The sequence below is a fragment of the Chenopodium album genome, chromosome 6 (assembly GCF_948465745.1).
Source record: "Chenopodium album chromosome 6, dcCheAlbu1.1, whole genome shotgun sequence".
NCBI classification, from domain to species: domain Eukaryota; kingdom Viridiplantae; phylum Streptophyta; class Magnoliopsida; order Caryophyllales; family Amaranthaceae; genus Chenopodium; species Chenopodium album.
Window position 1 is genome coordinate 56975150 of NC_137839.1, and position 69225 is coordinate 57044374.

Consider the following 69225-nt stretch of genomic DNA (forward strand, 5'->3'; position numbering starts at 1 on the left):
GTCCCTCAGGAGTAGTGTCAGAATCTATCCCGATTTTGTCCAAGGCATTCATTACAGCCAACCTATGTTCTCGAGATGTTGCTAGAAGTTTCCACACGTTCATCTCAACTTTTGTCTCCTTAAACTGTTTAACAATGTCATTGTCTTCGATGATAGGTATGGGAACTTGTTGCACGGTGGGCATAGGTTGTGTTGAAACGGGAGGTTGCATTCTCCCAGATCTTGTGAGGACATCTATTGACGAATCTTCTTCAGCCCAAATGTCATCTGTGGTGTATGATACAGAAGGTGAAGGTCCTACTATGTCCTTTAGATAGACATCTTCTTCATCACTGTCCCACACTCCATTAATGGTTATATCCTCTTCTTGTTGAACTTGGACTAGTTTCTTTTCATCAATCATTTTCTGTACCAAATCCTTGAACTTGAAACAGTTTTCTATAGTGTGACCCCCTGATTGATGATATTGGCAGTAATATCTATCTGTCCTTTTTAATGACTCGAATGGTCTCGGTTCGAGAGGTTTGACCTCGCCACTCTCGGAGAGAATTTCGAACATTTGCGCATATGGGATCCCAATTGGAGTGTAGATTCTATTGCTCTTCTTGGGTTTTTCAGTGACTTGTAAGGGAAAATACTTTGCCTCATAAGTCGTTCTCACTGGTGTGAATTCTCTTTTAGGTTCTTCTTTTGGAAGTGGAAGCTCATCATATTTCTTATGGAGTTCGTTCATAACTTTGAGAGCTTCACGTAGTAGTTGCGATGCCTCCTTCATAGACAGTGTGAGAAATTGTATATCTTCCTTATTTGCCGGTTCTGGAAGGTTATCTTTGACATCGAAGAAGATCTCCTCTTCTATTTCTTCGACGGGTTTAATGAAAGAGGAGGGGTCAACCTCGTTTTCTTCATCGGAGATAGCCAGAGTATGAGCTAGAGGTGCATTGTCGATGCTTGGCTTCTTACTGGCAGGGGGCAACGGCAGTTTGTTATTGTCGATTAGATCTTGGATAGATTCTTTAAGCTTCCAACAGCTTTCAGTAGAATGGCCCCTACCTTGGTGATACTTGCAGTGTGCGTTGGGGTTCCAGTTAACCGACCTCTTCTCGACTGGTGGGTCCCCAAATGGTCCAATGAGAGTTATAAGACCTTTTGCATTTAATCGATCAAATGCGGCGTCATAACTCATGCCAATAGGAGTGAAGTTCCTCCTAAATGGTTTCTTTTGTCCTTGGTTGTTCATGGCAAGAACTTCTCCTAAATTAAAGGTGCTAACATTATTTGAGTGGGCGGTTTTGGAAGAAGAAGGATTGTCGTTCTTCTTTCCTTTCCAGCCACTGTTGGAGTTATTGTTGGCAGCTTTTAACTTAGCCAAGTCATCTTCAATATTGATCCCAATGTCATAAACAGCCTTAAAGGTATGGAGATTATTTTGATATTTAAGATGCTTGGAATATTTTTCTTGGAGATTCTTGATAAACAGTCTCACAGACTATTTTTCACTTGGCACCTCAATCATTTTAGCTGAGGTTTCTCTCCACTTGTTAAAGAAAGAGGTGAAGCCTTCATTCTCTTTCTGTTTGAGGATTTCAAGTTCTCTATGGTCGGTCTCGACTTGGATGTTGCACTTGTACCTATCAACGAAAGCGTTTGCTATAGACTCCCAGGTAGAGGTCTTTCCTTTCTCAAGAGAAAAGAACCATTGTTGGCAAACGGTTTCGAGAGATAGTGAGAAAAGAGAAGGGAAGACCTTCTTATCAATACCCTTGATACTCATTATTGTTTCAAATGCTCTTAAATGGAAGTACGGGTTGTCAATTGCTCTAAATTTTGGGATGTCATTGGCGTTGAACTTCTGCGGAAGAAGATCTTTGTCCACCGAGACCCCTTGTGATGTAAGCTCTTGAAACTTGTAGTCACTAGACAACTTGCTTAAACACTCTTTGATGTGTCCGTTTTATATAGTATTTTACCCCCGTCCCTTGGTCATAATTAGTAGTGTTTTTGGCTCTTTAGAGCCACTTTTATTACTAATTGGTGTTTTCTAGTGTTTTCGTAGATTTGGTTGACTTTTGCAGGGATTTATGCTTTTGGAGTATTTTCCCGAGATATTTTGGAGCAATCACGAACATTGGAGAAGCACGACCAGATTTTATAGCCCAGGGCCGGTTGGAGCCATCGAACCGGTGATTAAGGGCTCGGTAGAGGTGATACCGGGGCGTTTGGACCGATTATTCAAGACCCAAAGAGGAAACCCAGATTGGCCCGAAGAATTGGAGCCCAATCGAAGTCCAAATATTGGCCCAAATGATCCGCCCGGCCAAAAAGGCTGGCGCCCGGAGGCGCGCCCGGCCGGGCGGGAGGAGCGCCCGGTGACGCGCCCGGCCGGGCGCGAGATAGCTATTAAAGATAAAAAGGCGCGCCCGATCGGGCGGTGCCTCGCCCGATCGGGCGCGTGTTTATTTAGGAGACGATTAACGTCGTTTTAATTTGTTTCAGTTTAGGATTTTTGTACGGAGTATAAATACTCCTCCGTAATACGATTTTTGGATATCTTCTTCTTCTTCTCTTAATCCTTTCTCTTAGACTTTCTCTCTCTACTTAGTTTTCTCTCTCTAAACCTTTGTTCTTATTTCTTTGATTAATTCCAGATTTATTTTGGTGACGATTTCTCTTCCCTTAATCTTAGTTATTTATTTTATTCCTTTGATCATGATTTATTTTATTGCTTTGCTTAGTTTATATTTAATTATGTGTGAGTAGTTTAATTTCTAGGGTTTATGGGGATCTAATAAATAATATGAAGGGGTAAATTTATTGTTGTTATTTATCAATGCTAGATTAATTTCCTATTGATTGATTTAATGCTCTGTGACTAGATTAGGCCTATCTTTTATGCATGAGTTTGACAATATTGATTCAAGAATCGAGAGATGAGAATTAATGTTTAGGTCTAGTTTCAATAGGCAAGTTAATTTATAAATGGTTAAGTCAAGATTCGAGAGATGAGATTTAATACCGATAAATTAATTGTGTGATTGTAATAAGTAGCGAGAGCCCTTTACAATCTGATTAATTGATGCATTGATGATTGACTATTATTGATTGTTGGTATTGCATGATGATTTCTTATTGGATTGTTTTAATGTTTTACAATTGCGGCTTGTAAAAGTATAGCAATATTAAATTGATGAATCGAGCAGATGTTAATTTGATATTAAAGGCTATTTTCAATAAGAACTTAGATCTAGTAAATCGCGAGAGCCTGTTAGGTCTATGTTGGTTAATAAATTGCGAGAGCCTGTTAATCATGTTATTTGTGCAATGTCAATGATTGATTAACCTATTTTGCCCCGGAATATTATTTATTGGTGAACCTATGCCCTAGATCCTTTTATATATTATTTTCTCCCTTTTCCTACTCTTTTTAGTTTAGTTTCATATTCAACTTTTAATATTGGTTACTTAAATAATTTAGATTATAATATTTAATTAGGAGTAAAAAGACTTGTTTCCCTGTGGAGATCGACCCTACTTCCCTATCTACTTTAGTTAGTGAATTAGGTAATTATTTTTGATTAGGGGATACGACTTTACCCTGTCACTCTTGCATGAGGTCCATTTGTTGTTGCTTCAAGGGATCGTCGATCCTAAGTGCGAGAAGCTTCAGTGTCTTAGTCACAGTAGCCAGTTGGTTTTTAAGATCATTGACTTCTTCTTGAGTTGCCATTATAACCCTTGGTTTCCTCTTGCGAGCTATAGGTTTGTCGAAAAGTTGGACTTGTACGAAGAGGTTATCTTTGATTAATCGTCCTTCTTTTCTTGACCACGCGCTGTAAATTAAACCATTTTGCGTTTTAATTACTTGACTCGAATCAACTTGACTTTATGGTTTATTTTAAGGGAAAAAGAAAAAAAAAAAGAAAAAAGGGTGCATATTTTTGGCAAAAATAATGTATATATTTTGTGATAATGTATATATTTTGTGTTGGAGGATTAATATCCGACTTACTCCCCTAAAAAAAATGACGAAAAAACGCGCACATAAGACTCTCTTAATCATGGTCAAAGTATGTGTATTGGAGTGTGCGTTGAGTGTCAGTGACATGCTTGGACTCTTGTGTAAGACCATGGGACTTAGTGCCTAAACTCGATCATTGATTCAATTAAACATTATTGACAACAAAATTAATCGAATTAAACAGAAAACTGATTAATTAGACCTTAGGTGATGACTCGACAAATAATCCGAACTGTTGGACAAGCGACAGGACTGGCGTCACACTGTGGAGGTTGGCGCCAGACAACATAGCTGTCATCAGGCGCTACACACCATAGTATGGCGCTACAGCTCAGACCTTGGCGCCAGTGGAGCTTCGGTCTGGGACTGTTTTCGGTATTATTAGTCAACTGGGGTATGCCTAAAGTCTTACTAGGTCAATTCCGATTGAAAAATTAGACTTTATTGACTCAAATTAAATAATTAATTAATTAATTAATTAGGCAAAGTTCTTTAAGTCGTTAATTTATTTAATTTCAACACAAGTCAACAAACGGTTAAGAGAAACATAGAATATATATGCACCACAAATAATGCACAATTAGTCAAGTAGGCACAATATGATGCAATGCGTTCGCAACCTAACCATACATGGCTCTAGTTCTCTAAAGTTCGGGATATGGTTTAGTCAAAGAGGGTCCATGGTTAATTGTCCGGATGCACCGCGCGGAAGCCTAACCGTGAAGGGTTGGCGTGAGTGGATGGGACACCGCGAGTTTTAGAAAAAACTCGCTTCCATGGTTTGGTGAATTCAACATCTCGAATGTACCCTTTGTTGCACGGAGCGTTCAATCGGGTAGATGGAGCATGAATTCCCAGAGGGTTATGTCCATATGTAGAACACATATGGGTTTCAGAAAAGTGAGAAAAAATTCAATCAGGAAGTAGGATCGAGCAAACAATATGAAAAATCGGTCGAAATTAGAACGCATATTTCTGGCTCGGTATTGGGGGAAATTGGCGCCAGCAATCAGAGACTGGCGCCAGCTTTTAACTATAGCGCCTGGCGCCAATATTGGCGTCTGGCGCTACAACTAAAACACTGGCGCCAAGCTCTGGCTCCTGACGCTACTTCCCATATGCCTCAGCAGCTTTCTGTGCTCGATAAAATCTTCCAGTTTCGCGCGGTGTTATTTCAGTCCTAGTTGTGAAAGACATTCCTCAAATTTCCTACGTGTAAAATCCTATGTTTTTAACTCATTACGGATGGTCTTTCCAATGAGATCTTTTTTATGCATATGACAATAATGTTAATCAAAATTACGCACATGAAATACTTAGAACTTTTCGAGTCTCATCCACTCATTCTAAATCATTGCCGAAACAAATTCAGGAATTAAAATAGAAATCCTCCCCAGTGGAGTCGCCAAAAAACTGTAGGGAATAATTTCAAGCTTTAATCCCACTAGCTTGAACCCCAATGTGATCATACACTAAAGTACGGTGGCGTCCAAAAGGGAAGAAGATAGAGCAAAAGAGTCGCCAACAAGTTTTTAAGGAACTTGTAAACCGTTCATAGGATGAAGGTTACACCCCTTAACGATCCAAGAGATCGTCAACTCCATAAGGTCTAGAACCAAATAAGGGTTCGGGGATGAAGGTACAAATCCAACCTAAAAGAGATTGAACCTGCCCTAATAATAGGCCTCTACTTTATTCTGCTCGTATTCATGTGCGCTTTCCGACTAACATGCAAGCAATAGATTTACCCTAAACCTTTTTATCTATGTTGGTTGAATATAATGCAAAAATAAATCTATTATTGGCAATCACTTGAATTATAATCACAATTAACCCTAACAAGATTATTAAACATCTTATTAAGTGTGATCACAAGTACCAAATTCCCTTTAAACATGCATAAAAGGTGTGATCAAGCAATAACAATAAATATCAAGCAACAATAATAAATTGTCAATATCATGACAATAAAATTATAATAATAATCATCATCATAATCATATTCATGTTAATATTAAAGCGTAATAATAATAGCAAGATCCTAGGCATGATACTAACAAGATTAATAACAAACTCTAGCATGTCACTAAGCAATAAAAATCAAATCTTTAACCCTAACATGATACTAACAATCATAAACATTAGGAAGAAAATAGGAAGCATCATAACAATCATATTCAATATTAAAATTACCCTAGACATGATACTAGGAATCATAATAACAATGTAAACATGATTTCTACATCATAAATCAATTAATCAATTAAAGTACTTACTTTGATGCCTCGTACCTCTTTCTAATAACAAAATACACACGTTAGTAACTTCAAGGAAAATAATAATTAAAACAATTAAATTAAATAATTAAAATAGAGATTTGGGACCAAACCCTCATAAATTAAACCTTTCACGTCTAGGGCGAAGGCAAGTTCGAATATGGCTAGGTGTTTCTAGATCTTGCGAATGCGAAATTTTGTATAAGAAAACAAAGTTTTGAAAAAAGATGAATGAGAGAGATGAATGATTAGGAGAATTAAAAGAATGCTAATGAATTAATGATTTGAAGGTGAATAACTCGCGAATGAGGAGAATTGGTGAATGATAGATGTAGATGATGAATGAAAACGGAGTTTTTAATACGATATTTATAGAGAAAATCAGCCAAAAAAGATAAATTAACAAAACAGAGTCTAACGCACAGAAAACAGAGCTGGCGCCAACCCTGGCTAGCTGGCGCCAGGCGCCAGTACTAGCGCCAGGCGCCAAGCCTGGTTCCAGGCGCCAAGGCCTGGGGTTGGACGCCAAGCTTGATTTTAATGCGTTTTCGAAAATCCGATAAGTTTACCGTACTGGAGGATAAAATAATATAATTTCTTCGAAAATGCTATTTGATCTTGATTAAAACTCTGAAAAGTCAACAAAAGTCAACTTATCAATGCTAATTGAATTAGGAATGAAAAGAACCTTCTAGAAGAATCTAGAAGACTAAAACCATTCCTAATTGCATTAGGAATGATAAATCATATTAGGCCCTCCCCTAGATCATTGGGCCGCATATAAAGCTCAAACCGGGCCCAGTTTGGTAAATTGGCCATAACTTCCTCAATATTCATCGGAATTGGGCTTATAATATATCGTTGGAAAGGTCTTTGCAAGCCCCATCCAACTACACCACTATTGGACCCATATCATGGACCAACCAACCTGGATTGTCTGTTTTCTTAAAATAAAGTTTTCAAAAACAGAGAGAAGAGAAAAGAAATAAAAACTTTCCTTAACACTAGACCTTTCCACACTTTCGTTTCATTCGATTATGATTCGACGTGAAAGGTACTCATAACTGGGTTTGGTTTTGGGGAGACACAAATGGGTGTCTACAATACTAGTTTTCGACTTCTGCGCGCGCGATGCGCGCGCTCCATTTGGCAAATCGGAATAGTTTTGTTTTGCATTTAACGTAAATGTGTAATTAATTTCAAATATTTACAACTTTATTTCTATGATGCTATGTTTGAGGCAGAAAATAGACATGGTATTTTTTCAAAGTTATGTCTGAGTGTAATTCCCTTGCTCATGGCTATTATGCTTTTAAATCCATATGCCAAGTTTTTCAAGTCTCTTCGGGAGATTGAAGTCACTGAAGAGACTGAAATCAGTCTCAATAAAGACCCCATTTCTTGATTAACATGTTTACAATGCTCCGAAGTTTGAAGAAGTAGTTGTGATATGGAGTGTAGGTACTTCATATAGCCATAGCAACAACCCACACATTACTGTTCATGGGAAATCAAACAAGAGCCATAGGATATATCATTATTATTATGGTTGTTACGATCCGCTACAATATCCACTTATATTCCCTCGAGGTGATTGTGGGTGGCATCACGAATTACTAAAAATGTCTCACAAAGGCCTGTCCCAGGTGGAAGACCTTTCAAATATTGTCATTTCAGACACATGCTCGTAGTAACAGTGTCAATAACAAAAAGGCTTCCCCAAATTGAGATTGTCAGTGGTTGTTCAGTGTTGTGTATTATAAAATGGGGGAGGAAGCACATGCTCTTCGAACATGGTAAGCAATGAAATCAACACTGCACTTACGTACCTTATGTAGCCCTAATAATTTGTACTAATTTTTCGTTTTGTACATCCTTGGATGAAAGAAAAACAAGCAATGCTTCTTGACTAGGTCACTGCACATCAGAGCACCATCAAGAACAACTGTAGTCAAAACTATCAGCGAAATTGAGGAGAAAATGTAATAACAACATCCCCCCATGACTATAGATAACCAACCCCTATCTATTAACCAATAATTGATGGAATTTAAACCTTGCAGGTTGGAAACACAATGTAAGACTAACGTCATTGGATACAAGCCACTATCCCAAATGCAGAGTTAGCAAACCTGATTGCTTACCTAGGATGTAACAAGTGTGGAAAGCGTTGCCAAGAATCTTGGGACACATCTTTTAAATGCCTACATTGCTCAAAAAAACAAATGTATTGTTATAGTCAGGTGAGACTCTATTTTAATCAAACCTATTTCACAACTACAAATATCAAAATACTAATATCCCGTTAAACACAGGATTAATTTTACCATCGATGTGAGTGACGGCTGTGACACCACAGGGACTCTTAGACTCCCTGCTTTTGTTGAAGACTGCGAAAAGCTCATTGGTCTGCCTACTTCAGAGATATATGAGAAGAAAATGGTGGTAAGAACAAAAAAAAGGTAACTATATCTATAATATAAACTAAAGAGCCAACAATTAAAATAACATGTAGCGTCTACATGACGACTGCTTATACACATTCGATAACCATCTGCCCAAACTAAAAACAACCGAAGAAATAATCAAATCATGAAATTAATACTCAACTAACATGTTATCTGCATTATTGGACAAGTGGATTGGCTGGAATTTGAAGAAATAGCAACCAACTTAAGGACCAAGGCCAAACATTTCCAAATTGCACCAACAACTTCTCTCACCAGAATACGGGTCCTCAAATGGGATCTCAAAGACATTGCCATCGACTAAACACGCAAAGATATATATATATATATATATATATATATATATATATATATATATATATATATATATATATATATATATATATATATATATATATATATATATATATATATATATATATATATATATATATATAAAGCCAACCATGTGTCCTTACGCCACCTTATCCTTAGATATATGTTTATACTTATTTAGTACTGCTGTAATCTCCCATATTTTTAAATAATTTATAAATGAAATTTTATTTTATTTATAATGTTTATTGGTATTTTTCCAGAATTTAATTTAAAAAGTTTCAAATTTTTAATTTGGGTCGAAAATTATTTTGATACAAATTATATTATGTACCTTCATTCTATAATTCATGTCCAAACAAACAAAGTCAGACTCGCTTTACTTATTTAATTGACCCATAATTTGCATGAGACCCAATATTCCTACATACCCTAGAATTCTCTCTTCTATAAATACCCTATACATCCCCAAAATTTTCCCCACACAAAAAGGTTAGTATTTTCTTTTCCCTTTTATTTTTCTTTTCTTTCCTTTCTTTTATTTTCCTTTTTCCTTTTTCTTTCTTTTCTTTTTCTTTCTTTCTTTCCTTTTCTTTTCTTACGTGAGTTTTCACTCACCATGCTACCAACCACCGCCACCCACCGGACTCTGGCGCCGCCCCCTTGTCGCCGGCAAACCACCAACAGCCCGGCTGGGCACCGTGGCTACCTTCCTCCCCTTATTCCTCCTTTATTTTCTTATTTTTGCTTAATGTTCATATAATTAGTTTAGTATAAAATTTATATTTATCAAATTCATGTTTTTGATAGCTTAAACTTATATTTTCATGTTTTAATTATGTTATAAATTTTCAGATTTTGTGATTATAAAACCTAGGGTTTTAATTTATTTAAATTGGGATTTTAGGGCTCTTATGATCAATTAATTTGGGGCTTTTGTTCCTATTGGATTTCAATTGATTAATTAAGCATAAAAATATATTTTAAATGATGTTTTAAGGAGTTTTAATCAAATTTATATTGCTGGAAATTTGTTTAAGTATTACTACTACCAAGTTGAGCTTAAGTAACACCCATTGATAACACTTTAAAAATTTTATAATTGTTAGATTTTTTAGTAACACTTTTGTAGCATTGTGGTATTAGGTAACATTTTTGTAACACCTTAATATTATGTAACACTTTATTGTAACACTTTGATATAAGGTAGCACTTGGTTGTAACACTTAATTTAATATTATTTATTTTTTGAATAAAAACATTTAATTTGATATGCTAATCCTTTTTTTTTTCTTATTCTTATCAAATATCTTTATTATTTTTTTTTTTATTTTTTTTAACAATCCCAAACTTATTTATTGATTTTTTTTTAATTTTTTTTAATTAAAATTGACCCTCAATCACAACGTCACAACCTTCTTACCTATTTCTCCATCCCTCAAACTTAGACTGTACGTCCCCTCTAGCCCTCTTCATCGGCTTCCACCGCACTACCCCTTCCCACTCTCGGTGCTCCACTGTAAATCTCGTCCACCACAGCCTCCCACCATCGCAAGTTCGCAACCCGTGCTCCAAAGGCAGCAATTGCCACCTCCCGACCTACATCATCGGTGGCTTCCACCTTAAAGTTAGTGTTAGTGTTAGTTTTGTTCAATTATCAATAAGAGTTTGAGCTATTTAGAATTTGGGTTTCTATTCCCTTCCTCTAATCTTGTTGATGATATCTTAATTTGATTTATATTTATATTCAAGTTTGCATGCATCTAAATTGGTGGAAGTATTTATATGAGTTTGGGATTTTTGTTTTTTCTTCTTTTCGATTACTGCTAATTTGATTTACCTTATAATTTGATCTTTGTTGACTAATTTTACCCATTTTAATTTAATCATTTTCTTTTCTGAATTGATTGTGGAGAATCCAAGTAATTATGGGCAAAAGAGATGCAGAACTCCAAGGCAATGCCAAATATAATTGGAGGAACGATGTTTGATATTCAAGCTACGACTATTGCTACTACCAAGACCACCACTATAGCAAGGTTTGATTTTTTTTTTTTTTTTTTGTTTTTGTTTTTTGTTTTTCTTAGTTATATTAAGCTCTAATTATGAATTGGGTTTATATTTTTCATTATTATGATACATTTTCTGATTATTTGTTACTTTTGTAAGAAATTTGTGATAATTGCATCCCCTGCCACAGTTTCCAAGCTTTTATTTTGTGGGGTTAAGATGATTAATTGGCTAATTTTCTTCAATTCACTCATTTTTTATTTCTAGATTTTGCTTAATTTCTTTTGGGATTTTAGGTGTCTGATGAGTTTATTAGCACGTCCAGGGCATTCGTTTATTGCCTATGCGGTAAGATATTACTCAAGTTGTCAAATGAAATTTGCAAATGTAAGAATAAAAATTATTTTTGATAGGTAGATGTAGTTGAGGATTAAAAAAGAGTTGCAGCATTCAGTTGGATCACAACTGTAATGTCTGTTCATATGTCTTGGGGTGTTTGATAGCAAAGTTTATTCCGGGAGAGTACATATTTGAGGCATGTTTTTACCTTTAAAAGTTTTTCTGTGAGTTTTAGTTGTTACCGTGCTCTTACTGATAGTGTTACATTATTTCAGTTGTCAATCTCTTTCTTAATCATGTCTCCATTATTCTTTAATTATTCACCTATATGTGGCTTAGACTGCTAGGCGTGTACCAATGACAAAGCAATCACTCTAGTAGTCCATCTTTTTAAGTCCATTAGAGAGTGTTATAGCTCTATTAAATATGGTTCTGCTATAATTTTTACCAAGTATGCTCTTATTGTTTGTTGGGTAAAGAAGGTTATTGTTATTCAGCATTTCATTACCCCTTAATATTTTACAATGAGCTTATCAATATTATATTGCAGCCTGGTAACATTTTTTTGTTTCATTACCCCTTAATATTTTACATCATAGATCTTATCAACCAAGCAAAATACGAGAATGACAAATTAATTATTTTGTTTTGTAAGTTGAATTAGGTATAACTCCAACACTATTGTGATGCTATTATTATTTATTATTAGATTCTCACATTAATTTATAATTGAAAATTGAAAAAGGAAGATAATGATATTAATCACGGTGCAATTTTATGCGTAATCACCTATCCAATTTGTCAAGATTAGATAAAAGCAAGTATTGTCCCCAATTTTTTCCCTCCTTTTCTTTTTTGTTACAAATGTTTGAGTAATGCACTGTATCTTCAGTATAACTACTAATCTCTGTTTTCCATGAAATATTAATATGAATTATATATGATGATTCCTCCTCATTGACCCCACACCAACACTATACCCCATTTTGTTACTTTAAACAAATTAAAAATTGATAATCCACTCAACTAATAGGCTGATATAGGTTGTGATCTCCTTCACATTTGGGCAAATATTGAGTTGTCAACTAATAAGCTGAATGATTGTATTAATACTCTCTTACTAACCACTTAGTCATTTAGTGTAGTAATTTTTTTAAAAAAAAAATACTATTTTCTTATAAAAAATTGATTCTTGTTCTTTGAAGATTGAATGGTATGACAAAATGAGGTGTGAAAAGCTACTGAGTTTCAGCAAGGGTTCCATGGCAAGTAAGATGATTATTTGGCTAATTTTCTGCGATTCACTCTTTTTTTTCTGGATTTTGCTTGATTTTTTATTTGGATTCATGTTGTCAGATAAGTTTAGCTTCTACTTCAGCCAGAAAACTCAGTTTTAATACTTTGTTTATCTCTTTCTCCTAGCTACATTATCAGTCACTTCTATCCAAGCTCTCGGTTGTACAAGGACTAGCAAATTAGCATGATAGTCTTACTTTACTGTAAAGTAGTACTTATAAGAGTTATGCAATGACTAAAGTTTGAATGAGTATTTAAAATATGTATTAATTTAGTGCTAGCAAGGCATGTGATTTATCTAAATCTCACTATATTAGTGTGTCTTTCCTGTTCATCTTAGTTATAAAAGTCGCATTTTAGTTTTGTCCATATGATCATCATGTGTAGTAGTACTCTAGATAGTAGCTAAATCATATAGGAACACTGTGATTTTTTTATTGTTAGAGTTATTGTGGACCCATGAGTCAATAGGTGTCACTGTGTCAGTGATGCGTTAGGAATTTATGTTGAACTTGTAGCCATCTATAATAAGTATGCCACTAATCATTAAAATCTTATCATGCTAAACACGTAGACACTTTTATGGCATGACATAAAGCAAAAGAGTGCATCTAAGCCCAAACCACATAGACTATAAAATATTTCAGCTCTTTTGTATAATGTTCACCTATGATGAGAGCTTAAGGGTGTGCGAGCATGTGAAAAGAACTGAATTTGCACATATCACTAAAGTGTATATTTCTTGTGCTTCTCTTCTACTATCGTACTTGGCCAATCTAAACATAGACACTTTTATGGCATGGCATAGATTCATTACAAAAAAAAAAACCATGGCACTATACATCAACCATTGTTTCCAAAAACATCACCATAATATAATAATGTTCCAAAGTCTTAACTGTTGAATAAAAATTTGAACCAAAACTCGAGCAATTACCATACTACCGTCTTTGACTTCTTCATCAGCTTAATTTAGTTGCATAAGCAAATATTTAACCTATATGTCTCGTATCTCATCAATCTCTTCTGATGAATAAGCTTCTTGAGTAAAGAACTGCAATGTAATTAACAAAAGTAAGAATTAAATAGGGTCATGGATGTAGTGTCAAATCTAAGTTGAAAATCGAATATGTGAACCAAAGCTCATAACTGAATTACCAAACCAAAATTGAATTTTAGAACTTATTTTCATAACTGAATTTAAGAACTAAATTCAGAACTGAACTTCAGGACTGATTTCAGGCGAGGGGGGTTTTTGCAGGGCAGGGGGTGTTTGTAGGGCAGGGGTGTGTGTGTAGGGGGTGTGGGTGCAGCTGCTGCCCTGCAAAGGCAAGGCTACTGCTACCTTTTCAAGCTGAGGTGGCTACTGCCCTTTGCATATATTATCTTTTTAGATTAGAAAATGAGCATCTAAATAATGTCGGCAAATTTAGAGCAGCTAAACATGTATCATTGACTTGGTGGTGGGCTGAGCTGATTGTATTGCATAAATAGCCTGGTAATTATTCATTCTAATAGTGAAAACTAGTAAGGGGTTAATGGGGGTAGGGAGATGGGGAAACGAGCTCCTAGTAATAATAGCATCTGTGACTTTCAAGACATGATACAGACTTTAAGTTATAACTTATGATCATCGCTCTGATGTCCATGACTTTGGAAATTATGCATACAGATTTGTGATTGTTATCCTTTCTAATAAAGAAAATTTCTTGGATGCTTCTTTTTACACTCGCATCTTTTATTCAAGCAACTCTTCCTATTTTTCAGAGAGTACTATCATCTTGGGAGTATCTTTCTGTAATAAATTGCAGCAACTTTAATTAAGAACAACCTTGATTAGGCATTGTTCAAAGCCTCGAGTTTACTTAGGTTAGTTGTAAGAAACCTGGTCGTGTCCTGCTCAAAAGTACATTTCATTTACTCTTTGACTATCAGTTTATACTTTTTAAAATTCTCATTATATTTACTGATGCTCTTCCATTTTGAGCAGGGGAGTGAGATACCATGAGTTAGAGCATTGGAAGTTTGAAGACGATGGAAAGAAATACTTCCGCCATGCTACAGGGCCAAAAAAAACACATGCTTGCATGTATGTAGCTGCCAATGTTACTGTTATTATATTGATGCTGCTGGTACTGACGTCTAATGCTGTTATTGATGTTTGTTGCTGCTGATATTTGTTGCTACTACTGCCTGTTGGCCTCGTACTGCTGACTAATGTTACTGCAAGTTGCTGCTAGCTGCTTTTCCTTCTAGCCTAGTACTACTCACTACAATTACTGCAAGCTGCTGCTACTTCTATCCTAGTACTACTCACTGCAATTACTGCAAGCTTCTACTAGCCACTTTTACTGCTAGCCTGTTACTGTTGAATGCAGTTACTATTAGCTACTGCTATCGATTGCTACTCCTAGCTGCTGCTACTGCTGTCTATTTGCTACCGCGAGACTTTTTTAAATTATTTTGTTTATCATGTTTGTGAATTTGGTGGTCAAGCTAGAGACCAGGGTTCACTTTCTTTTTGTTTTGTTTATTAAATTGTTTAGGCAAACAAAAAATTGGTGTTTATGGATTCTTTTTAAATAAACTACGAAATTTTATCAATTCAAATTATTGTCTATTGTATGTGTTAATTTCACATTCATGATTGTTGTACATGTTAATATTATTTTTATATTTAAGAAATAGAAAAAAGTTGCATATTAATAATAATTGTTACCTATTAATTAATAAGGTGATACGTTATTTTGTAAAAAGTGACACATAATATCAAATAAAGTGCTACAATATATAAAAAAAAACTTATTGAAAAATGTTACCTAATAATCAATTAGGTGTTACATTTGTTCGAAAAATGATACATAATGTCAGATAAAGTGTTACTATATGATTGAAAAATGTTACCAAAGACAAGTAAGTGCTACCTAAGAAATAAAAAGTAACACTTTAAAATTGATACTAATAATATAAAAAGTGTTACATAATAGGGTTTATAGTATCACTTTTGAAAGTGTTACCATACAACACCTAAAGTGTTACAAAAGACCTAAGGTAACATGGGCGGAAGTATCACCCAAAAAAGTGTTACCTATTGTCTATAATAACACTTTTACTACTTTATGTAACACATTTTGGGTGTTACTTAAGATTAGTTTTGTATATAATTTTTGATTATTGGTTGTTTTCTAGGAGGTGATTATTCCCTAGGAGACTTTTAAGTGATTAAAAGTGGCACAAATGATTGTTTACACGAGCGAGGTACGTACATGTCTACTTCATTGTAAGTAGTATCATGTTTAGGTACCAAAAGAATGAACTTAGTTTCATGTTTAGGGAACTCTTGGATGAAAATTGTTTGGTTATACATTAAATTAATTTATGTGCTTATGTTTATGAGACATGTTTTGGTGAATTGATTATGTTTGTATGGAATCATGGATGCAAGCATGTCAAATTATATTGGATTAATTGTTTGTATGGAATATTGATACAAGCATGTTTTATTGGATTGGTTTGTTAACCATACTTTGATTATTGAAGGATTGGAATTAAATGGTTTAAGTGGAATGAATTTATTAATTATTCTACAAGGTTATTATTATTTTATTTATTACTCAATCATGGCTTGTTAGCATGTTGAGTAAAGGTGGATTAAGCCGAAATGTCTAGGTGAGTTGACTACGTTCAACAATTTTGGATAATTTGGAAGTTTAATAGAATTAAAGGTCAATTTGTTATGTGATCACCGTTGTCCTAAATAAGATTAAAAGTGAATTTATGTATGATTGTTATGTATAGTCTACTTGAATGAGTCGGCTATTAATTAAAATTGTAATCACGTAAAGTGAAACATGGATGAGCAATAAAACTCTGGAAAGCGTGCACTTCTAGAGTATTGACAATTATGGGTTGGGGTACACGGTGGTAGCCCGTGGCTTTCCGAGGCTTGTTTGATCAACATGTCCTCTTTTCTTTTGGTATTTACATTGTTATTTTATAATGAAAGTTAGATGGGATCCTAGACTAACTTTGTGAGAATGGAGTCGCGCCCATTCTTGCATCGCGCTAAACTTTTATTTCAAATGGTCATTTGGGACCAAAATGATTTGGTGGATTGGACAACCTCGTCGATTGCTTACTCCAATTGAATTAATTAAATTAAATATAAAGAGTCAAGTGTTTGGAATTAGTTAGTAAGTATGTTGAGTCAATTGAATTGTTTAAGTGTGGAGTCTTGATTAATGATTTCACGTCGTATGTTTATTTACTTTAATTAGTTGAGCATGCTAGGTTTTGTGCGTTGTAGCTTGTATGTACTCAGCTTTGCTGATTGCGTGCTTTTATGTGTGTTTTCTTTTGATCATGGCCTTCGCCTTTCAATGACCCTGTGATGATCCAATCATTACACTTGTATTATTGGGGAGCAGTATCGCACAGGTTAGCTTGATGACGTGAAGTTCAGGATTTGACAAACGCATTGTCAAGGGATTGGTGTGATTGAAAGTATCCGATTCTTGTGTTGAACTTATTTATGTTTTGCTATACGTTTATGTTTTGGATTTTGATTATTGGTTTGGTTTTAAATAAGGGCCTCCATGGTTCCAATTTGTAAGCTTTGACTTATTCGTTTTTCTAAACTATGTTATTTTAAAGACTTAAGTTTGATTTTCCGCTGCGATACTTTGATAAAGCCTTAACGTTTTAACACGTGGCAGTAACATGTCAATGGTTCTCCACTATTATATTTAAATTAAGTGGTTTGGAAAAGGGAGAATTATTGGGGTGTTACAACTGCCAGAAAAAAAAAATTAAAGCATGTGTCCTAAAACGACACTTTTTCCAAAGTATTACTTCCTATGTTCCTTTTTACTTAATCTGTTTCTTTTATCACGTTTGTCAATGCAAAATTTTAACGATCAATAACTTGAATTCTCCATAAGTAAAAATTAGAAAAGTTATATATTTTGATAGTATTTATTGAGACGAATTCAAAAAGATCCCGCATAAATATGTCTTTCGTTATATATTATTCACAAAAAATGGTCAAAGGAGGGGAGGTAAATAGTGTAAAAGTCAAAGCAAGTCAAATAAAAATGGAGGAAGTATATATATATATATATATATATATATATATATATATATATATATATATATATATATATATATATATATATATATATATATATACTTCCTCCGTTTTTCTTACTTGCAACACTTCCCTAAAAAGGAAATGTTACAATACTTGCAACACACTGTAAAAGGAAAGTTACTTTAGGGAGAAACTATACTATTTCCTTATTTAAAGCACATGGCCCACTAAATTACACTCCTAACAACCACTCATCCTATTTTAAAGTTTATTATATCATGTAAACCCCACCTTTCTTAATTACCGCGCTAAAGGGTGTGTTGCATCTAAAAGAAAACGGAGGAAGTATATATACAGATGTATATATGTAGGCTTAATCTAAACTTATGTGCCATGTAAGAACTCTTTAATTGAGAGAAAATAATAAATGTCAATGTAGGCTGTTATACAGCAACACCCTTTCAAAGCACAATGTTAAGCTCATTGCACTACATCAATATGATGGCCACTATATCAGCTCACTGCACCTTTAAACTACAACTTCTGTTGTCATATGTTATACCATTGGTGCAAACAACTTAATTACAATGTCCTTCACAAAACGGCAAAATCCAATCCATCAATTTACAAAACTAATATCCCAAAAAACCAACGTCTTAAATAGATAAAACACAACCCAATAAAAACAACAAGAAAGGGTAAGCAGCTCCGCGCGCATCGCGCGCGTTGGCTCCCCTAGTCAAAATTAAGTTACCAAAATGTGTAGTTAGTAAGACTTGAACCCATGACCTAATAGAATGCAACTAAAACTTCTACCAACTTAGCTACCTTTCCCATCTATATTTTTACTCCTAATATACATTTAATACTGTAGACACCCATTTGTGTCTCCCCAAAACCAAACCCAGTGATGAGTACCTTTCACGTCGAATCATAATCGAATGAAGTGAAAGTGTGGAAAGTCTAGCGTTGTGGATAGCTTTAATTTCTTTTCTCTTCTCTCTGTTTTTGAAAACTTATTTTAAGAAAACAGCCAATCCAGTTTGGTTGGTACATGATATGGGTCCAATAGTAGTGTAGTTGGATGGGGCTTGACAAGACCTTTCCAACGATATATTATAAGCCCAATTCCGATGAATATTGAGGAAGTTATGGCCAATTTACTAAACTGGGCCCGTTTTGAGTCTTATATTAGGCCCAATGATCTAGAGGAGGGCCTAATATGATTTATCATTCCTAATGCAATTAGGAATGGTTTTAGTCTTCTAGATTCTTCTAGAAGGTTCTTTTCATTCCTAATTCAATTAGCATTGATAAATTGACTTTTGACTTTATTAGAGTTTTAATTAAAATCAAATAGCATTTTCGAGGAAATTATATGATTTTATCCTCCAGTACGGCAAACTTATCTGATTTTCGAAAACGCGTTGAAAATAGGCTTGCGCCTGACTCCAGGCTTTGGCGCCTGGAACCAGGCCTGGCGCCTGGCGCTAGTGTTGGTGCCTGGCGCCAGTTAGCCAGGGTTGGCGCCAACTCTGTTTTTTGTGCGTCAGACTCTGTTTATAATATTTTATCTTTTTGGCTGATTTTCTCTATAAATATCGTATTAAAAACTCCGTTTTCATTCATCAACAATCAATTTTAATCTACATTCACCTACAATCAGTTTTCATTCGCAATCTCTAATTCTCTCTTAGTCATTCACCAATTCTCATCATTCACGAATTCTCATCTACAATCAGTTTTAATTAGCATTCTATATTCATTCATTCAATTCTTTCTTTCTTTCTTTCTCTAAACCTTGTTTTCGCATACAAAATTCCGCATTCGCAAGATCTAGAAACACCTAGCCATATTCGAAGTTGCCTTCGCCCTAGACGTGAAAGGTTTAATTTCTGAGGGTTTGGTCCCAAATCTCTCTTTCAATTATTTAATTTAATTGTTTGTTTATTATTTTCCTTGAAGTTACTAACGTGTGTATTTTGTTATTAGAAAGAGGTACGAAGCATCAAAGTAAGTATTTTTATTGATTAATTGATATTATGATGTAGAAATCATGTTTAAATTGTTATTATGATATTCCTAGTATCATGTTTAGGGAAAAGGTTATAATATCAAATATGCTTATTATGATTCCTGCGATGTTTCCTATATTCTTCCTAATATTTATGATTGTTAGTATCATGTTAGGGCTAAAGATTTGATTTTTATTGCTTAGTGACATGCTAGGGTTTGTTATTAATCTTGTTAGTATCATGCCTAGGATCTTGCTATTATTATGCTTTAATATTGACATGAACATGATTATGATTATAATTGTTATTATTATGAATATTATTGTTATTATTATTCTGATGATGATTATTTTATCTATGATGATATTATTATGATTATTATTATTGTTATGATTATTTATTATGTTGCTTGATACATTATTTATTGTTATTGCTTGATCACCTTTATTGCATGTTTAAAGGGAATTGGTACTTGTAATCACGCTTAACAAGATAATTAATAATCTTGTTTAGGGTTAATTGTGATTATAATTCAAGTGATCGCCAATAATAGTTTATTTGTGCATTAAATTCAACCAACATAGATAAACAGGTTTAGGGTTAATCCTATTGATTGCATGTTAATCAGAAAGCGCACATGAATACGATCAGAATAAAGTAGAGGCCTATTATTAGGGCAGGTTCAATCTCTTTTAGGTTGGATTTGTACCTTCATCCCCGAACCCTTATTTGGTTCTAGACCTTATGGAGTTGGCGATCTCTTGGATCGTTAAGGGGTGTAACCTTCATCCTATGAACGGTTTACAAGTTCCTAAAACTTGTTGGCGACTCTTTTGCTCTATCTTCTTCCCTTTTGGACGCCACCGTACTTTAGTGTATGATCACAGTGGGGTTCAAGCTAGTGGGATTAAAGCTTGAAATTATTCCCTACAGTTTTTGGCGACTCCACTGGGGAGGATTTCTATTTTAATTCCTGAATTTATTTCGGCAATGATTTAGAATGAGTAGATGAGACTCGAAACGTTCTAAGTATTTCATGTGCGTAATTTTGATTAACATTATTGTCATATGCATAAAAAAGATCTCATTGGAAAGACCATCTGTAATGAGTTAAAAACATAGGATTTTACACGGAGGAAATTTGAGGAATATCTTTCACAACTAGGACTGAAATAACACCGAGCGAAACTGGAAAATTTTATCGAGCACAGAAAGCTGCTGAGGCATGTGGGAAGTAGAGTCAGGGGCCAGAGCTTGGCGCCAGCATTTTAGTCGTAGCGCCAGACGCCAGTATTGGCGCCAAGCGCTACAGTTAAAAGCTGGTGCCAGTCTCTGTTTGCTGGCGCCAATTTCCCCCAATACCGAGCCAGAAATATGCGTTCTAATTTCGACCAGTTTTTCGTATTGTTTGCTCGATCCTACTTCCTGATTGAATTTTTTCTCACTTTTCTGAAACCCATATGTGTTCTACATATGGACATAACCCTCTGGGAATTCATGCTCCATCTACCCAATTGAACGCTCCGTGCAACAAAGGGTACATCCGAGATGTTGAATTCACCAAACCATGGAAGCGAGTTTTTTCTAAAACTCGCAGTGTCCCATTCACTCGCGCCAACCCTTCACGGTTAGGCTTCCGCGCGGTGCATCCGGACAATTAACCATGGACCCTCTATTGAATAAACCATATCCCAAACTTTAGAGAACTAGAGCCATGGTTAGGTTGCAAACTCATTGCATCATATTGTGCCTACTTGACTAATTGTGCATTATTTGTTGTGCATATATTCTATGTTTCTCTTAACCGTTTGTTTGACTTGTGTTAAGACTAAATAAACTGATTAATGACTAAAGGACTTTGTTTAATTAATTAATTAATTAATTAATTAATTAATTAATTTGAGCTAATAAATAAACATAAAATCGAGCCATAGTTCCTTTAAGTCAACCCGGATTTTTATTCCCGTATACTGCACAAACGTCAACTTGTTTTGGTCATAGCCGAAGTTCTAGCAAGAACTACGAGTCGTACAACCTATGGATCTGTAGCCCCGAGTTTTATATTTAATTTGGCGTTGGTTTCATCCAAATCAAAGTGACAGATAAAAAATTATGACTAAAACCACAGCCTATCCAGTTTAATGCATATACGTGAAGTCTTAACTTAGTCTTTGCTTGGGTCTAGTCACATAGTCTAGCCACATGGTCATGACACGAGTCTTAACATGTCACCTACACTCACTAGTCTTAGCACACACTTTTTATATGTCACCATGACCATGTCCTAGGTTCATGCATGAGTCGGTCTTTTCCGTCATTTGAGTTGGTGGGTACATTCCATTCCTAATTCTTCATATTCCTCCATCTACATCTTTTTCTTCTTTCACATTCTATTCCAATCTTTCTTCATCCATCACATGTTGAATAAAGTTTGAGTCAAATAATTAACAATAAGTATCCCCAAATTTCCTTTTCCACAGTACTTGGTCGAGGAGAGAATGACGATTAATCAAGGACAACCTCTTTGTTCAAGTCTCACTTTTTGATAAACCGATTCGTCAAAAGAGGAAGGCTAAGAAGATAATGGCAACTCAAGAGGAAGTTAATGAACTTAGGAGTCAATTGACTAATAACGTGACTGAGACACTGAAGCTACTCACACTCAAGATCGATGATCCTGCGAAGCAACAACAAATGAGCCTCATGCAAGAGAGTCTAAGCAAGCTATCTAGTGACTATAAATTTCAAGGCATGAGTTCACAAGGGGTCTCGCTAGACAAGGAACCTCTTCCACATAAGTTCAACGCCACTGACATCCCAAAATTCAAGGCAACAAATAACCCTTACTTTCATCTAAGAGCTTTCGAAACTATAATGAACATTAAGGGTATCGATAAGAAGGTTTTCCCCTCTCTGTTCCCACTATCTCTTGAAACCGTTTGCCAACAATGGTTCTTCTCCCTTGACAAGGAGAAAACCTCTACCTGGGAATCGATAGTAAACGCTTTCGTTGATAGGTACAAGTGCAATATCCAAGTTGAAACCGACCATAGACAACTTGAGATGCTAAGACAAAAAGAGAATGAAGGCTTTACTTCTTTCTTTAATAAATGGAGGGAAACTTCCGCCAAGATGATTGAGGTCCCCACCGAAAAGGAGTCTATGAGGATGTTTATCAAGAATCTCCAAGAGAAATATTCAAAGAATTTAAAATATCAACACAATCTGAATACTTTCAAGGCCGTTTATGACATCGGAATTGAAATCGAAGACGACCTCGCAAATTAAGAAAAAATCTACTAACAATAGTAACCACGGTGGCTGGAAAGGAAAGAAGAGCGACAATCCTTCTTCTTCCGAAAACGCCCACTCTAGTAATAATGTTAGTACCTTTGACCATAATGGTGTCTTAGCCATGGACAATCAAGGATCTAAAAGGAAACCCAGGCAAAAGTTCACACCCATTGGAATGACCTATGATGCTGCTTTCGATCGTCTCTATGATCGAGGATTAATCAAACCTATTGGCCCTACCGAGGATCCAACACCAGAAAATCGATCTTCGAGACGGAATCCAAACTCCTATTGCAAGTACCATCGAGGGCACGGTCATACTACTGATGAATGCTACAGGTTTATTAATAATAACCATAAATAGTAACCATAGTCATGAGTACTCAAAAATAAATACAAGGACCAAATATTCCTAATTTAGTGAAACCAATCCCGGGACTCCAATGCATCATGTATTGAATCCACCTGAAAATAAGCAACATTGCTTACCATTACAGTAAACAAGGCGAACCAAAATAAAACAAGAAGTACTGGTTAGCAAAATATGCTAAGTACGATAAGTGCAAGATAATTAAACTCAATTTATTCGCAAACATGCTTTAAAACCAATTTTCCAATAATTCCAAACTCATGATTCAAAACCAATCACTAGTGGAAAAAACTTCATTTGTAACGGCTCATTTGTAACGGGCATAATAAAATCCGTTACGAAAAGACTATTCGTAACGGGCAATATGTATGACTGATACAAATAACAACTATTTGTAACGGGCATTATAATGCCCGTTACGAATATACATTTAATTGTAACGGGCAAATAAAGTCCGTAACGAAAAATCATTTAATCGTATCCGATAAAATATTGCCCGATACAAATAGACCTGTGATGGGGCGGAATTCGTTGAAAAGGAGTAAGCCCATTATATTAGAGTATTAGGGTTCCAAACACATAGCCGCCAAACTTTCACTTCCTCTCTCCGTCTCGCTCTCTCTCTCCTCACTCAATCTCCTCCCTCCATTTTTGTTCAGTTTTGCTTGATAATGTTAGATATTCGAAACAACGACGAGAAGAATCTTATCTTCTTCTCCGAGGTATGATTTTTTTTATTATCCTTTTGAACTATAATGTTTTTAGCTTACATTTGGGATTTTGTGAAGTTTTTTTTGATAAATTTTGTTGGATTTTGAAGATCTGAGTTTATCAGATGAATTTTTAGGACTGGATTAGTGTTGATTGGGATAATGATGAAGATGGTAAAAATGATTGTTCAATTGTTGGTGTTCGATGTTTTCAAGCTAAATTGGAGAACTTCGCTTTTTCTTTGCCCTCTCACTACCCGGCTTCCCCCTTTCCTTGCAACCTCTTTAAGAGAAAGTGTACAAACCATCCATCAAAGAAATTGGGTAATTATTCTCACTTTCTCTCTCCCCCTTTCTATACCATTTGTCGATTTTTTTTTTCGTTTTATATTTCTGGGTGTTGTTATTAACTTGCAAATTTTCAAGGTTGAAATTTTGCAATTTCTACCAAATAAAAGCCATTTCTAACAATTTGATTTACGTATGTTAAAATTCTAGGGTTAATTTGATGAATTCAATTGCTGATTGAGTTTGATTTTGATTATGATTTTAACTTTCTCCCACTTTTTCTCACTTTGAGATTCGCCATTAATACGGTTCAAGCTTTTCTTTATCCTTTTATGGTTTAAGCTCTTTATTCATTACTTATTTGGTGATTTTTCCAGTTTTTTGTAATCTGGATATTTTTAATTCGTGTTCAATTTTTTTTGGGTTTTGTTTGGTTTTTCGTTTTCTGTTGATAATCTATTGCATTTTTTTTTATGTTTTTGGTCATTTTTTTATATAACTATAAAATTGCTTCGAATTTATGTTTGCTTTTCGTTTTCATCTGTTATTGATGTGAATTTGTTTACTTTCATGTTATTGAAGTGTCGTATCATTGAATGAAGTAGTAATCAATTTGAGTTATACTCGTATGTATTTCGGGCAGGATGGGGTAATTTTGATTTTAAAGAAAAACTATGGATGATTAAGTATACATTGATCGATGTGTAAATTTGATATATTTCTAAGGGTCGTGGATGCATGTATAATTGTATCATAGATAAAAAAAAGAAATTTGTTTGAAGTAATTGTGGCGATTACCTTAAGATGGAAGTAACTGTGGAGTTTTAGCTTTTGGAATCGGCAAGGTTTTCGATTTTGGTTATAGACATTTCAGGACGTAATGTACTAATGTGCAGGTTGATTGTCGAGATCAGCTAAGAAATTGCTACTTATTTAAATTCTATGCTATGAAATTGTGGATGTTTGTTGTTTTTTATAAGAGTGAAACTTAAGGGGAATTCCTTAGCTCAAACAACTAGGATATCATATGGGTTTATCTGTTTATGCCCATTTTCCTATTTAAGTCTTATATTGTTGGGAATAGCTCGGTTGCGAACTTTAGATAGTTTCCCCTTTGTGTATAATAGGTTGCGAGTATAAATCCTTGTAGAGATTGGTCGAAAAGGTGGATAAGTTGTGAATTCATAGGTCTTTACATTGTTAGTACAGGTACAGAACTACAGCTATATCCTTCTGTATGAAGGGGGTGACCATGGGAATTTATGTTATATGGCATATGGATTTTTATTAAGACTTAAGATGCGTAGGTCTGTGGTGTTGTAACCTGTTGAGTATGACCTTATGGGTTTAGTGAACTTGTTCTGTCTATTCAATAACATGTTTATAAATTAATAAATTTCGGTTAGTATCCACCTTCAGAACCAGTAGCATTGTCTCATGTTTTAAATATTGTTTGAGTTTGCTTTGAGTAAAATCACTAATACTCCATAGTTTGGAAGATACGCTCAAATCATCTGTTAAGGACTCATTTTTCCGAGTTCATGCAATTCTTGCTGATAATCAATCATCATAAATTGCATGAATGATAAAAGATTTTTACATGATTGCTATCCATGATCCAAGTGCTGCATATTTTACCTTGCCGATTTTTACATGATTGTGTATATTTAGTATGTGTGCGGTATATGGCCATATTTCTTTTTTTATTCATGTGAGGTGCACTACATTTGCTATCCATGATCCAAGTGCTGCATATTTTACGCATCAAGGCAGATGTGAATTATTGTGTTCTGATGATAGTGAATGGACTATTAATTAAGCTGACGTCTCCCTTCTATTCATCTCTCTACTTGATATTTTTGCTATTATTGTTTCTAGTCTAGTTGACATTACGTATTGAGATTTGTACTTTGTCACTATTTGTAGGTGTTTCTTTGAAGACTCAGGAACTCTATGCAATTGTTTTTTCTACTCGCTACCTGGATATCTTCACGGATTTCATATCAGTGTCATGAAGCTAATATTTCTCAGCAGCTCTAAAAAAATATACATGGATAATTTGATATTAGTTTCTTATTTCAAATTTAGTTCATGTTTTTTATATAATTTTTGAGTTATGACTTTTATCATCTAATATTGCAGAGAAAGAAAAGGAAGGACACAATTTGCATTGCCCTTGCTGATGAGACATGTGAAGAACCTAAGATTCAAGACTACTTTGCACTTACCTTGAATACTACGGAGTACTTTCTATTTTGATACTTGAGTAACACCAAGTTTGTTAATTTTACTAGTGTTCTAATACAAGGAAAAAAAATTGTTGTATCTTGGATTATTTATTAGCTTTGTAGCCAAAGGTACTTATTAAACATTGTGGAAATAAATAAAAATTTACTTTGAAAAATAAAGCACAAAATGCCAACAGCCTGACAACGCCGGGATTTTTTTTAATTGGGGATAAATGTATTTGTAACGAGCAATTGAAATGCCCGTTACAAATAACCCCGTTATTCGTAATGGGCATTTCAACTGCCCGTCACAAATAAACCGTTATTTGTAACGGGCATTTCAACTGCCCGTTACGAATAACGACTTATTTGTAACGGACACTGCCCATTACAAATAACATTGGCTATCTGTAACGGTGGCATACGTAACGCCCGTTGCCCGTTACGGATTAGCCATTTTCGCCCGTTACGAATAGCTATTTTTCCACTAGTGAATTCTCAATATTCCAATATCAATAATCAATAAAACCAATTCCAATTATTTAAAAACCAATTCCTCATATGAAAACCAATTCCTCTCCCAAGTGTGCACACCCCCCAAGCTAGTCTCCTTATGTTACAAGGCTATTCTTGAGGAAAAACTCGGTCATGCAAAGTCCAAGGCCTTATCAATAAACCAAATCCGCATAGTGGGATTACCAACATGCTTATAAAGTATAAATAATAATAATTCAATGATTCAATAAATCCTCTTTTAAATCCAATAATTAAAACCTTTACTAATAAAATTCAAACTCCTTTTTAATAAATTCAACATGCTTTCAATATCAAACCCTTTTTAAAAACATGGATAATAAATTAATTAGTCAAAACATGATATAAAATCAATACTCCAATTTATTTATCAAAACCAATTTATTTAAACATACTTTTATTTCATAAACCATAATTCAATTCAATTTAATTTAATTCAATTCATCATAAATCATTCAAACATGTTATTCAAATCGATCACTTTCGAGGTATCTAGCCACATAATCGTACCTTGATCCTCGCTTAGCAAAACACACCAAAGAAACCTCAAGGATCTTGATCAAAAACACCCAAGGAGAAGAGAAGAATTGGATTTGCGTTGGAAAGAATAGGCAGAACTTCCAGAGGCTGTAACTCCTTTGATATAACTTCGAATTGTGTGATTCTTAAGCCTAACCTCAAGGATTTTTTGAGAGGAGCAATTTTCTGTGAAACGTCAAAACCCAAAAACTGACCAGAAGTGCCAGAAAATTGGCTTCAATTTGTGTAAAATTGAGGAGAAGAAAAGAAGAGAATTGGTGTGAAGAATGTGAGAGGTATAAAGGGGTATTTATAGGCTAGCTCATGCAAGAATTATGGTAGGAAAATGTAGGAAGAATTATGGTAACTAGGGTTTAAGAGATTACTTGGAGAAGTGAGTAAAAGAATTTAGGAAAGTCTTGATATTAAGGTGATTGTGCATACTTGAATATGGAAGGTATGTATGTCATGAAAAATATTAAGGAAATTGGAATTGCTTGGGGAATAATTAAGGAGAATATAAGGTAGGAAAATAAGATGGCCAAATATTTAAGAGATGGAAAAATTGAATTAAGGAAAATGAGAGATTTTAAGGAGATAATTAAAAATACAAATTACCAAAATATTTTTCCCAAAATCTACAGGGGATGGCCGAAATTTTTGAGCTTTCCTAAGCTCATATTTTCGGCCCTCCTTTCTAGTATTTAGGAAATTATTTTTCTAGTTTTTAAGGAATTAAAATAATTGTGTAAATAATATTTATTGTATAAAATAATTAATTAATAAAGTACCAATAATTCACCAAATAATATTAACTAATAAAATCAGATTTTTACACTAGAAAAATCCAAAATTATTAGTCCATTAAAGGGAATTTTCGGACCTTATTAGAATAATAATAAAATATAGATTTTGCCTTAATTAAAATATCCGAAATATATAAATAATCCGGTTTTTAAAATAGGATATATGGATAATAAATCTTAACCAAAATAATGATTAGTTTTCAAAATACTTTTGGCGCCAAAATTCAAATATTATTTTGGCTCCAAATAATAAATTTACTAAAATATCCTTTTTATAAAATAATTCCTAATTATTTAATTAGGAAAATACGTATGAAAATATGGGGTATTACAATCTAAAATTAAAATTCATTAAAGTGTTGTACGGTTGGTTAAATGATTAAGGAATGAATTATTTAAATGTAATTAGTTATAAGAAACGATAATATTAACAATTTTTTTTTCAAAGAAAAGGAAACGACATTATAAATAAAAAGAAATTAAAGTTACTTTGATCTTTAATTTTCATCATCAATAATGTTCATCATCAATGGGTTCTTATAATTTTTTTTTTTTTTTAAAAAAATCTCCATTGCCAACTTTAACCTTTAATTGCCATTTATATTTCAAACTTTACCATCATCAACATCAATTATGTGAAGTTAGAGACTTTATAATTAATCATCACATTATTGTCTCTACATTTTTTTAGTCGATATAAATTGTAATATGACATCAATTATATCTTTAGGTCTAATTCTCCATTAATGAACATCATTTATTAACTATCACGTAAAAATAAGCAGCAATTATTTCCTCATAAAAAATATCAATTAAAAGTTTAGCTAATTAATTAATTTTTTTTTTAAGAAAAAACCTAATAAATTAGAAATTATGACGTGATCAAAGAAAATCTTTTGGTCTCCAATTCTTTACTATCTTAGCCTTAGATAAGATCATGATATTTTATGAATAAGATTTTTTTAAAGTACTTCGTAAATCAAATGGTGTAAATTTTTTTTTACGTTAAAAATACTTCACGTAGATTTTCTTTGTCCATGGACTGTACTTAATTACATGTATTGGTATACTCAAATACTCATATAGATTTTCAGTTTCACATATAAAATTTCTATTTATGTTCAATTACTAATAACTAACATTGTTTAGTGACATAGGAATATCTTTTACTATAATTAATTACTCATCATATTTAGTTAATAATATTTTGTTTCTCTATTTTACCTAAAAAATCCCCAAAAAAAATCCTTGCAAAATTAAACCTTGCGTGATGCCATACATGATTTATGGTGGAAAATGCTAACCTTGGTATACCATGAAATAATTTTGGGAATATTTTCCCATTGTAGGTGACAAGGGAATAAACGCGTCGTCAATTGTCTATCCCTAGATCAAATACAATTTATACAACCTAAACAAACCTAATACGAGTATAAGGCAAGCATAGGGGTCGAACCACAGAGAACGGTAAACACCACCAAATGTTATCAACAATTAAGCTAGTCCGGAATAGGGGATAAATAAACTAAAGTCTAAAAATGCTAAAACAAGAAATAAAACATTAAGGGAAATGGTTTAGGTATAGCATTCACTTGAACATAAACAAAGGCATAGAAATTGAATTAATTATGAACTAAACATGCTCGAATATCGAAATTAAGAATCCAATCTAGCCGCCTTCCGGGGTCAATTGGCTTCTCCTAACATAGCCTCTATGTTTCCACAGTAGAACCATATACTAGGAGGTACTATTAAATAACAATCGATAGTAATGAACCTTAACTAAGTCAACTTCCGTTTCTTGTTAGCAAAGATTCACCTTTAATCAACCAACAATGTGCACTTGCAAGAAGATTAAAGAATATCAAGCATATAAAGACTTTAATCACAAATAAATCAATTCTAAACCCTAGAACATGCTCAAGGTCCAACTACACCACAACCATCCCCTTAATGGGGAAATTACTCACTAATCATGATAATAACAAGATTAATCAACAAATAATCAAGAATCAACATGATCAACAAGCAATACCAACAACTAAAATAATAATCAAAATAAACAAATAAAAATAGAGGAGAGAGAGTAAGAAATTGCTCATTAATTGAATATGAAGGTCTACAAAGGATTGAACAAGCTCCTTCTTCAAAATCCAAGTTCATTAATGAAGAAAACCTCACTTTCTCTCTCTACCAAAGAAGACTAATCCTAACCTAACCTAAAACTAAAACTAATTAGAGAGAGGAATAGATAGTTATTGAATGTTCTTCTAATTACCCCAAAAATTGGGTATTTATACTAAGCTAGCCAAAGTAAGAAAAATAAAAGAAGGAAAAATAAAATAAAGAAAGAAAAGGAAAAGAAAAAGAAAAATAAAATAGAAAAGAAATAAAAGAGAAAAGAAAATAAGAAAAGGAAAAGCAAAGGAAATAAAAATAAAAGAAATAAGAAAAACAAATCCCCAAAATCCTCCCAAAACATCAGCTACCCCGAGCTTCTTCTTCAAAATCAATTGGCTGCTCTAAACTCCATTGAAACGCACCACCATCACCACCGTTCATCAACCATCATCATCAAATCGAGGCCGTTCGATCCTCATTAAAAGCCATGTGAAAAGCTCGTGAAATGGTTCGATCGAACCGTGGGTTGGTGCGGCCGAACTACGGGGTTGGTTCGGTCGAACCATGGGTATGTTCGACCACTCCTCTTCGAATAACAAAACCCACAAAGTCTCTGACTCGAAGTTCGATCGAACCACAAATGGTATGCTCGAACTTGATTGATTTTCAATTTGTTCTGATTTGCTTAATTGAGGGGCCGAATTGCTTGTGCGAATTGGTTGCTTAAATGTTGCTGGTTTAGGTGCGGCTGATTGCGGGTGTAAATTGGGGCGGTGGTAGGTGTGGTGGTTGATGCGCGAGTGAAGGAGAGGGAATTGTGATGGTGGCTGTTACGGGGTGTTGGTGCGGATTGGAGCAGGGGAAATGGAGGTGAGTGGTGGTAAGTCTGTTGCGGCTGGTGGTGCGGCTGCTTTTGGGTTGCAGGCTGTAAATTGGTGGTTGAAGGTGAGGGTGAGCAGGGGAGATGGAGGTGCTGTTGGTGGTGTTGCGGGCTGCTCTGGTTTTGGGGTTAGGGCTGCACGTGAAGGTGGTCAGGTGGTGTATTGGTTGTGGCAGCTGTGAGGGGTGTGGCTGGTCGAGGGGGCTGCTGTGATGTGGTCAGGTGGTTAGTTGTGTTGCTGTTGGTGTTGGTGGAGGAGGGATGAAGCAGGGGAGTGGATTGGCTGTGGTGCTGGTGTGGTGGAGGTTAAGAGAGATGGGGTGAAGGATAGGAGGCAGCAGCTTGGGTTGGCTCAAGTTTACGCCTCGAACCTTGAACTTCGAACTTGATTTGAACATGGAAATCGAGCGTCAACCCGAACACACCTACAAACACGAGCAAGATTGGGGAGAGAATTGGGACAAAGAATAAAATAAAATAAAATGAAAATAAACAAAGGACGAAATAAAACAAAACCACGACAAATAAAATAAAATAAATAACAAAGAATAAAATAAAATAAAATAGAAAATAAGAGACATAAAACTAAACTAATAAAAATAAAACAAAAACTATACAAGCAAATAAAGTAAAATAAAATACGAAAATAGACTAAAACTAATAAAATAAAGAAAATAAACTAAAACGCTCCAACACTACCAAATAAACAAGAAACTTTATTAAAGAGAAAACAAGAGAAAGAAAGGGAAAATAAGATAAAATAAACACGAAAATGACTCTAAAACTACTCCCTAAGAGTGACATAAATGTCACTCATCAAATTCCCCCAAGCTAAACCTTTGCTCGTCCTCGAGCAAAGCTAAGGCAAAAGAGAACAAGATGGAATTATTAAAGGCAAAAGAAACAAAATAGAAACAAAGAGAAAGAATGTACACTAACTCACTGTCGTAGGAATCACGGATGCATTTAGCGTATGCATCAAGCCCTTTAAACCTCTATGTCGCCAAAGAGGACGAGTAAGCTCTCGTGAGGGTTTCCTAAGAGGTTTAACCCACAACTCTCGACAAAAACCAAGGCAAGGCAACAAAAGGAAAAAGGAAAAGGAACACTAATAGAAAAAGCGAAACACAAGCTCATGTATGGACAAGAAATAAGGACGAGTACTAATGAATGCAAACCTTTCTAAATGGACAAATGTATGCAAGTTCCAAGATGTCAATGGTTGATTGAAGCATAACACATGCTAAGCATAGAGAACTACTTAGGACTCAATCCACCCTAGCCCCAACCAATCGGGCCACGTTCTCTCCACTAGCTTCAAATCAACCCTTAAGCTAGCTTCTCAAGATTCCACAAAGGAACCGGAAAAAGATAAAGAAATGAAAAACTTTGAGAAGGTAATCCCGACGTCTCAACTATGCATACTCTTTCCATAGATTTGAAGTCTATCTCCCTCCACCGTTCTTTTTACCTAAACCACTAGAGTCTAAGGGTCTTTTTATTGGTTGTAACGTAAGGCTAAGGGTTAAGGCGGGGTAAAAAAAAAAATTTAAAATTTGGTTATAATTCCTAAGTGAAGCAAAAAGTGCGGTCGACACTCAAAAATAACTCAAGAATTCACTAAATATCAAGCAAAAATACCACTAATGCCATTCCCCCAAGCTTATTCAACACAAACACACAAAATATACAAAATGAAGGAACGATCCCCCAAGCTTGAACAAAGCATTGTCCTCAATGCTTAAACTAGGGAAGAAAACGAAACCATCGAAAATATTTTTGTTGTTTTTGTTTCTTTTCCAATTTTTTCTTCTTTTTTTTTTTTAACTTTATTCATTGTCCTTGCCTTTTTTTTTTAATTTTGGACGGCTTTTTCTTAAAACTTCACTTGATTTTCAAAAATTTGCATATTTCTTTACAAGCTCAACTCTAACCAAATCTTAAAGTGCTTCTTGTTTATAATCAACAACTCAAAACTTAAACCTCACATGCCAATGCTTCACTAACTAAAAGGTTGGTAAACATAGGCCATTAGGTTTGTAATGTGGTTTAAACAAGAGCGGGAAACATAAGGCTCAAATTGGTTAGCAAGTAGGTTTATGCAAAATAGAAAATCAAATTTGTAACAAAACAAAAAGAAGATAAAGAAAAAAAAAATGAGAAAGAAGTGCCCTTTTCCTCCCCTAGAGTGCTTCGGTCACGATCTTGGGAGCTATAAGTCAAAACAAGGATCAAGACATGCATAGCTAAGGATCCAAATGCGCCACACAACAAAGTGATGAAGGCTAGAACAACACCTCACACGGAATTATAACTAAGCAAATACCAACTAAGGGTGCCAAATCCACTATAGAGAGCAACACCATCTTACCATATACCCGTGAACTAGGGCTTCATGGATTCCTAAAAGTTCTCAACCCGGCTACCTTAGCATGTAATATCCTAGAGTCAACCAATGACACTCTCAAATCGTGCACACATTAACCACTTAGGAAGAAAGGCATTCAAGAGTAAACAAATCCAAAAGATATAATGTCCAGTTAAGAACAAACAAAACACAACTTTGCTAAACTTGCCTAGAAGTAAACAAAAATCTTTTTGGATTTTCCAAAAGCATGAAAAACATGGAAATGCATATACTCACGTGCATGGCATATATGAATCAACATCCCACCAAACATGATAGAATACCCTCCCCCAAGCTTGAATGAAACCAAGCTTTCAAATCATAAACAATGAAACCAAGGAGGGGAATTCAAGGAAAAATTAATCCAACATTACCAACACATGTTCTTCAAGTCACAATAAGTAAGAGAGAGAGGGAAAAGAAGGATATTACCGGATATAGGATAAATGCAAAATCACACAAAAAACCCAAAATAACCTCATATGATCCATAATCTCTACAAATAAGGCTTGAATTCCACATGATAGGTAAGTTGAGGCACATTTCCTTGATTCTTGATCATCACCAATGCGCAAGAGTATATCAAGTTGTGTACCTAGCAAGGAACATAAACACGTCCATGTGAGAAAATCTAATCTAAAAACAAAAGAAAATGAAAGCAATAAAACACGGGTTACTTCCCGCAAAGGCTTGTTTAACGTCCAAGCGAGACCGCTCTAGGAAATAAAAATTCAACGCACGCAAGAGCTTGTCAAATGCACTACTACACATTTCATGGGGGTGTAAATAGGCAAATGACGGAATAAGAATGTGCAACAAAATCATTGCACGCAAGTGAAGAGGGAGATGCCAAAAGAAATAAGAAGAAGGATCGAAAGGAAACTCAAGAAAGTAAGAAGCAGAAGAAGGAAAAGAATAGTGGAAAGAAAAGGAAAAAGGCAAATCCTCATCACATATTTTTTTGTTAACAAAATTCCTCTCTTCCTCAATGATGATGGAATGAGAGACATGAAAATCATCCATAGAGGGCGGCTTCCCAATAGGTTGTTTGAGATATGAAGGGAGAGAAGTAGGGTAAGGAAGGATGTGGTCGAACCTTAGAGAAAAAGGGGTATGAGAAACGGGAAAAGGGGTAGCTACTCCCTCACCACAAGGTCTCACATCGCCAATGAGAGCATGAAAATCAATCATAGCATCCTCAAATGAAGGGCACTCACGATCTACACCTCCCTCAAGCTCAAAAACTCCAAGGTAATCAACCTTATCCTCCTTTTCACCACAATAGACAACCTTTCCTTCAACTATCTCAAAACCCAAGGTCCCAAAATCGTGCATGAATGGAGGTAGATTCATCTCAAACTCATCTAAGTCCCAAGAAGCGTTCTCGATAAAATCATCCAATAATCTATAAGTCCTCATATGACTCTCGAAAAATATGTGGGACATTACCTCAAAAGAGTCTATATACTCATAGATTGAAGGGTCACAAACATACACTTGAGACTCATCAAGATGGGAAGAAGGATTAGGATTTTCAAAATCAACACTCTTTTCATTTTCAACTCCTTCACCATCACTCGAATGCTCTCTAATGGGATCCTCACTCATATGGGGAAGAGAAGAAGAAGGAAGGACATTTTCTTGAGAGTTGGCTAGTTGGAGAATTTGGCTCTCAAGCATCTTCATTCTAGCTTCCGTCTCCCTATTCTCAACTTCCCTCATCTCGTTATACTTCTTCATCATCTCCATTATCCTCATTATCTTCTCTTCCTTCAAACTTTCCATAGAATTACCCTCATAAAAGGACTCATTAGAAGCATAAGGGAAATCATTTGAAGCCACGTAAGAACAAGAAGAAGAGGAGGAAGGATCATTCACATTATAGACATGAGCATCATCATATTGGGGAGAGGGGGCATAATCAAGCAAACGAGATTCATCATCAACAATAGGAGATAGAGAGTTGAAATCACTTGTACTAGGTTCACAAATAGGATCACAAGACAAATCATGGGGATGCATGCCACTAATAAAACTATTATCACATTGAGAATCAAAATTAGCAACATTACATGCCCTATTGCGTACTTCCTTAGCAAACCGTACAAAAAAGCTCCAAGCACTATGAACCGATAATGCTTGAAATTCGCCATTAAACCTACTTTCAACTTCATATCTCGTTTGTTCATTCATGCCATAGTAACAAATCTCACACGCTTGACAAGGATTACAACCATTATAGTTCAAAAACCCCACAAGTCTATGGAAGTAGACACAAAAAGGCTCATCATCATATTGAGGAAAAGAAAAATATGCCATTTTTCAAAAACAAAACAAAGAGAACAAAAACAAATCAAAAGAAAATATATACAATGGACTAGTCTCAATAAGATAACATAACAGTAATGCAAGCCGTTCCCCGGCAACGGCGCCAATTTGACAAGGGAATAAACGCGTCGTTAATTGTCTATCCCTAGATCAAATACAATTTATGCAACCTAAACAAACCTAATACGAGTATAAGGCAAGCATAGGGGTCGAACCACAGAGAACGGTAAACACCACCAAATGTTATCAACAATTAAGCTAGTCCGGAATAGGGGATAAATAAACTAAAGTCTAAAAATGCTAAAACAAGAAATAAAACATTAAGGGAAATGGTTTAGGTATAGCATTCACTTGAACATAAACAAAGGCATAGAAATTGAATTAATTATGAACTAAACATGCTCGAATATCGAAATTAAGAATCCAATCTAGCCGCCTTCCGGGGTCAATTGGCTTCTCCTAACATAGCCTCTATGTTTCCACATTAGAACCATATACTAGGAGGTACTATTAAATAACAATCGATAGTAATGAACCTTAACTAAGTCAACTTCCGTTTCTTGTTAGCAAAGATTCACCTTTAATCAACCAACAATGTGCACTTGCAAGAAGATTAAAGAATATCAAGCATATAAAGACTTTAATCACAAATAAATCAATTCTAAACCCTAGAACATGCTCAAGGTCCAACTACACCACAACCATCCCCTTAATGGGGAAATTACTCACTAATCATGATAATAACAAGATTAATCAACAAATAATCAAGAATCAACATGATCAACAAGCAATACCAACAACTAAAATAATAATCAAAATAAACAAATAAAAATAGAGGAGAGAGAGTAAGAAATTGCTCATTAATTGAATATGAAGGTCTACAAAGGATTGAACAAGCTCCTTCTTCAAAATCCAAGTTCATTAATGAAGAAAACCTCACTTTCTCTCTCTACCAAAGAAGACTAATCCTAACCTAACCTAAAACTAAAACTAATTAGAGAGAGGAATAGATAGTTATTGAATGTTCTTCTAATTACCCCAAAAATTGGGTATTTATACTAAGCTAGCCAAAGTAAGAAAAATAAAAGAAGGAAAAATAAAATAAAGAAAGAAAAGGAAAAGAAAAAGAAAAATAAAATAGAAAAGAAATAAAAGAGAAAAGAAAATAAGAAAAGGAAAAGCAAAGGAAATAAAAATAAAAGAAATAAGAAAAACAAATCCCCAAAATCCTCCCAAAACATCAGCTACCCCGAGCTTCTTCTTCAAAATCAATTGGCTGCTCTAAACTCCATTGAAACGCACCACCATCACCACCGTTCATCAACCATCATCATCAAATCGAGGCCGTTCGATCCTCATTAAAAGCCATGTGAAAAGCTCGTGAAATGGTTCGATCGAACCGTGGGTTGGTGCGGCCGAACTACGGGGTTGGTTCGGTCGAACCATGGGTATGTTCGACCACTCCTCTTCGAATAACAAAACCCACAAAGTCTCTGACTCGAAGTTCGATCGAACCACAAATGGTATGCTCGAACTTGATTGATTTTCAATTTGTTCTGATTTGCTTAATTGAGGGGCCGAATTGCTTGTGCGAATTGGTTGCTTAAATGTTGCTGGTTTAGGTGCGGCTGATTGCGGGTGTAAATTGGGGCGGTGGTAGGTGTGGTGGTTGATGCGCGAGTGAAGGAGAGGGAATTGTGATGGTGGCTGTTACGGGGTGTTGGTGCGGATTGGAGCAGGGGAAATGGAGGTGAGTGGTGGTAAGTCTGTTGCGGCTGGTGGTGCGGCTGCTTTTGGGTTGCAGGCTGTAAATTGGTGGTTGAAGGTGAGGGTGAGCAGGGGAGATGGAGGTGCTGTTGGTGGTGTTGCGGGCTGCTCTGGTTTTGGGGTTAGGGCTGCACGTGAAGGTGGTCAGGTGGTGTATTGGTTGTGGCAGCTGTGAGGGGTGTGGCTGGTCGAGGGGGCTGCTGTGATGTGGTCAGGTGGTTAGTTGTGTTGCTGTTGGTGTTGGTGGAGGAGGGATGAAGCAGGGGAGTGGATTGGCTGTGGTGCTGGTGTGGTGGAGGTTAAGAGAGATGGGGTGAAGGATAGGAGGCAGCAGCTTGGGTTGGCTCAAGTTTACGCCTCGAACCTTGAACTTCGAACTTGATTTGAACATGGAAATCGAGCGTCAACCCGAACACACCTACAAACACGAGCAAGATTGGGGAGAGAATTGGGACAAAGAATAAAATAAAATAAAATGAAAATAAACAAAGGACGAAATAAAACAAAACCACGACAAATAAAATAAAATAAATAACAAAGAATAAAATAAAATAAAATAGAAAATAAGAGACATAAAACTAAACTAATAAAAATAAAACAAAAACTATACAAGCAAATAAAGTAAAATAAAATACGAAAATAGACTAAAACTAATAAAATAAAGAAAATAAACTAAAACGCTCCAACACTACCAAATAAACAAGAAACTTTATTAAAGAGAAAACAAGAGAAAGAAAGGGAAAATAAGATAAAATAAACACGAAAATGACTCTAAAACTACTCCCTAAGAGTGACATAAATGTCACTCATCAGTAGGCGTCGTTTGAAGTGCGCCTACGTTAAGCATGTTGTGAATATGATTGGCACTCATAGGAAGTGGGAATTGACATTATACGATTAGGGACAAGGTAAGTAGGGAGCCGCCAACAAGTTTTTAAAGAACTTGTAATAAACCGTTCACGTATCATAAAAGACAACCACGATTAAGGGAAAACGAAAGACAACAACAATTGACCCGTGAAGGTTACTCGCCATTCATAATCCATGAGATTATTAACTTTATATGGTTCGGAACCACAAAAGGGGGATTGCGGATGATGGTACAAAGTGAGTCATGGAGTCACATTCGCCCGTATTGGCCTCTACTCGATTCTTATTGTGAAAAGTGATTCATGCGATCTCAAAGGCATGTAAACAAATATTCAATTTTCTCCAAACTATAATTATGCTAAATTGGTTGAATGGTTGAATATTAATGCACACATAATTCTAAAATATTTGTGATCACTTGATTAAACAACAAGATTAAAACGGAACCTAAACTGGTTGTTCAAATTATCTTATTAGTCATGATTTTCCAATTACATATTCCCTTTAAACATGCAATATGGTGATCAATAATAATAATAGAATAAACAATAATATTGGAAGCAATTTGACCATAATATCGTTAGTCAAATCAAATTATAATAATAACCCTAATCATGATACTAGCAATAAAGAATAGAATAAGTAATTAAGTGAAATAATTACTCACATTATATTCCACACGTTCCTTTAAATTGCTACATCATGAATAAATTGTTAGTAACTTTAATAACAATAAATCAAATTGAAACAATTAAATAAAATAAAAAGTAGAGTTGATTTGGTCCAAACCCTTAGTAAATTCTACCTTTCACGCCTTGGTTTAAGTATAGAACCTCGGTCAAGTATGGACTCCTTGGAGTGCTTAGGGGAAGTATTTTGGAAGAATATGGAGGCTAATATTTAGGCTAAAGAGGGAAGATAATGATTTTTGGTGTAGGAAGAAAGAGAATTATTTTTGGTGCCTCGAAACTGGAGAAATCAGGTTCGTATTTATAGAGGGAATTAGCAGGGTATTCCACGAAACCCTAGAAGTAATAAGCGCCGCGGAAAAACCCTAATTGAGCATCGCGTTACGGTGTGTGTATCGTGACACGATACTGGGAACCGTCACGCGGTACTGTCCACCGTGGCACGGTATAGAGCACCGTGACACGGTGTAATGTTTTGCCTAAAAAACGTCCAGATCCGCGATGTTTTAAGCGAGTAGAAAACATACTAAAACACCGTGTCATGGTATGTGTACCGCGACACGTTGGAAAATACCGTGACACTGTACAAAGCGCCGTGATACGACATCATATGACGCGCCGCGACGTTTTTGCCTTGACACGGTGAATTCCGGTTTTTACGCGTTGTTAAAACTATGATAACTTTTGATCCGTTACTCGGAACAAAGCATATAATATATTGTTGGAAATCTTATAAAGTCTATTTTCCAACCCAATTGGAATCTGGTCAAAATCTTAAGATATGGTCATTTTAGTGAAAGAGTGTTGATTTTGGGCTGAGTTTAGTGTTTTGCTCAAATCTTCTTCGTTTTAAATCGGAATTGGGCTTATGATATATCGTTGGAAAGGTTATTCAAGGCCTATCCAACCACATCATAATTGGATTAAAATTATAGGTCTACAAAATCTGTTTCTCTCAGTTTTGTGATGTGGACACGAAAAGGGGAAGATGAGTTATGGTTTAGCAAAATGGGCTAGGAATTGGGTTGTTTAACGCAATTTCTTTAGATGCAGACTTGTGTAGCTAAGCTAGTTGCTCCACTGCATCTATATATGAACATATAGTAATCCAAAAATGAACATACATTTTTTTCCTCTTTATATTTTAACTCTATCTCTTCTTCTTTCTTACCACTATTAATTTTCTCTCTCCTTTGTTTTCTACTCAATCTGAATTTTTCTCTCTCCTCTTTTTTGCCCTTTTTTTAAAAGTTAATTTTCTTTTTTTACCTCACTTTCTTTCAATCTTTATACTTCTTTTTTATTTTAATTTGGGTATTCTCCAATTCATCATCACCATTGCAGCATTCTCCATCATCATCATCATCTTTGTCACAGTCATGAAATTTGAGGTAATTTTGATTTTTTTTTTAATTATAAATATATGAATGTTGTAAAATTGTTGATTTTTATCAATTTTGCATTTGTGATTCCTAATCTATTATGTTATAGATCGATAATTATTGTCTCTATGATGAGGTAAGATTAGATTTAAGGTGGATATTCAAAATTTTAGAGTTAAAATAATTACAATCGAATTTATGTGCTGTAAATAAAAATAAAAATAATGTTAACATACAATACTTTAAAATTGCACATTTTGTACAAAATGAACATTTAGTACGCTAAAAATGAACATTATTATATAAAAAATGAACATAATTTAACGATATATTTTATCTTTATTTTTTGTTAATTATTATATACAATGATTTTAAACTCATATGAATATATGAAAATCATGTTCATTTTTAATAGGAAAAATTGTCAAAAACCACCTTTTATAACAACTTTTTTGTAAAAAAACACCATATAATTTTTTTTTGTAAAAGCACACCTAGAACCGATTTTTTTTTTTCGATGTCACACCTTACCTTGGTTTCCGACCTTTGACTTGGTTTTCAGGCGTTGACCTGCACATGAGGAGCACGTATTCCCGTCACTTTCCCCCTTTTACTATTTTTCCCCTTTTTCCTCTCCAATTTACCCCCTCTAATTTAACTGTCTCTCTCCTCTCTTCCCTTATTACTTCACTTTGTCTTCCTCACATCACCATTACTACTCTGCAAGAGAGGTCTTCCATAGTAGGGGCGAATTGAAGGCTCCAATTCGTAAGTTAATTCTGACCAAGTGAAAGAGTAAATTGTAGAATTTACAAGCCTTGAATTTTCTCCTAGGATTATCATGCGTCCATGAGGTCCTAATAGCAACAGGAATGCCACTGCACAAAAACACTTTTGACCCCTCGAAACAACTTCTAATTCCATCCTACAAACATTGGAGGGCAGAAATTACTCCTTTAAAAGTAGCCCCAAATTCCAATTCAAACCATTCTTAATTTGGGGAAATTCAAAAATAAAACTTCATGAACATGAAATTTTAATAATTAAATCAACATACCTTACTCAAAATTAGTTAAATTGGAGCAATTCACGCTTAAAAAAGGAGTTTCCTTCGTCAATGGTGAGTAATTGGGGTTTTGATGGAAAAGAAAGGAGGAGAGAGAAAGTTCAATTGGAGAAATGGGGTAAATTGGAGGGAAAAATAATAAAAGGGGATAGTAACCGGAACACGTGCTCCTCACGTGTAGGTCAACACTTGAAAACCAAGTCAAAGGTCGGAAACTAGGGTAATGTGTGACATCGAAAAAAAAAAACGGTTTTAGGTATGCTTTTACAAAAAAAAATTATATGGTGTTTTTTTACAAAAAAAGTTGTTATAAAAGGTAGGTTTTTGCAATTTTTCCTTTTAAATATACTAATATTCATAATTTTTAAAAAATTGTTCATTTGTTTACGTGTTTTTTTTTTTTTTTTTTTTTTTGTATTAAATGTTAATTTTATATAATGTATGAATATTGTTTTTATGAAATGGTTATTTTTATTAGGTATGTTTTCCGCTATTCTATGGTTGTATGATAAATGTTCATTTTTACTATACTAGCCTAAATGTTCATTTTTTTTAACAAGTTCATTTTTTATTACTAAATAAATATTCGTTTTTTAACGTGTTCATTTTTTTTATTACTAAATGATCATATATTTTTAAGTGTTCAATTTTTTTTTACTAGATGTTCATTTTTAAGGCTATGACTCATCAATTTTATGATTATATAATAATCATGTTCACTTTTTAATGCTAAATGTTCATTTTAATTTTACGTCATCATTTTTTATTACTGAATGTTCACTTTTTGTACGTGTTCATATTTTTTTTACTAAATGTTCATATTATATGCATGTTGCAGCTATTCTAGCTGCACTAGAGTAGTGCAGCTAAGACTTTTTGGGTTGGTTTATGAAATGTATTGATTTGGATATGGATTTAAGCACTCCAAAGATTATATACTCAACCCGACTAATGATGGCGATGAAAGGTTGTTCATCATCGGCACTACCACAAAAGTGAGAATAAGAAACACAATACTCAACAGTCAAATTGGATAGGCGATCTCTAAAATATTACAGAATGCCTGAGTAACATGAGCATTTTGTAAGTTGAACTTATAGATCGCCTCCCCTATTTGACCGTTCTATATAATTTATTACTTTTTTAATTTAAAGGTGACTTTTCATTATAGAGCGCCTGTTTTGGTTAACAGCTCTATAACTCTATTTGCTTTTAGCATAATAATAAAAAAATGCTTAAAAAATAAATGAAAAAAAAACCCGAACAAAACCTAGAACTCTTAATCAGTCCACCGTTGTTCACTCTCATTCCCTTCAAAAATATTTTATTCCTCTCACCTCCATCTCCTCCTCTCTTCCTCTGCCTGTCTTGCCTCACAATTAGCTTCTACTTCCGCCACCTTTCGTTTATGGATTTAGCTTTGTATTTCCTATCTTAATTTGCCGACAAAACCTCGAGATACTTTTCACTTGTCTTCTGCGACATTCAATAAAGGGAGGGTAAGCGGTTTCAACTCTCCCTTGAATCTGCTAACAAGCAAAGGACGCCGGAACACTGGGTCGAACCCACTCCAAGCCCGTAGGCTTCTTCCTCTTTAGATCTAAGTGGTTGAACGAACCGATGCTAAGTAAGATTTTTCTCTTTGTAATCATCGAATATCAAGTTGGAAGTTTTATCAGTTTGAATGTGGTAAACGATGATTGTTTGAGTTGATTCAACTTTTTTTTTTTTGAAATTTATGTTGTTTTTAAATGATTTAAGTTTCTGGGTATTGGATTTTTGGGATTTTTTGTGCTGAATTTTAGCAGATTCAGGAATGATTATTGTCTTTTTTTTCGATCTAAAGTTTTTGGTTTTATTCTAATTCTATTTTCATTTTGCATTTTAATCTCCTCAATTATTTTTATCTCTCTAATTTGAGCGATTTCTGATTTTTCATCTTTAGTTTTGTTTTTTTTTTATTTCAATTATGTTGGATATAAAATTTTTTATTCTCATTTTAAAATTACTTAGATCTAAATTTTCTGTTTTGTGCAATGACAGACTAAAGTCGTATCACCTAATCAAAAGTAATTCCTAAAACCACTAACTAATAATAGATATGGAAGTAGGGTCAAATCCACAGGGAAACAAGTCTTTCTATTCCTAATTAATTATTGTAATCTAAATTATTAAGTAACCAAAAGTTGTTATTTAAGGAACTATACTACGAGGAATAAAAGTGGGGAGAAATAAAAGTAAGGGGAAATCAATGAATAAAAGACCTAGGGCATAGGTTCACCAAAAAATTATACTCCAGGGTAAAACATAACAATCAACAATTAACATTGCATAAATAACATAGATCTAACAGGCTCTCGCAATTTACTAGATCTAAGTTCCTATTGAATATAGCCCTTAATATCAAATTAACATCTTCTTGATTCATCAATTCAATATTGCTATACTTTTACAAGAAAATCACATCTGCTCGATTCATAATTCGGTTGTAAAGCGTTAAAACAATTTAATAAGAAACTATCATGCAATATCAATAATCAATAATAGTCAATCATCAATGCACCAATTAACAGATCATAAAGGGCTTTTGCTACGTATTACAATCATAGAATTAATCAACCGGCATTAAATCTCATCTCTTGAATCTCGAATCAATATTGCTAAACTCATACAAATTAAATCTGGCCAAATCTAATCGCATAGCATTAAATCAATCAATAGAAAATACATCAAGCATTGACAATTAACAATAATAAATTACCCCTTCATATTATTTATGGATCCCCACAAACCCTAGAAAGAGAACTACTCACACATAATTAATTCTAAACCAAACAAAGCAATTAAACAAGTCATAGTGAAAGAAAGAAAATAAATAACTGAGATTAAAGGAGAAGAAATCGTTACCAAAGTTAAAGGAAACAATAGATGGAATTAAACCAAGAGTTGTAGAGAGAGAAAATAATACTAAGAGTTTAAGAGGTGAGAGAAAGAGAAAAGTTAGAGAGAGAAAGAGAGAAAGAGTAAGGGAGAGTAAAAAAAGAATTCTTAACTCGCTTAACAAAAGCGTATAAATACTAAGTTAGAAAATCCTAAGCTTAGCAAAAACTTAAACGACGCTAAAACTACTCTTCAGAAACACGCGCCCGATCGGGTGAGGCATTGCCCGATCGGGCCCGCCTTTTTCTCTGTGGGATTCTCTTCTCGTGCCCGGTCGGGCGCCATCTCGGGAGAAGGAAATGTTGCGACCTTTGTTCTTCTACCCTGCCCGGTCGGGCGCGCCTTTGGGAGGAGACCCTTGCACCGGGCGGGGACACTTTGGGCGACTTGGACTTCTTGTTTGGGCTTGTAACTCGGCCCAAACCAATATCCTCCTTGGGGCTTTAAATCACTTGGTCCAACGCCTCGTCTTCACATAAGTCGAGCCCTTAATCACCGACTTGATGACTCTAACCGGCCTTGGGCTATGAAAAGATGGTCGTGCTCCTCCAATGCTCGTAGTCGCTCCATAAAATCCTAGGAAAATGCTCCAAGGTTGCAATTCCCTACAAAACTCAACCAAAACTACGAAAACACTAGAAAACACCAATTAGTAATAAAAGTGGCTCTAAAGAGCCAAAAGCACTACCAATTATGACCAAGGGACGGGGATAAAATACTATATAAAATAGACATATCATGCAATTTGTTATGATTTTGTGCGTTGATGGTGTGGTTGTGGTTGTGGTTGTTTGGTGCGATTACTCTGATTTTGTGCGCCGATGGTGGAAGGATTGAATGAAGTGTTGCGGTAGTGGTGGTAGGTAGTTTCTATTCCTTCATTTTTTATATTCAGTTTCTTTAACTAGATTGTTTGAACATATATATGAGTGACATTATTAACTGGGTTTGGTTTAATTTCTTGTGGGATGAGATTTTAAGTTTGTAATTAAAATTGTTTTAATATCTATTTTGTTGGGGTGGATTCTGGGTTTTGAAGTTGTATAAAATTTACTTAAGGTACATTGCAATTATGATCTTATTATTTGTTGTTGCACGTTTTTACAGATATTAGAGTGGAAATTTTCTCGAAAACGGCAACCTTGAGGCCCTTGACACAATCGGAAATTAGTTGTATTAGAGAAATTGTAATGTAAATTTCTTGTAGGTAATTTAGTTATTGTAATTGAAACATTTGTTAATTTTTAATTGATTCAATGTTATTCCTACAGTGTTTTAATTATTTATTTATTTATTTATTTAGTATTATTTATTATTATTTAATAATAATAATAATATATATATTTTTTTAAGAAAAAAAGTGAGGAAAAGAGAGCGCCTATCACATATAGGCGTTTTCTTTTCATAAAGTTATAGAGCGCCTATCCTAAGATGACCGTTCTCTTTTCCATGTTTTTTATTTACTTTGTACCCAGAATATGAAGCGTTTATCTCAAATAGGCGATCTATATTGTGTTAGATATAGAACGCCTTAAAGAGGCGTTCTGTAGACTTTATAAGGCACCCCCTCAGAAGAACGCCTCTGAGGCGCTCCATATTGCTTGTTTTAGGCGTTCTATATTCATGTTTTTGTAGTAGTGCGAGTTTGGTTTTGGGGAGACATTTTAAGGTGTCTACACCTATTATCCATGACTTTCTCATTCATCAGTTTATCAAAACATACACAAGGTCAGCTTTGCTCTAAGCTAAAAACAAGGAGATTAGGAGAGAAATTAGAAAACTATTTGACGTAGGGAAAACTAGGTCGTTGACTAATCCTCCCTAGAGTGCCAAACAAAATTTAAAATCACTTAACAAACCTAAATGCAAGTATAGAGGTAAGTCAAGGTTCAAACTACTAGGAACAGTTATGCTTAAGTGTTTCCAATGTGCGCCTAAGCTAGGTGGAAGTCAAAGGTGAAGGATAGAGTAACCAATACTAACCAAATACCAAAACTAGAAACAAACAAATGAAACACTAGGGAATGGGGATCAACATGCAATCAAGATAGGAATGCCTAGTGAGGGGAAAACCGATCAACCAAATGTTGCAAGGGAAAATAGAGTAATTGCAATCAAGAGAACTCAAAAGGCTATCTCCTACAAGTCAAGCTAGGTTTCCTCTATGAATGACTAGTAAGAAGAATCACAAATCAAATTCAATCAATAAATGCAATCCCTAAATCAAGTGGTCATGTCATTAGGAATCACAATGCTATCTGGCTTGAAAATCAAGGTTAGCTACTGCTTATCAATTCAACCACATGCACAATTCTATCAACCAATTTAATCACAACAAAAGGACTACTCAAATTCCCAAATCAATCTCAATTCATCAATCATACATGTTTTACCCACCCCTAGCAAGCAAGTACTTTCTACAATCCATCATCAAATCAACAAGAATGTAAATGAAATCAAGGATCAACATATATTGAAGAACAACTACACGCACTAATCAAGAATCAAACATCAAAATCAAATCAAACAAACATGAATCTAAACAAGCAATAAAATGAAATAGAGTTAGAAATCCTCATTGATTGATTATGGAGATCTTCAATACAATTGTCACCTTAAATCTTCAATCTCTCAAATCACTATTAAAATCCCTCACTTTCTCTCTCTAAATCTACTCCTAAACTAATCCTAAAACTAGATAGAGAAACTCTCAACTAAGCTAAAATTATGAGGAAAATAATGTCTAAAAAAAATCATACAAAAATCGGCTAAAATAGATATTTATAAGAGGCGGGAAATCAAAGTCGAGAAAATCCGGAAACTAAGGAAACGCGCTCGCGTTCTTCCGAGTTTCTTCGATTTCTTCATAGCTTCATGCGCTCGCAAATAGTTCCTCGTGTGAGAATGCAATGTCTTCATGATAGTCACTAAGCATGATAGATTCAAATGGACTTGACGAGTTGACGGTGGGTTCAACACCATGGTTTCATGAGAGCACATCTTGAGAGAGCAGGGCTAGAACTTGAAGCATGCCACTTTCTTACTTCTTGAGCTTTTCCAATGCTTATAATCTTATTCCAAAGGCATCTTCCAACTTAGTAGTCCACCAATATTGTAATATCCCGTATTTTTATATGTATTTTATTTAAAATATGTATTTTGTGAATATCTATAGTACTGTATAAAGAGAAAGGGCTTTTTGGGTGATAAATTTGGCTTTCTCAAAATGCCCTTCTCAATCTTTAAAATTGCCTAAAATTGCATAACTGATTTTGTTAAAAAAAAAAATTAAAATAAAATTGCTCTTCTACGTGAAACATGCAGTTAATCACTTTACTTTAATGGATGAACAAAATTAACGGTTACCATATAGTAAAAACAAAAAAAAATATCATTAAGCATATCATTGCTAATTGGGTAACTGCTAAGATATGCATGTTTTTCCTAATAATGAAAAAAATATATTGTATGTCATTTCTCACTAACTACTAAGCATTTGACAGTTTTTTTTTTTTTTTTTTTTTTTTCCTTTGCACAAATCTCAAATCCTCAAAATATGTAGCACCATAATTGTTCTTTAATTATACTGGCCTCGTTACCCTTTCACAAAAAAATTGATTCAACCATCTTTTATTTCAAGTATTCATCTATTTCAGGATAATTTGATTGTTTTCGAATTTATGGTATTAGTTGAATTTGTAGGAATTGTTGATTGTTAGATTGGTTGACATCAGACTCAACAAAGAATACAAAATCATATGAACATTTGTTTACTTTTGAAGTGACATTATCTTCAAAAAGGTAAATCATGATATAAGATTTTGTGATTACGATTAGGATCATGTTTTAAGATAAACCACATTCCTATATTTTATGTAAACTAATATAATTTTTTTATTTTATATTGCAGAATATCAAATTCATCTTCTCATTTATATTATTTGAACCCGTTTCAAATGTCTAAATAATCAGATTGATTGTATGATATTCAACCTGTCAAAAATGATAAAGGAAAATATGGGCGAAAATGGTTCTTCCTGGAACGGTATGTATAAATAACCTTTCTATTCTCACTTGAAAGGAATGGTGTCCTTCGAACAAGTGTATTATTCTGATAGCGGGTTCAGAAGTATTAGAAAGCTAATATATTCAGTAAGGTAAAGTGATCGGAATGCCTGGGTGGAGGCTGCTTCCGATCAGTAATATTAATATATAATTAATATTACAGCTTAATCTTGACTGAACCCTTTGGGTCACACCCAAGCAAATATACGAACCGACTCAACGAGTTAATTCGGAAGAAATTAATTCGTCGCCCGAGTGTTAGAGACTTCGGAAATTCAAGCTTAGAGCGTCGAAACCGAGCGTCGGAAGTCGAGTAAAAAATAGTAAAAAGACGAGACGGGAAAATTAGTAATAAATCAACAATGACTAAAATACCCCTAGCATCGGAATCCCGAGTGCTAGGGGATTAGGCAAGCTAGCAGCCCGCACCATGTGCGTGGCATGCTAGCAAGCCACGGCTAGCAGCCCGCAAGCATTGCGAGGCTTGCTGGCGAGCGCTGTTGCTAGCAGCCCGCACATGTGTGTGGCTAGCTAGCAGCGCCACTCGGCAGCAGCAGCCCGCACCATTGTGCATGGGCGTGCTGGGCCGAGAAGGCAGCAGCTAGCAAGCCCGCATGGGCGGGGCTAGCTAGGCCGGGTGCTAGGGCCGTGTAAATGGGAGAGCATGTGAGAAGCTTGCTTTTGTGTGTGGAAAAGTGTCATAAGGAAAGGAAGGAGTGGGCAGCAAGTATGGTCCCCTCCTCTCCAAGTGGTCCATACTCCTCTTTACATATGACTAGGACACTTGTTGATTTATTACTTGCTTGCCTATTTAATTTATTTTAGCTTTAAATTAAATTGAGGAATTTCATGATCCCACATTGATGGGATTGAAATTCTCACTCCCACTTTTCTCTATAAATACCCATCTTGGGATTTAGAGAAAAGTGCTTCAGTGGGAGTTAGAAAGAGCATTGCATTTTGGCAAAAACTCTTAAACTCCATTAACACTTGGGTTTTGGTCGGACCTTGCTAACTCCAAGGTAGCGGACCTAAAAAGTCAGTGTCCGTCCTTTGTGGGTGGATACCGTTGGAGGCTCGGTATTTACGGAGCTAGAGCTTTCAAGTACGAGCCCGTGTGTGAGGGCGAAACACGCTTCAAAGGTAAATTCCGGTTTTACCCTTTTATGGTTTTTGTTATGCTTTATGGTTTTATTAATTGCGAGTGGTTCTTGGGTCGGGGTTGTTTCCGCGGTGAGTCGGACTCACCAAACCCCAACAGCGGTATCAGAGCCCCACTCGTTTATTTTTATAATCATGTTTTTTTCAAGGTTATTTTTGGCTTATTTTTCTAGTTTAAGTTGCTAATTAGATTATTAGCTCGGTTTTATTAATTTTAATCCCGTTTTTAATGTGGAATTTGGCCCAGAACCCAGATTTTCGCCCAAAAACAGTGAATTTTGGGTGGAAAAGGCGTTCTGGAAATGGTTTTGTCCCTTTGGGATTGTGATTTTAGCCAAATTCCGACCAGAAGTGCCTTTTTCGTGGGATTTTTCGTTTTGACGAAAAATTTTAAGTCTTTCTTACCTTGAAATTAATGGCATAACATGGTGTTTATGTGGTTGATTATTTGCATTATTTTTCTGCATTTTTTAATCTCTTTAAAGCATACTTACTTGGTAGTATTTGATGCTTAAAAGATTGATTTATTTTCACCTAATTGCAAACTAATTGCTTTGTAGTGTGAAAATTTTGGTTTTGAGGCTTCCTAAGTGCAAAAGATTCAATCTTTGATTATGTTAAGTGATTCAAACTTTAAAAGTCACTAAATTCCATGATTTTTGTGTTGAACTTTGTTGTTTTAAATCATTTTGGTTGATTGGAAACATAAAGTTTCAAACTTTGTGATAGAAATTTGGTTATCTTCATATTGGAAGATATAATTTTCAAGGATTCACAAAATTTAGAAGTTGGATTTTTCATTTGAACATTAAATTTCATATTTTTCCAACTCCCTCTTACTTTGTCAAAATCTCAAGTTTAATTTAAATTGATTAAATTAAAAGTGAGAAATTGCCTTATTTTTGTTGTTGCACCAAGCTAAACCAATTTAATTAAGAATGGTTCTTGGAATTATTTTGGTTAGTTGCACTTTGAAAATTTTATTTTAAGTTAGACTTGTTTAAATTTTTCATTTTGCTCATTAAATTAGTTCTAAAATTAATTTAGAATTAATTATAGAAGTCACGCAAAATGGGATCAAAATCCCGAGGCTATGGCACACAAAACGAGGCAAAACCTCGCTTGGCTAGCCGGGCTGCATAGCAACTCGCATGTGGCTGCCAAGGAGGCTGCCCCGTCTTGCGTGCGGTCATGTGCGTGGCAGCAGCACACAGCCACAGCAGCCATGCAGCAGCAGCAGCATGCTGCGGCTGTGCGTGCGTGCGTGCGGCAGTGGCGCATAGGGGTGAACATGGTCTGGTTTGGTGTGGTTTGAGTCTAAACCAAACCATATTAATATTGAAACCAAACCAAACCAAACCGTAATAATGCGGTTTGGTTTGCGGTTTATGATGAGACGACATTTTTTCCTAAAAATTGTCAAATATTAAAAAATTTATAATAAAGTTCAAATAATTAGCCAAAGGAATTAAATTCTACTAAAATTTTTTAATAAAAATAACAACCAACTAATCAAGTGCTAAGTGCTAACACAATAACACATAATAAAAATAATACATAACAAATTAACAGTGGAAAAAATCATAATACATTTGTCCAAAAAAATAATTCATACTACATTATAGTTATATGACCTATTGAATTTTAAGTATTGATATTTGAGATTGAGTATAGAGTATAGTAGTATACTGACCGTATAGTCTTCTAATGATTTTTCAATTTTTTTTTTGTTTTTTTTATAATATATAATAACTATTTTAATTTATTTAAAAATTATTTAAATATTAAAATGCGGTTTACTGGTTTACGGTTTGGTTTGGTTTATAATTTTTGAAAAACCAAACCAAACCGCAAACCATATTTCCCAAAAAATCGAAACCAAACTGTATTTTTCCAAACCGTAAACCAAACCAAACCGCTAAAATGCAGTTTGGTCTGATTTGGTTACGGTCCAGACCAAACTGTGTACAACCCTAGTGGCGCAACACATGGCTGCTTGGTGCGGCTGGGTGTGTGGGGCATTGGGTGCGTGTGCTTGGTGTGGTAGAGTTGTGCGTGTGAGCACATATACCTCGGTTTTAAGGCAACGTTATTTTTTTTGCATTTTGCCGTTTTATTTATTTTAATTAATCTTGTTTATTTTAATTAAAATTTTTGGAGGCTAGGCCTCGGTTTTGAGCGGCATTGACAAAATTTTATTTTGATAAGTTTGGGGTCTACCGGCTTAATTAATTGGATTAATTAAGTTGGACGCGGAATTAAGTGGGAGCTTCAATTATTAATGACGTCAATTACATAATCGGTTAAACAACTTTGACTAGTTTTAATTAGGCGAGTTAATTGGATTAACCACCTAGATTAGTTACTAGTGCGCGCGTTTGTTTAATGCAATTTTACTTGCTTGTTGTTGTATAATGCATGGGCCATTCACAAATAGTGAATGGATGAATGGAATGTATATTCTCTCACAGGTTTTATGAAATGGCAACTAGTGGGACCCGATTAGGATAGAAAATACGGACTACGTGCCGTTATGTATTTTTGTAAATCTAAATACGATCTATGCACCGTTGAGTATTTTTGTACCTTAATATTTAGATTAATCCTAGTCGTAGACACTAGTATTTTCATAGTTTGGTTAAGTCTTGAAGACTGAGTTTCTTGGAAGACGAAGCCTTAAAATTGCAAGTGAAGACCTTTAAAAGACTTGAAGAATTCAAGGGGTCATGCTAGTTGCCAATATGCATCTATTATTTCGATTTATATTTTATGTTTATATATATGTGAATGATATGTTAGATGCATGTTTAGGTTTTCTTTATGTTGCGATGATTAGCTAAGTTCACTTAAATCAACCAACATAGAAATCCTAGGTCCCTAATAATATAGAGTCAAATCTGCCTTTCCAAAACAACACTTACTAACCGGAAGAGGGTGATGGTAGGCTACGCCAAAGCGAGGTGCCATCGCTACTCCAAGGGGCATAAGGCACACCGGGTGTGCATGTTGGTTTTGGTTGAACTCATCGGTATGAGTGAGGAGTCCTCACATACCGTGGCAAAAGAGACACATCGTCAAGATGCATTAGATGCGACGATTATCTAACCAAGAATGGCTTAGAGCCATTAGCAAGGAGTTGCTTACCTTAGAAGATTGAGTGTTGTTAAGACAAGCCAAAGCATGCTTAACCACTCTATATTTCTTTGGATCTTGGAATCACCTTATTTTCGCCAACTAGGGACAATCTTTATGCGCAAATAAGACGTTTAATAAGATTAAAGTTTGCATGAATGCTTTTAAATTTCAAACTTATTATGTTCTTGATAAATGGTTATACTTTGCACTTATATTTATAGTACTCTAAATTAAATAATATTATTTCCATGATTGGTAAAGGAAATCCTTGAGAATAGTTCTCAAAGAAAGGAAAAGTATTTCTAAAATACTATTCTCATAAATGACTTTTATAACAAAGTCTGAAAGGACGGTTGGACATCATGTATTCAAAATACTAGGTAGTATTGAGTTGCAAACTCAAGATTGTCAAATATTTGACAACCAACGTATCTTTTCGCATCATACATAAATGAGTAGGACTCATTGATGTAGTAATTCGAGTATGAATTAATGGAAAAGATGGAACTTTGTTTTACGGCGCACTAGGTGCTTGATTATGCCTAACAAAGTATAAAAGTCAAAGGAACTTAAAGAAATGATTCTTAAATTAAGATTATGAGACATTGTATGATAAAAAAAATATAGGAAAAAGAAGGAGCGAAGAAAAGGAATTAGATTCCATTTCAACTCATGAGTTCATGTTATTGTAGTAAACTTAGCAATTCGTTATCTTCACAAGTATCGGATACTGCTTGAGTGTTCCACTATGATAGTGATCTCAAACTATTGAATTTAAGCTAAGTTACTGATTTACAAGCCTAGGATGAAGCAAGTAGAGCTACATCAGTTGTAAAGTCGTATGTTTTGTTTAAAGACCTCTTTTAAGCTAAAGGCTGGAACGAATGAATGGTTAGTATTATGTTCCATAATCAGCAATTGATCCGTTTACACACGGAAAGCCTCACATTCAAATTAATGAGCAATAGTTGCGTGATTTATCTGAATGGCATGGTTATCCAAGCGCTGAGTCAAGAATGCTTGATTATAAACAAACATTTCCCTAACATGATAAACTCACTAAGTTCAAGTCATGGGCTTGATTTGCATTCCGAACATCTTTAGCAATGTCATATCGACAAGAACGTACTCAAGGCTCGATTAGATAGGCTTTTGATAGTTGCTCAATTTGGAAGTCTTACTTGTTGAAACCGACAAAGCAGAGAGCTATTGTTCTTGGTATAGACAATTGACTCCGAAGGCTAAAGAGGACTCAATTACTTCAACGTTTCATAAAGAATTTGAAAGGATATGGCTATATTCATCAAATGTGAACAAACTTGACCTGAGTAGCTCAAGAGTCCAGTGAAGTACATAATCGACTTGGCAAGATATCAAAACGTCTAGACTAGATCCAGCGATATTTGCTTGAGCCAAGCGTGACCATCTCAAAGTTATGAATGGAAACTTTCATAAATAACTCCACAAAGAGCATAGTGTGTCTTCACGGAGACCTCGATGTCATTTGAAAATGACTTAAACGATGATGGTTCACAACCCTTCCTATAAACTTCTTAAAGATTTGCACAAAAGACTAATGTTACACTAAAAGAAATGTCGAAGCTAAGAAAGGACGCCATATTCAGTTATGGATAGAAATAACTTCTAAAAGTCTTTTCAAGTATTTGTCTAAGGCTCTTAGTCTCAGTGGGAGTTCACTGGCTCAGTGGGAGCTATGTGGCTCAGTGGGAGTTCACCGGCTAAGTAAAGCTAAGTAGCTCAGTGTGAGCTGAATGGCTCAATAAAGACTAAGATAGCTCAAGTGGGAGCTAACTATTTGTTTCACAACGAACTTTTACCCAAAGACAATATACATGTCTCTTTGTAAGCATTCAAGTGAGACTACAAGCATTACTTCCACAACCTGATTGAGAACACAATGTTTGTTGCTCTAAGTGGTGTCTTTCTGGAAAATAACACATTTCCAAAACGACAAGTGGGAGGAAAATGAACTCGATGACCATTGAGCTTAGCAACAAACTAGAATTGAGAAATCTCAGAAGACCTTAAAAGGACTTCGTGAGAATGCTTGATCAAGAATACTCAAAAGGACTTTACAAGTGCCTTAAAAGAAAATTCATTACTCACAAAACATCAGAAATGTTAGAGTAAGATCATCATAATAAAAGGGCTTTGGAAGCACCTTAAGACTCAGTGTTTGATACAATTGCCCCGTACAGGTATAGAATTCACCAAAGGCTTGGATTGAATCCTATAAATTTTCTATTAAGTTAGAAATAAACCTAAGACTTACAAGCATACTATTTACTATTAGATAGTAAAGGAATAATGTCTTGTAAGATAGCTACGACAAATCCAAATTCCGAATAATGGTTAGAGGCCATAAAAATCCGAAACAGACTCCATGTTTGAAAATCATGTTAGAAACTTGATTAATTTGCATGAAAGGTGAAAGACCCATCGAATGCAAATAAGTTTTCAAGGAGAAAACTAACAAATGTGGAAATGTATATGCATACATAGCTAGATTGGTTGAAAAGGATATAATTAATTTCAAGGAGTTGATTTTAATAAAATCCCATTCACCAATCGGAATGCTCAAGTCTTTTCGTGATTGATCTAGCAAAATTGCACATATGAAATATGGCAAAATAGATACAAAAAATGCTTTCCTAAAATAGGATTTTGGAAGTGACTATAAGATAGTCTAAGGGTTTTGAAAATCTAAATAATGCTAGATTTGAAAGCAAGCACATAGAATCTGTCATGGGATTAAAGGAAGCATTGCATGAAGGAATTGGAACGTGTTTTCTCATAAAGTTAATAAGAGGATTGGCTTATGGAGAAATATAGAAATTCTGATGAATAAGAAGTTCAGTGGGAGCAAAAGTAAAGGTCCAACGAGAAGTTTACGAACTCTATTGTGAAACAACTATCAAATGCTAAATGTTTAGATTTGAAAGTATTTTTCGACAATAGACCAAGCTAAAGACAATACTTAGTACATGTTGGGAATTAAGTTCTATGGTATAGACTTAATTAAATGTTTAAATGAGTAAAGGAATTTACCATGTTAAACTTGAAGGACTTTAAAAGGCTTTCTACCCATATGTATAAAGCTAAGTAAATGTTTGAACTAAGTATAAGCTAGGCTAAGTACTAAGTCACACAAGAAAGACTCTAGTAAGAGATTTTCAACCGTATCACATAGCGAACAATTTGGCAAGACTCAGTGCAACTGAATGAGCTAAATGTCACATGGATGGAATAAAAATTGAGAATCATTCTAGAATTAAATCCATCATGTAAAGCTATGTGTTGAGTAATTAGGTTTTGATGATTGTAAACTAATGATGATTATCTATCTAATGTGTTTGTTAAGTTGTGCATAGAAAGAACAAGTTATACTTGGAACAGGATACAAGGAACCTGAGCAGTCACATATATATATATATATATATATATATATATATATATATATATATATATATAATATATTATATATATATATATATATATATATATATATATATATATATATATATATATATATATATATATAAGGAACCTGAGCAATATATGATAAGCAATAGAGAAACAAGAACAATGATGAGTGTTATGGTTGATAAACATGATGATGGTTAAAGAACCATGAAGGTAACTATGTAAATAGGTGTTTGCATATGTTAGCTTCATAAGGAGTACACTATGCATACATGAGTTGTATATGTGTAGGAGTATTTACATAAGCTTTAAGTTTAATTAGTTCTCTCACTTGAAGTTTGTTTATGACAAACAAACTTCAATCTAATGTTTCTCTTAAGTGTTTATGTGAAGACAGGAACTGACTTAGGTGAAGTCAATGGGTTGGAACATAGAAGACTTCAAGAGGAACAAGAGAGAATGAATGAACCTAAAGCAGGTTCTCCCATGAGAACCAAACCACGAAGGAACCTAAAGGTATTCTCTAACAAGATCCAGAAGGAACTTTCGGCAGGCTTTCCCACGAAAGCCGGAGCATGTTCCCTAACAGGTACATGAAGAGTTCCATGTTCCCTAACAGGTACATGAAGAGTTCCCTAACAGGAACTTAGTTCTCTAACAAGAACTATCTAAGTTCCCTAACAGGAACTTGCCCCGAGATATAGAATACATCAATATTACAAGATTCCAGAACAAGTGTTTCAAAGAAACAACATGAAGACGAAGAAATCGAAGTATGTCGCTCTAGGATTCATGTAAGTATGTTGGACATAAAAGTCAGTCTGGAACAAGTCTAAAGAACCAAGGTGAACTCATGATAGTCAATGAAATTAGAGTTACTGACTTGTCAGGAACTCAGAGACTGTCAGAGTTCCAGAACCTAATCGGAACTTAGGTCTGCACGTCGTTAAAGGTCGCAGGTCGAATTTAATGATATAAATATTTACCTAATACGTGCATATCTTTTAGGGATTTGATTTTACAGAATAAAAATATTTATTTTCTAATAAATCCCTTTTGGAAAAAGATAAGTTATTTTTGGAAAATATTTTCAGTAAAATAAGTTTTAAATAAAATCTAATTTTATGGCAAGTACATCTTTTGTTAAAAGATATGGCAAGTATATCTTTTGTAAAAATATATGGTAAGTATATCTTTTGTTAAAAGATATATTAGTATATTTGGAAAATATAAGATTTAGATAAAATCTGATTTTATGGTAAATATATCTTATTATTATTGATAGAATATATTCTTAACAAAAGATATATTTTTGGAAAACTTATTTTTGGAAAATATCTTTTATTTCTATCTTTTAATAAAACTTATCTTTTATGAAAAGAATAATTTGGGTGTACTATAAATATGCTCATATGTATTCATTCAAAGTTGAGGCTGATGAAGCTTAGTGGTCATGCTTAATGGTTTCATCCTTCACCACGAAGCTAAGTCAAACCTCCAGGTCGAAGTTCCAGTCAGATTCCAGTTAAAGTTCGTCCAGTAAGTTCCAGACAGATCTTGAAGTGTCCAGCATATTAGTTTTATCTCTTTATTCATTGGTATGTATTTAGAGTTATTCTTTGAGATCTTGTGATTGGGAAAAAGGGTTTTGAGGGTTTTATGTATTGGGGTGTGAGAGTTCGTGAGGATTCTCGTTATAATTGTAAGAGTGCAATGTGTAAGCTTCTAGGTGAAGCTGTGAGTCTTGTACTTAGGTGGTACAAGTATTTAGTGCTTTGGCAGTACGTGTAGTACTTTGGTGGTACGAGTGAATCTAAGTGTGGTACTTAGATTGGGTAGGTTAGGGTCCTATCAAGTAGCAAGTCCAGTGAGGAACTTGTGAAATAAAGGTCCATGTCTAATAGGTTGTAACTTGGTGTTTGCCCTATTATAATGAAATGGTTTGTGTTTGAAATCCCTAAGGTAGGGTCGAGGTTTTACTTCCAGTTGGGCCCGGATGGTTTCCTCGTAAAATCCGCTTTGCATTGTCTAAGTTCCTAACAGCAATCAGTTTTATATTCCGCGAAAAGTAGGCACTAGGAACATACTACAATTCACCCCCCCCCCTCTTGTAGTATTTCATCCGAATTAACAATTGGTATCAGAGCCAATGCTCTAGATAAAACCGGGTAACCCCGAGGAGCAAGTTCCAGGCTAGGATGTATATCTACGAGAAATGCAGCAATTGGAACTCAGCCCGAGAATGTTCCCAACTTCACATTAAGACCAAAATCTTCTTGTCAAGCAGAAGTAATTCAAAGATCAACATCTTTGAGGTAAGTGTTTCTTCTTTGAATTATTTGTTATATGCATGTTATTATGTGTGCGAGTTCCTTGCGGTATTTTTAGTTAAATTGTTGATTTTATTATTAATGTTTTTAAATCAATTTTGTGTAACCTCAAATCTGATTTGAGTGTATTTAAAAATCATTTTTTCAGATTTATAAATTGATTTATTAATAAAGAATCTGTTTACTGGAAATAGTTTAAGGAACTTATTGTTTAGAATTATGCATATTTGGTCTTTTGGAACCTGGACTACCCTTGAATGGAAACTTAATTCTTTAGGCAAGGTAATAAACGAATATTTTGAATATTTGCCAAAGAATGACCTTATCATGTGTTTTTATTATTCTGAATATTTATTATGTAGACACATGATGTTTATTGTTAGTAAAGATAATTGGCTTAATCGTAGTTGTTTTAATTATGGATTATTGGCAACTATTACTAACAAGAAGGTACCCAATATATATTGGGTAACCAAAGCCAAAAGGTGAATGATTTTGCAGGCTATGTGAGTGGAGATAACCTATTGATAATGGTGATACTTTGGTTGTTTGTATATAAGGAATTGTGTGCAAGTTCCTCTCACTAGAGAGCCTTTATAAGAGGTTTGTAGTAGGTGAAGCGACAATATGGAAAAGTGTGTAAGTCACCTATACATTTCTCTATAAATATTGGTCATGTGCTTTTGGTATATATTGATCCTTCACAAATTCCTATTAAAATTCAATTCCCTATTTCTATGAAGGTTATTAGTGAATGGATGTAAAAGAGAAGTTGTTTTGAAGCTTATAACATATATCACGACAAACTAACTTCTCTTCTAGTTTGGTGCTGGTTGTTAATGATTGTTTTGTAGGTTTGTCCATTGAGATAAATCGGTGCATAAAAGTTTGTTCCGTTAGGAACTTGGTGCTTAACTAGTTGGAACTTGATGAACTTGAATTGATAAAATAGATTTAGGATATAGGAATAACAAAGCTTCTATATCAAGGTGCTATAGGAGTTAGTGTACAAGTTCCTGTTCAGCTTCTTATGCAAGTTCCAGTCAAGTTCCTATTGTTCAAAGTTCTTTGGAACCAAGCATAAATTCCTGTAACAGACTCTTATGAAGGATGATGAGTTAATATGATTATCTTTGTCTACGTGTTGGAGATCCATAATTTCGTTTATGGAACGACATCCAAAAGAGAGTATTTTTACTGGAACTTTATGTTTTAATACTTTTATGCTTTAGGTTTTATCTATCTCTCTTGACTAACCTACTAACCTCTTGAAAGCACAAAAGAATTCTCTTGGGTTTTGATTTTTCATGTTATATCTTCAGAATGAATATTTGAGGAACTTTGACAAGGTATTGAACAACTTGAGATTAAACTAACACGTTCCTCTACCCAAGATACAATGGTCAATAGGACCAGAAGGGCATGTTCCAACCTAATATCAATAGGAACATGAACAGTTGAAGGTGCATAGTAGGAAGGAACTCGTAGTATCTCGACAGCGAGGTTCCAAAGGAATGATGATTGTCAAATCAAGATATTTCCTGCTATAAACCTACAATGGAAGAGCTTTGACTTATGAGACTAACACATAAGGTAAAATTGTTGCATAACAGGTGGTTAGTAAGTCAAGTTCCTATACCATTGTGAACATTTTTCTTGTCGAGTTTTTGATGCACATTTTGGTGTTTTAAATGCTTGGAACTCTAGATGTTTTACAAAATAATTCTATGCTTCAAACTGTAAACATGTTAATCTTTTTATGCTTGATAAACCTAGTAGGAACTTGATAATAGGTATATGTATACGTAAGTTCCAAACAGGTAAAAACTGAGAAGCATGAGGATTAAAACATGTTATATTCTCTTTCAACATCGGGTAGATGGTAAGCACCACTAATCCGTTGGATCTCACTGATATGGATTTGTTTATCATGTGATATTTAGAGACTAATTGAAATATATGTCTTGTTTATAAGTAATGAACGCAAATGGACACTTGGTTACTTTTCTTAATAGAAGAGATGATGAACTGTTTGTTGAAAGTCTTTTCTATCACAGGGTTTGTTGCTAAATGTTCATTATTTATGAAGTTATGGATCTAACAATGGAACCTAGTTCCAGTCATGTTTGATGTTTGTAGTAGGAACACAAGATTGACAACAAGTTTCCAACTTTGAATCATGAAAGACATGAAGAGAACAAAGTTATATGCTAAGGGTCTTTGCAGGTTCTTTGGAATAGTTTTCAATGTCTCTTACTACATCATCAACACTGAAGCAATAGATCTTTGATTAACAAGACACCCTATGTTCCACTTAGGGATGTTTGATGATAGAAGTGCCAAGGCGATTACCCATAAACGCCTAGATCAGTAAAACAAAAAGAGTTTACACTATCATGTTTGATGTGCAAAAAGTGAACATATTTTGAGACTAACAGGTTTGTTCTCATCAAGCAGGTTATAAAAGTTGAAATCACAAATTCTTGTAGAACTAACTGAGTTCCTAATAAAGAAATATGTCATTAAGGATAACAGCAAGGTCTAGCTACACATGTTGAGGAACTTTTAGATGTTAAGTTCCAACTCATGCAGCAAAGTTCAATGAACTCAATACAAGAAAGCAAGTTCCGACGAAGTTCCAGAACTGAGATAATATTTGTTCCGACCAGCAAAATCTCAAAAAACTATGGAGCTACAGTGTCTTATATGCATATGTAACTAAGACCGAGCCTCAAGATATTGAAGCATTTGTGGATGGAGCTTTAAGGTTAGATGTGTAACAAGAACTCAATGAGCTTAAAAGGAAGAAGGTGTTTGTTACATCCTGAACCTATTCTAGAACAACTAAAAAGGGTCGGAGATTAAAAAGGGTGTTCTGGAAAAAGCTTGTTGAGTAAGGCACATGATTGGAACAAGGCCATGTTGGTTCTTATAGGAAACAACCAATACAAAGGTATGTATTGTTTTTCAGGAACTTGTTGCTCATATAGCTAGACTTGAAGGTAATTGAATATTATTTTATCTTGCTGTTTATATGGGATTAGAGTTGTACCACATGGATGTCATGGATGTCTTTTGTATAACTTTCTGTTATAGATGTCTATGTGGAACATACTCTAGGATAGATTGTTATCCAAGTTCCTTCTTGAAAATTGAGCTTTAAAATTGTCAATTTTTGTTTTCAAGATGGACTAAGGTATTAGTTGTACTTATTTACATTGATTATATTTTTGGTACAACTAACGAGCCATTGTGCATTGGTTTTTGATGATTCTATGATGAGAAAATATATTTGTAAGCATTAACCATTGACAATGGAACTTGAGTTAGAAGTGGAAGTTCATATTAGATTTGAGATCATCAAGGAACAAAACAACCACTTCAAGAACTCCAAGGTAAGCCATCATATCAACCAAAGTTTTAAAAGTTATATTTTTACTGGTTTAAGACTACATAAGATATAAGTTCCTGTTCACATGACGGCATTAGATGAATTGAATTGATATATTTTTGGTATGAATGCAATATGTGAATTTATGGATTGATTAACTTATGGTTCTGTCTTAACTTGTCATATTCTTTCTTATTGCTTAATGGAACAAGACTTGATGAAACATAACATGAGTATAAAGTATTTTTCCCTTAAGTTATGTCAAGATTGGGTTCCTATGCATGTTAAACTTAAAGTAAAGAATGTACGCTTATTATTTATGTGTCACACTTAATTCTTATGTTGTAAAAGACATACTCACTTGCCTAAGAGTATTAGAGGTCTCATAATAGAACTATGGGTGCTGTCAAACACGAAGTTCCTAAGTTGACAAAGGAAAAATGGAAGAAACTTTGATGGAACAAGACAGGTAAGTTCCTAGACCGTTTGTACCTCACTTGTTTAAATTTCAGAGGAAACTAACCTATATTTTAGCCAACTTTCAAGTATCCACACCATATTTCTTCGAATGCAACATTATTCTACAACTTTTAGTTGAGTGTCCGTGTTGCGCTATACTTATTTCATATTTTCATATATTCAAAGATTCTATCGACCCTATTTCCTTATCTTTTCATATAGCCATACTTCTTATTCTTAATTCCCATGTGCTCTAAGTTTGTTCATAATCTTTTTATGGATAAATGAAACGTGAAGAATGGTGATTACATGTTGAGGGGGAAGTTGAAGAAAAAGAAAAGAAGTAAGCACTTGAAAAGGAAGAAGAATGATAAGGAACTCAGGGGGAATAAGGTAGGAACCAAGAAATCAAAATGGTTCAAAGCTGGTTGTGGAACTCAAGTGTATGATTAAGTATTATCTTCATTGATTTAAAATGTGTTATTCTAGGAAAGCATGCAAAATCTGTGTAATGACACCCTATGTTAAAAATAAAAAAAATAAAAAAAATAAAAAAATAAAAAAAGAAGAAGAATAAGGGTGATCCAATGTTTAATTTCCTAGATATCTAAATATGAAGAATATTGACTATGTTGATGTCGTGTACTCGTATACTTGGTAAGCTAGCTAGTGAAGGAGCAACATTAAACGTTGAAGGAACTTGACTATGAAGCTGAAATCTGTTTAAGTTCCAGTAAGCAGAATGTTTCTCAAAGAAGTTGGTAGTTGAAGTAAGGGAACTTGGTTATCAATTAGCAAGATAAATATGTGTTGTGTAGGAGGTTCAAGAGTATGAAATGAAGAACAAATGTGGTGAACCTTATCATCTCAAAAGGTCTAAACGAAGAGCACAAATTCCACTTCATGTTCCCTCTACTTATTTTGTTCCATATGCTTCTTTAAATATCCTTTGAGCTTGCGCTTTCATTTGCCTATTCATGCAATCCATTTCTAACTTTTTAGCTTTGATCTTTACTTGATTTTTAACTTCTTATTTGTCAAGTTCAATTAAGGGTTTTGAAGTTGGGCCTTTGGATTGTGAGTTGGAAATTAGTGTGGAAATAGTATCCAGTTTGAAAAGTGAGTACCTTGAGGCTTTTAGGAACAACAAGTGTTTAACCATTATATATTTACTTATTATATGGTGGTAGGTGTGACATATGACTTTATGTGTGTGTAATTTACAGAAAACAAACTTGTGGAACAATACCCTTTTTGATAAAGACAAAAGGGGGAAGAATATGTATGATGCTTATGGTATGTAGTAGTTATGTCTAAAGTTCTTACAACATGATCTTTGAAAGTATATATATATTGATAAGGATGTGTATTGCTAAGTTTCTAACTATGTGAAGTTCCTGTGTATGTTCCTAACTTGTTCTAAATGTTATTTCCTTGAAAAACTAAGGGGGAATAAATGTACAACGATTTATCCTTTAATGTGTGATAAGCATCATTAGTTTGTCATCATCAAAAAGGGGGAAATTGTTGAGTAATTAGGTTTTGATGATTGTAAACTAATGATGATTATTTATCTAATGTGTTTGTTAAGTTGTGCATAGAAAGAACAAGTTATACTTGGAACAGGATACAAGGAACCTGAGCAGTCACACACACACACACACACACACACACACACACACACACACACATATATATATATATATATATATATAAGGAACCTGAGCAATATATGATAAGCAATAGAGAAACAAGAACAATGATGAGTGTTATGGTTGATAAACATGATGATGGTTAAAGAACCATGAAGGTAACTATGTAAATAGGTGTTTGCATATGTTAGCTTCATAAGGAGTACACTATGCATACATGAGTTGTATATGTGTAGGAGTATTTACATAAGCTTTAAGTTTAATTAGTTCTCTCACTTGAAGTTTTTTTATGACAAACAAACTTCAATCTAATGTTTCTCTTAAGTGTTTATGTGAAGACAGGAACTGACTTAGGTGAAGTCAATGGGTTGGAACATAGAAGACTTCAAGAGGAACAAGAGAGAATGAATGAACCTAAAGCAGGTTCTCCCATGAGAACCAAACCACGAAGGAACCTGAAGGTATTCTCTAACAAGATCCAGAAGGAACTTTCGGCAGGCTTTCCCACGAAAGCCGGAGCATGTTCCCTAACAGGTACATGAAGAGTTCCATGTTCCCTAACAGGTACATGAAGAGTTCCCTAATAGGAACTTAGTTCTCTAACAAGAACTATCTAAGTTCCCTAACAGGAACTTGCCCCGAGATATAGAATACATCAATATTACAAGATTCCAGAACAAGTGTTTCAAAGAAACAACATGAAGACGAAGAAATCAAAGTATGTCGCTCTAGGATTCATGTAAGTATGTTGGACATAAAAGTCAATCTGGAACAAGTCTAAAGAACCAAGGTGAACTCATGATAGTCAATGAAATTAGAGTTACTGACTTGTCAGGAACTCAGAGACTGTCAGAGTTCCAGAACCTAATCGGAACTTAGGTCTGCACGTCGTTAAAGGTCGCAGGTCGAATTTAATGATATAAATATTTACCTAATACGTGCATATCTTTTAGGGATTTGATTTTACAGCATAAAAATATTTATTTTCTAATAAATCCCTTTTGGAAAAAGATAAGTTATTTTTGGAAAATATTTTCAGTAAAATAAGTTTTAAATAAAATCTAATTTTATGGCAAGTACATCTTTTGTTAAAAGATATGGCAAGTATATCTTTTGTAAAAAGATATGGTAAGTATATCTTTTGTTAAAAGATATATTAGTATATTTGGAAAATATAAGATTTAGATAAAATCTGATTTTATGGTAAATATATCTTATTATTATTGATAGAATATATTCTTAACAAAAGATATATTTTTGGAAAACTTATTTTTGGAAAATATCTTTTATTTCTATATTTTAATAAAACTTATCTTTTATGAAAAGAATAATTTGGGTGTACTATAAATATGCTCATATGTATTCATTCAAAGTTGAGGCTGATGAAGCTTAGTGGTCGTGCTTAATGGTTTCATCCTTCACCACGAAGCTAAGTCAAACCTCCAGGTCGAAGTTCCAGTCAGGTTCCAGTTAAAGTTCGTCCAGTAAGTTCCAGACAGATCTTGAAGTGTCCAGCATATTAGTTTTATCTCTTTATTCATTGGTATGTATTTAGAGTTATTCTTTGAGATCTTGTAATTGGGAAAAAGGGTTTTGAGTGTTTTATGTATTGGGGTGTGAGAGTTCGTGAGGATTCTCGTTATAATTGTAAGAGTGCAATGTGTAAGCTTCTAGGTGAAGCTGTGAGCCTTGTACTTAGGTGGTACAAGTATTTAGTGCTTTGGCAGTACGTGTAGTACTTTGGTGGTACGAGTGAATCTAAGTGTGGTACTTAGATTGGGTAGGTTAGGGTCCTATCAAGTAGCAAGTTCAGTGAGGAACTTGTGAAATAAAGGTCCGTGTCTAATAGGTTGTAACTTGGTGTTTGCCTTATTATAGTGAAATGGTTTGTGTTTGAAATCCCTAAGGTAGGGTCGAGGTTTTACTTCCAGTTGGGCCCTGGATGGTTTCCTCGTAAAATCCGCTTTGCATTGTCTAAGTTCCTAACAGCAATCAGTTTTATATTCCGCGAAAAGTAGGCACTAGGAACATACTACAATTCACCCCCCTCTTGTAGTATTTCATCCGAATTAACACTATGATATGGAATCGTCAGACGACTTACTTGCTTAGAGCATGTGAAGTACGTATATAATACCAGTCGACATTAATCTAAGTATTAGATCATTAGATTATAGTCAAGAACATCCATAGCACTTAGATAAGTAGTTAGATGAGTTCTTGACGCATGGAAACATATATAATTTGAGTTTTGATGTTGCAAGCACAAACCTTAACAAGGATTAGATCCTTAGCAAGGAAGCCATCTATAAGCACGAGGCAAGAAGCGTTGTGGCTTGAGAATGGTAACATGGATATGCATCCATGTATAATGTGCGGAAATTTAAGATAAATTTCCATGATCGCAAGTGATTAGAGTATTTGACAAGGTAAAGTCGTATCCCCAAATCAAAAGTAATTTCCTAAGTCCTCTAACTAAAGTAGATAGGGAAGTAGGGTCGAACTCCACAGGGAAACAAGTCTTTCTACTCTTAATTAACTATTATAATCTAGATTATGAGGTAACCAATATTTATATTTGAATAATAAACTAAACTATGGAGATCAAGAATAAGGAGAAAATAATATATAAAAGGATCTAGGGCATAGGTTTACCAATAAATAATATTCCAGGGTAAAACATAATAATCAATCATCAATGCATACATTAATCAGATCATAAAGGGCTTTCACTACGTATTATAATCACACAATTAATTTACCGGTATTAAATCTCATCTTTCGAATCTCGACCAAACCATTTATAAATTAACCAGCCTATTGAAACTAGACCTAAACATTAATTCTCATCTGTCGAATATCGAATCAATATTGTCAAACTCATGCATAAAAGATCTGCGCAAATCTAGTAACAGAGCATTAAATCAATCAATAGGAAATTAATCTAGCATTGATAATTAACGATAATAAATTACCCCTTCATATTATTTATGGATCCCCACAAACCCTAGAAATAGAACTACTCACACATATTAAAAACTAAACTAATCAAAGCAATAAAACAAATCATGATGAAAGGAGTAAATAAACAACTAAGATTAAGAGAAGAGAAATAGTTACCAAACTAATCTGTATTAGTGGAAAATAATTAAGAACAGGAGTTGAGAGAAAAGTTAAGAGAGAGAAAAATCCTAAGTAGAGAGAGAAAGTCTAAGAAAGAAGGTAATCCAAAATTACGTACAAATCTCGTACAAATCTCGTATTTGGCCAACACAGGGTGATGTGCAACCCTTGTAAGTTAGTGGTTACTCTGGGATTAGTCCCGGCCTACTAGCGTTCTCTTTCCCTTTTCTTAAACATAAGTTATAAGTAAATTTGCGTGGTTATGTCATTTGTTACCTGTGCGAGTGCTTAACTTGATTTTATTAATTCATTGTATTATTTCACGTACAAAAATGTTTTCAAAACAAAATTATTTATTTTACGGGATGGAGTCGTAATTACTCAGTTTATCTGATTTTGGAGTTTCTCCTTATGTTTCCTATTTACTTTTGCAGGTTGGTAAGACGAGTTGGTTCGAGTGAGGACGTATCATAGAATAAGACTATTTGCCTTTGTCGTCACTAAATATACTTTTGGTTTAAGTTTTATGTTAAGTTTGGGTTGTAATAAGTTATATTTGTTTTAGACCACCTAGCTATGGTATAATAGTTTAATGTTTGTTTTTATCGAACTTTCCTATGCCTCTTAGTAACACTTCCAGAGTTTGAATGACGATTTTCAATAAAAATATGATTTTAGTCATTATAAAAAGAGTTCAATTTTGGGGGTGTTACAGCCGAAGACCCCCACCCCCTTTCCCCATTCCCACTTCCCCCTCCATTCACCCTTCCCGTTCATCCCCCTCCTTGAGGAGTCCCTGAGTGCCCATTCCCGTCATACACCTTCCCTTTCCCGCCGTTTCGCAATCCTATTAGTCTGGTTCAATCTAATTTCCCAGGTTTGTGGGTAGTCAAGTGGGTTTTCAAGGTTGCTGCAGGGTAGGGATAAGGGTTTCAATTGGTTGTGCGAGGCTCACCATCCACCGTGAGGGTTTTCAACAACAATTTTTTATGAGGTTTTCATGTCAAGGCAAGGAAGCGAGAATTGGGGAAAGGGAGGAGTAGGGTCGCCGTAGCTAAGGGAGGGAGGGGGTCGGACGCTGGCAAGGGGGGCTGGCAGTGCTGGTCATGTAGGGGGTGGTTTAGGATTTTTTTTTTGTAATTTTTAAAAACTTTTTATTAAGTAATTATAAATGTAATATTTAATTATAGTTATATATTTAATTAAAATCAATAAAGTATTATTAATTAAAAAATGACATGTTTGGTAAGTTGTAGGTCATTTGACCTATTAAAATAAAATATCCCTTAAAAGTCGATTTATTATAAGTTAATCGAAAAGTTGGCTTATTTTGAGATAACCACGCAAAGATTGACAAATTTCCCTATAGCTTATTCTTATAATTGCACACACGCCTCTTATCTTGTTAGGATAATTATGTGAACTACGATGAAATAGAGG

The 69225-nt window shown here is 34.5% G+C and overlaps 1 protein-coding gene and 1 long non-coding RNA gene across 5 annotated transcripts; both read left to right on the top strand.

Annotated features, from left to right (window-relative positions):
* The first annotated feature begins 9989 nt into the window (after positions 1-9989).
* On the top strand, positions 9990-15335 carry LOC145634924 (uncharacterized). The gene is made up of 3 exons (XR_014113686.1): positions 9990-10704; positions 10993-11116; positions 14713-15335. It is a non-coding gene; the product is annotated as an uncharacterized LOC145634924 (long non-coding RNA).
* An 8701-nt stretch (positions 15336-24036) lies between these two features.
* LOC145634925 (uncharacterized) lies at positions 24037-26902 on the top strand. 4 transcript variants are annotated; one of them, XM_081686254.1, is made up of 4 exons: positions 24037-24212; positions 24338-24524; positions 26415-26504; positions 26631-26902. In XM_081686254.1, exons 1-3 carry the CDS (start codon positions 24162-24164, stop codon positions 26501-26503), a joined length of 327 nt encoding a protein of 108 aa, XP_081542380.1. In that variant the 5' UTR covers positions 24037-24161; the 3' UTR covers position 26504; positions 26631-26902. The 4 variants fall into 4 exon arrangements, 2 of the variants coding, with proteins under 2 accessions (XP_081542380.1, XP_081542381.1); XR_014113687.1 differs by having other exon boundaries at positions 24311-24524; positions 26415-26902; XR_014113688.1 differs by having other exon boundaries at positions 24326-24524; positions 26415-26902.
* The last annotated feature ends 42323 nt before the right edge of the window (positions 26903-69225 follow it).

Coding starts and splice junctions, on each gene's coding strand:
- LOC145634925 (XM_081686254.1), top strand. CDS start 24,162: ATGTTAGATATTCGAAACAACGACGAGAAGAATCTTATCTTCTTCTCC. Junction 24,213..24,337: donor ATCTTATCTTCTTCTCCGAG/GTATGATTTTTT, acceptor ATGAATTTTTAG/GACTGGATTAGTGTTGATTG. Junction 24,525..26,414: donor CCATCCATCAAAGAAATTGG/GTAATTATTCTC, acceptor CACTATTTGTAG/GTGTTTCTTTGAAGACTCAG.